This window comes from Caretta caretta, chromosome 4 (assembly GCF_965140235.1).
Source record: "Caretta caretta isolate rCarCar2 chromosome 4, rCarCar1.hap1, whole genome shotgun sequence".
Classification (NCBI taxonomy): domain Eukaryota; kingdom Metazoa; phylum Chordata; order Testudines; family Cheloniidae; genus Caretta; species Caretta caretta.
Window position 1 is genome coordinate 52,594,445 of NC_134209.1, and position 72,089 is coordinate 52,666,533.

The 72,089-nt window shown below is 39.1% G+C and overlaps 1 protein-coding gene and 1 long non-coding RNA gene across 5 annotated transcripts; both read right to left on the minus strand.

Annotated features, from left to right (window-relative positions):
• Positions 1 to 1,682: 1,682 nt before the first annotated feature.
• On the minus strand, positions 1,683 to 8,784 carry LOC125635515 (uncharacterized). Its single transcript, XR_007356288.2, has 3 exons — positions 8,676 to 8,784; positions 7,952 to 8,044; positions 1,683 to 2,325 (listed from the first exon to the last, which is right to left on the minus strand). It is a non-coding gene; the product is annotated as an uncharacterized LOC125635515 (long non-coding RNA).
• A 473-nt stretch (positions 8,785 to 9,257) lies between these two features.
• ANKRD50 (ankyrin repeat domain containing 50) lies at positions 9,258 to 60,130 on the minus strand. Of its 4 annotated transcripts, none has more exons than XM_048847274.2 (5): positions 59,996 to 60,130; positions 57,623 to 58,848; positions 32,120 to 32,349; positions 14,885 to 18,432; positions 9,258 to 12,039 (listed from the first exon to the last, which is right to left on the minus strand). In XM_048847274.2, exons 2-4 carry the CDS (start codon positions 58,099 to 58,101, stop codon positions 14,888 to 14,890), a joined length of 4,254 nt encoding a protein of 1,417 aa, XP_048703231.2. In that variant the 5' UTR covers positions 58,102 to 58,848; positions 59,996 to 60,130; the 3' UTR covers positions 9,258 to 12,039; positions 14,885 to 14,887. The 4 variants fall into 4 exon arrangements, with proteins under 4 accessions (XP_048703231.2, XP_048703232.2, XP_048703230.2 ...); XM_048847275.2 differs by lacking the exon at positions 59,996 to 60,130 and adding an exon at positions 59,821 to 59,900; XM_048847273.2 differs by lacking the exon at positions 59,996 to 60,130 and adding an exon at positions 59,240 to 59,551.
• Between the last annotated feature and the right edge of the window lie 11,959 nt (positions 60,131 to 72,089).

Sequence of the window (72,089 nt, forward strand, 5' to 3'; positions counted from 1 at the left end):
GTATGCAAGGTCTTGGAAAAGTTTTTGAAAGAGAAAGTAGTTAAGGACATTGAGGTCAATGGTAAATGGGACAAAATACAACATGGTTTTACAAAAGGTAGATCGTGCGAAAGCAACATGATCTCCTTCTTTGAGAAGGTAACAGATTTTTTAGACAAAGGAAACACAGTGGATCTAATTTACCTAGATCTCAGTAAGGCGTTTGATACCGTGCCACATGGGGAATTATTAGTTAAATTGTAAAAGATGGGGATCAATATGAAAATTGAAAGGTGCATTAGGAATTTGTTAACAGGCAGACTACAGCGGGTCCTACTGAAAGGTGAACTGTCAGGCTGGAGGGAGTTTACCAGTGGAGTTCCTCAGGGATCAGTTTTGGGACCAATCTTATTTAATCTTTTTATTACTGACCTTGGCACAAAAAGTGGGAGTGTGCTAATAAAGTTTGCGGATGATACAAAGCTGGGAGGTATTGCCAATTTAGAGAGAGACTGGGAAATCATACAGAAAGATTTGGATGACCTTGTAAACTGGAGTAATAGTAATAGGATGAAATTTAATCATGAGAAGTGTAAGGTTATGCATTTCAGGATTAACAACAAGAATTTTAGTTATAAGCTGGGGATGCATCAATTAGAAGTAACGGAGGAGGAGAAGGACCTTGGAGTACTGGTTGACCACAGGATGACTATGAGCCGCCAATGTGATATGGCCGTGTAGAAAGGTAATGCGGTCTTGGGATGCATCAGGTGAGGTATTTCCAGTAGAGATAAGGAGGTGTTAGTACCGTTATACAAGGCACTGATGAGACCTCATCTGGAATATTGTGTGCAGTTCTGGTCTCCCATGTTTAAGAAGGAAGAATTCAAACTGGAACAGGTACAGAGAAGGGCTACTATGATGATCTGAGGAATGGAAAACCTATCTTATGAAATCAGCTTGGCTTGTTTAGCCTAACTAAAAGAAGGTTGAGGGGAGATATGATTGCTCTCTATAAATATATCAGACGGATAAATACCGGAGAGGGAGAGGAATTATTTAAGCTCAATACCAATGTGGACACAAGAACAAATGGATATAAACTGGTCATTGGGAAGTTTAGACTTGAAATTAGATGAAGGTTTCTAACCATCAGAGGAGTGAAGTTTTGAAATAGCCTTCTAAGGGAAGCAAAGGGAGCAAAAGACCTATCTGGCTTTAAGATTAAACTTGATAAGTTTATGAGGGAGATGGTATGATGGGATAACATGCTTTTGGTAATTAATTGATCTTTAAATATTCATGGTAAATAGGCCCAGTGGCCTGTGATGGGATGTTAGATGGGGTGGGATCTGAGTTACTACAGAAAATTCTTTCCTGGGTATCTGGCTGGTGAATCTTGCCCATATGCTCAGGGTTTAGCTGATCGCCATATTTGGGGTCGGGAAGGAATTTTCCTCCAGGGCAGATTGGAAGAGGCCCTGGAGGTTTTTCGCCTTCCTCTATAACATGGGGCATGGGTCACTTGCTGGAGGATTCTCTGCTCCTTGAAGTCTTTAAACCACGATTTAATAGCTCAGACATAGGTTAGAGGTTTTTTGCAGGAGTGGGTGGGTGAGATTCTGTGGCCTGCATTGTGCAGGAGGTTGGACTAGATGATCATAATGGTCCCTTCTGACCTTCGTATCTATGAAATGGAGGTGATATAATTTGTGAAAGCACTAAGTTTAATTTCAAGGTTGGAACAGGCTTTGTTTTTGGAGAATACAGATTTAGTAAACCTTTCATAAATCTCTTAACAATCAGATGAGAGAATACTGATTTACCATCAACAGGTGCAATTGTGGCTAAATGTACCTGAGTGACTTAATATAAAAATCTTGGTCCTTCAGAAGCAACAAGTACTCTAAAATGAATTGTATAGGAGCTGGCACAAGATCAATATCCTTATTAGCATCCCATAGAAAAATCTTTTCCATTTCAACTCATAACATTTTCTAGTAGTCAGTCTTTTCACATTTAGTAATACATGTTGTACATCTTCAGAGAAAGATTTCTCTAATTCTGTCAAGGATCTATTGCTGCTAGATGTAGCAAAGATGGATCTGGCTCATACACCCTCCGATGCTGCTGTCAGAGTAGGTCTGATGACAGAGGCAGTACTTTGAAGTTTCTCTTTGAAAGAAGGAGCAAGTCCGTGTAACTCAGCCAAGCAAAAGTGAGCAGAATTATCCTGGCTGAAATTCCTTATGACCTTCAATATTAACGGAAAAGATGAGAAGGTGTACATCAGATTCATATTCTCATTGAGGAGGAAAGCATCTGAGAGAAGGTACGGGGCTGAACCTGTTGAACAAAAAAAGAGGGCATTTTGCACTGAACCTTGTAGCAAAAAGATCAATATTTGGAGTGTGCTTCAGAGCAAAAATTTCCCTGATTACATGTTCAAGGGCCATTCATGTGGGAGGAATTGGTCTGCTGATTAAGGGCTCCTGGTACATGAATTATCACATCAACCTCGTGAATAATACACCACTTGCAAAGTCTCCTTGCCTCATTGCAAAGCTGGGAAGAGCATGCTCCTCCTTTCTTGTTTACATAATACATTGCTGTCATATTGCTTTTGGTCACCTGACTCAGCTGCCCCTTGACTGAGGTAGGAAAGATTTTAGTGATAATTATATTGCCCTTAACACAAGAACACTGATATACAGATTACACTCTTGCTGGTTCCAGAGACGTCATGTTACCAGATTGTTGAGATGTGCACTCCAGACTGTTTTTGAGGCATCTGTGGTAATCATCATGGAAGGAGAGGATGGACTGATTCGAATTCCCCTCACCATGTGACTGATCCTTCTACCACAAAAGAGTTTTCCTAATCTTGTTTGGAATTATTACCAGGTTCATGCCATAAACTGCGAGTTTGAAAATTTCTTGCTACCACGTGTTGAAGAGGCCTCATCTTTAGTCTCTCAGAGGGTGTGACATATGTGGTTGCTGCCATTAGACATAGTAGTCAGATGAAGTGAGTTATAGCTCACGAAAGCTTATGCTCAAATAAATTGGTTAGTCTCTAAGGTGCCACAAGTAGTCACTACTTTTTGAGTAGTCAGAGAAAGACTTTCACTTTCTGTGAAGGGTTCTGACGTAGAAAATGAATGATATATGTCATCTTCAGGAACTTTTAAGTCCTGAAACTTGTAAGGAATGTAAGTCCTCCCTATGCTTTATGTGCTTGCCTTTGGAATAAATTCATGTCTTGCATGCAGAATGATTATATTTCTGAATACATTAGTGGTACTCTTCAACTGAAAGTACTTATGCTTTGCTAGTTATGCCAGTCAATGTGCAATTAGAAATACAATTTTAATTTTTAAATCAAATAGCAATTCAAACTAGAAAGGTTTCAATGAAGCTATGACAAATGCTTGGAATAGCAGTTTCCTTTAAAAATGGTAATATATCAGGGTAACAGTCTTATTTTGCCTTACTGTGATCATCCATAGGAACTTGAAAGTCCTATTCCCTAAACCTTTACATAATCCAGCCAGAATTTATCTGTAGGTTTAAAGTAAGCACAAATTATTGGCTGAAGTTCTATGGCCTGTGTTATGTGAGAAGTCAGACTTCTTGCCTTAAAAAAAAAAATCTATGAATTGACACCATTTGCAAATAAAGGAGTAGTATGTCAGATCTAACTAATGGTCCATCTAGACTAGTTTCCTGTCTAACAGAGGCCAGTTGTAGCTGCAGCAGAGGAATCTCCATAATGGACAATCATGTAATAACATACCTTTGCCAGTAATTTCCTCAGACATAGCATAGCACTTCTTCATAAGTGTGCTGCTTTGAGGGACAGTCTCCAGTTTGTGATAATAAATGAAACTCTGATGTATTAGCCATGACACTCTTGACACAAAAAGCAGTTACAGTACTTTCTGAAGGTGAGTTTACTGAGGTATTCCTTCCTCCCCCTGGTGCTGTAGTCGAAAGGAGGTCAACGTCCTGGCTAGTTCTTCAAAATATTTCCCCCCTCTAACCAGCATCACTTTAGGTTATGTCTAAAGGTGGCTGCAGCTCCTGTAGACATACCAGAGCTAGCTTTGATCTGAAGAGATCAAAGCTAGCTCACATAACAACAGCAGTCTAGCCACGGCAGCATAAGCAGCAGCACAGGCTAGCCTCCTAAGTACAAGGACCCTGGGTACACACTGGAGAGGCTGAACCGTGCTGCTACTGCTACACTGTATTGCTACTCGAGCTCGTTTTGATTAAAGATAGCTTGGGTATGCCTACATCAACTGCAATCACATCTCCCTGATGGCAGTTTAGGAATACCCTAAAGTCTTTCTCATTTTTAGTTTGAGACTGCCCTTTTTCATCCAAGCGTTTGTTTATGTAGACATCTTAGGGATGTATTTATTGAGACTGTAGAAAATAAGTTATACAACAGTGTGTCACCACTGTATTTTTGGCAAGGGAGCCCATGACATTTCAGAAGATAAGATTGTGCCAAAGTTTGAACAATTTCATACTACTGTTGCTTTGTTTTGAAAAAAGAAAAGGAGTAGTTGTGGCACCTTAGAGACTAACCAATTTATTTGAGCATAAGCTTTCGTGAGCTACAGCTCACTTCATCGGATGTGTATGCATCTGATGAAGTGAGCTGTAGCTCACGAAAGCTTATGCTCAAATAAATTGGTTAGTCGCTAAGGTGCCACAACTACTCCTTTTCTTTTTGCGAATACAGACTAACACGGCTGTTACTCTGAAACCTTTGTTTTGAAAGAAAGTGTCCTGCTTTGGCAGCACAAAAGAAGCAGAACATAGGCCCATCTCCCCAGCTGAGGAGTCCCATTCAGGCATAGAGATGGCATAGCCAGCTCCTACACCAGGCTAGGGGGCATTGCAGGTGGAGACGAGGAGTATAGCACGACTGGAGCACATTGTGGAGGCACATTGTAGTGGCATGGTTGGAGCAGCTGGAGGAGTTTAGAGCAGCCCGCAGGAGAGCGCAGACACACAATGTGCAGAAAATCAGCAAAATGGTTTCCCCCACATCTCTAGTAGAGAAGGGAGGGAAGGAACAACCAATAGCACAGACAGGAAGTAACTTCAGAAGCACTCCGCGCCCTTTTAACTTGCAGAGCTCCAATTGCAGGACACAAAGCTTAATAGAAGTACAGAAGACAAAAAAGTATAGTGCAAGAATTTTTTAAAGTTTAATTTCTGTAGCATAAAATGTACCTCAATTTCAAGATTTAACTTGTCTATTGTAAACCTACAATAATAAAAGGGAAAGGTCTTTCTGGGACCTAAATAAATGAAATCTTCATGATAACGGTCAATTGGTTGATATGATCTGCACAGAATTTCTGAGAATCCTTTAATAAAACTATTGGCACAATCGTAGGATTTTTCAGTCTACTCTATTTCTGACACTGGAACTCTCTCCAGTGTAGAAAAGTTACAGTTTAGATCAATGCCAACTTCTTACTGCTGTCTATTTGGCACTGGTGAGGCCACATCTGGAGTATTGCATCCAGTTTTGGGGCCCCTACTACAGAAAGAATGTGGACAAATTGGAGAAAATCCAGCAGAGGGCAACAAAATTATTAGGGGGCTGGGGCACATGAGGAGAGGCTGAAGGAACTGGGCTTATTTAGTCTGCAGAAGAGAAGAGTGAGGGGGGATTTGATAGCTGCTTTCAACTACTTGAAAGGGGGTTCCAAAGAGGATGGATCGAGACTGTTCTCAGTGGTAGCTGATGACAGAACAAGGAGTAATGGTCTCAAGTTGCAGTGGGGGAGGTTTAGGTTGGATGTTAGGAAAAACTTTTTCACTAGAAGGGTGGTGAAACACTGGAATGCGTTACCTAGGGAAGTGGTGGAATCTCCTTCCTTAGATATTTTTAAGGTCAGGCTTGACAAAGCCCTGGCTGGGATGATTTAAGTTGGGGTTGGTCCTGCTTTGAGCAGGGGGTTGAACTAGATGACCTCCTGAGGTTTCTTCCAACTCTAATCTTCTATGATTCTCTCACAGGGCCTTCAGTTGAAAAGCTTTGCATTAGTTTACTCTGCCAACTAGTCCCAAATGCCTTTTGGAAAATACACACAACCCACAAGCAAAACTGTCCTAAAGATTGTATAGAAGATTTGAAGCATTAATTTAATATGACTTTACATATTCCTCAGGATCAAAGATTAAAAACAGGTGTTCAATACTTTTGTTTAAATATTATTATGATTATTGGGAAAAAATTGTGACTGTGGAACATCAAAGTCTTTAGAGATTAATTCACAGGAAATACTTTGCTGTCTTTGTGAAAAATAGTGAACTAATCCAATGCATATGCTGTTATTCCTTGGCATAAAGAGCATATCAAAAGTGGCTCAATGATTAGAGAAGGAAAACCACAGAAATAGTATACAAAAGGTGAATGAAAAACTACTTACAGTAATTATGTTTGCCCTTTTTTTCCTCCTAATCCTACAAACCAACAAAGTCATAAGTACAAGGACTGGAATGAGTGCTTACCAGGAAACAAGGAGGCAAACCTAAACTGTCAATGACAGAAGGCAGATAAATAGCAGAGTTCTTCCTTGACACTCAGAAATTTCCCACACTAATATACATAATTTTGATTCTAAAGAAGGGAGCAGAATACAATTAGAGTGGAAGAAGAGGTTATGACAATTATTGGAAATTCCTTCTTGTTGACCATCTCTTCTTCCATTGTAAATGTACAAAGAGTTGATGTAGCAAGGACTACCCTAGGGCAGGCCTACATTAAGCAACAGCCTGAAGAACTCCTCTTTTGGTGGCCTCACTGGAAGAAGAAAGCCTGTGTTCGAGTGGGATGCAAAAATATGCTCATGTAACAACATGACTTGGCCTCAAGAGAAAATGTGCTTTTACATAACAAAAAGAACAAAGAAAATCACAAATACACCTAGACATAGTACTCTGAAGTTTTGATCCCTTTGCTAGGCCTTTAAACAAGCCACACACTGTTCTTCAAAAGATTTTAGCTTACCCTAGTAAACATTCATAGCCCTTTTTGTGCTCAACAAATGCAGATTTTGTTCCTGGGAATTCTGATTTGGGTAAAATCATGTCTATGCAATCACTTCATTGGCACAGAGATATGAAATAACTGGAACACTCTTGGGGAAAAGGATATATGAAAAAATATATTTTCCAAAAAAAAACCCAAAACCCTTCTTTCAGATATAAGGGAATTATAGTAATTGGGGTGTTTAGTTTGCTAGTCTTCCTGACAGATGTAATGGTATACAGGTCATCTTGAAAGAAAGTACAATGAAGTTCTTCTTTGAGTGATTGCACATGTTCATTCTACTTCAGGCGTGTGCATGCCCAATGCATCAGAGATTTTTCTCTAAGCAGAGTGGCAGATGTGCCCCTCAGAGTGGTTCCTTAGATGTCTCACCATGAATGAAAAAGCACAACAGGAATGACCTCCTATCCCAAAGAACAAAGAGGCAAAGAGACTAGACTGTTTTGGTAGGAAGATTTATTCCATAGCTGGGCTAAAATTTTGTATCTTTAACTAATAAATCTTATTGGCGGGATAAAACTTCAGTTCTCGTTCTGGGCTCCCTGATGGATGCTTTCCTACTCTCTCTTGGAGAGACAAGTTTCTGAATGCCTACCCTTCTATTCTTATCCTACCCAAGATGTTATCCAAACTCAAGCAGGATCACGCTAGCACCAGTTTGGCCTCGCTACCATTGGTTATCCAGTCTGCTGAGCCTCTCTGTCTAGGGCTCCTATGACACTACTTCAAGATCACAAGAAGATCTCCCAGGGCCACAGATGTTACACCCCAATCCGTCTATTCCATCTCATGGCCTGTCTGCTCCATGGTTAATTCCTCAAGAGACAGAGTGTTCTCCAAATGTGCAAAACATTTCTGAACAGCAGGTAGCCATGTACTAAGTATGCTTACCTGATGAAGTGAACACTATTCTTCATAAGGTGAAAGCAGAGAGGTGTTTCACCAGTCCTGGCCTCTATCCAACATGTTTTGGATATGTTTAACCTGAAACAGCAGGGTCTATTGGTTAGTTCCATCAGAGTTCATCTGGCAGCGACCTCCACTTTCCAATCATCAGTTGTGAACCACTCAGTATTTTCCAACCCTATGTCTATCAGATTCTTAACAGGTCTAGACAGGTTATATCTCCATGTCAAGAATCCCATTCCTCCCTGGAACCTGAATCTGATGCTGGCAGAGTTAACAAGTCCACCCTTTAAACCCATGGCTACTTGCTCCTTACTGCATCTCTCTATGAAAGTAGCATTTTTGGTACCAATTTTATCTGTAAGAAGGGTAATGGAGTTACGAGTGTTGGTAGATGACCCTCTTTACACTTTTTTTTTTGCTTTAATAAGGATAAGGTATATTTATGTCTGCATTTGAAATTCCTGACTAAAGTAGTTTCACAATTCCACCTCAATCAAGCCATATACTTACTGACATTCTTTCCTAACCCTGCTGTCATGGGGTTGAAGAAAGGCTCCATGCCTTGGATGTTCAAAGGACTTTGCCAAATTTGGATCTATAGTCATTGTTCAGATAGATTCCAAAACACGTCTCCAGACTTAACTGCTCAGGGGTGACTTGAAGTGAAATGGATGTTCCATCACTTGAAGAAAAAATGGTTACTAACCTGTTCTGTAACTGTTGTTTGAGATGTGTTGCACATATCCATTCCATTCTTCTTCCCCTTTATGTTGGGATCTGTCCTGTAAGAAGGAACTGAGAGTGATCAAAGGTGGCTCCACCCTCCATAGCATTGTGTAGCAGCACAAGACTGCTGAGGATGCATGTGTTTCCCCTTATGGGCACCACTTAAGAAAAAATATCTCTGACTCTGGTGCACTGGGCATGCACACACCGGAACAAAAATGGACATGGGCAACACATCTCGAAAGAGAAGTTTTTCCTACTGGTTTCAAGGCCTCGTAAGAATGTGAAATACTAAATCTGAATTCAGTGGAAGCTGCTGAGAACTCGGCATTTTTGAAATATCAGGAAACAAACAGGTGTCTAAATATGGACTTAGGAGCTAACTTCGGGCAGCCAGTTTTGAAAATGCTTGCCTCAAATGCTTACGACCTTTCTAAATCATATTCTAATTTTCATTAGGTTTTATTAGATGCTTAACAAATGCTAGTCAAGTTTTCCTAATTTTTAAGAACCTTTTCCTGAAATGTCCCAAGAAAGGAGGTTGTAAAATAAAACAGATAGCTGCTGAAAAGCAAATATATTTATTATGCACTTTCATATACATAGGGTTTTTTTGCTTAATATAATACAAGGAATAAAATAAAAATTTTACAATGTGAAATTCATTCAATGTACATTATAGGCTATATACAACCCAATCCAGGGATGGGGGAAAAAAAAAGAGTCTATCTGCAAACAAAGTTAACTGAACAGATCAGATGGAGGATATTAAGCATAACACACATTTGCATAGCTGATTAATGAGGGAAACAGCCTTTTATTTTTTAATCAATGGTAATACTTTCAATACTGATCACAAAGACAAAAGGGCATCACTGTACCTCAATACCTTTTTAGTTCTGAAAAATTTAAATACTTTTCTCTTTTGAAGACTTTCTCCACAAGTATATGGTATTGATGTTAATGTTCACAAGACAGTCTTTTCTCTAGCTTTCCCATCATGAATTTGTGATCACTTCTGGAGATGGTTGTTGGAGAGACTGCGTGAAATGTCAGGAGGAGGAGATAGGACTAGTCGCATAGTGGCTTATGAAAACAAGATCTGAAACAGAGAAATATTTGACAGGCTAAATTCTGGTCTGAGTTACAAGTGTGCAACCCCACTGACTTCTGTGTGATTGTACAGACAGCAGGACATCACCCAACATTTTAAAAGTCCAAACTGAATTGCTAACATTTGGGGGATATTAGTTTTTACTTTCTTAGCATGGTACAAACCACATAAGGTATAATATTAAAATCACACACAAAAGCAATGCGGAATGTCTCACACCCTCATCAAAGTATTTTAACAGAGTAATTCATGCTCTATTCCAAAGCAATACTGAAAAGCTGCAGGAACTGTTATTTTGATTCTGAAAGTAACTTTTCAACAGGTCTTTCAGTTGATTTATATGTGGGGTTTACCCACCAACTGTTTCAAATGTAAATATTATTCATACAAAAACCTGAAGCTGTCTGGAAACTGTAGCCCATTGTGAAATGGACCCTGTGACCCAATGCGCACTTTGTAACAAAAATAAAACAAAACAAAACAATAAAATTAAATAAATATAATCCCAACGACAATCAAGTAGTAGAAAAGGTAAGCCTTCTGGGATATCTTTCTACAGAACAAAACATACACCCAATAGAAAAGAGAAAGTTGTGTTCTTGCACAGTATTGCAAATGCACTATACTTAAGGTTCATAACAAGTCTGCTGAAACTTTCTGGTACTCTCTCTTTACTGAACCATTAACATTCTTAAGGCTATTCTGCAAGAGTTCCATTGTGTTTATTTTATAAATATCCCACAGGGACAAAAAATTAAATACTTAAAACATTCACTTCAGAATTATCAATATTGCTATGGTGTCAACTTCTAACATTACATTTTACTACACATCATATGCCTATGAAAGATTTTCTTTTTACATTTGATAATATGAGTGAATAAGAAGGTGGTTCATTAATTAAAAAAATCAAATTTAATTATGTTCTGATGACTGTTCACCACAGTAGTAACCTATCGAGATCTTCAGTGTCCCGGAATATACAATGTATATGCATCCAAGGGCCATTTATCTAAATTTATAAATAGATTATCATCATGACTTTGGATCACACAATTCAGGGAATGCACAGAATCACAATATGAGAAAAGTTGAATTCAAGTCTTTAAAGGAAATACGTATGTAGAAAATGTTAACCTTTATTATCTAGAGTCAGACTATGTAATAGTGAATGGTGCAATATACTTTATATTTTCAGGTGTTAATCATTTTTATGACTCATGAGCGATGGAGTTAGAGTTGTGCATGTTCATCCCTTGTAAATGGAGAAAATTTCATAGTGTATACTGTTACATACAATGGACCTGTTTTTGCTTGCTTGCACAAATATTACACAGGTGTAAATTCACTTACTTTAATGCAGTTATTCCTGAGTTCTTATGGAGGTGTAAGTGAAAGCAGAATCAGGCCTTAAATTTTAGCACATTACACTTAAGCACCTAATATTGAAATTAATCCAGTTTTTTTTTTTTTAACATACTAGACTATTTAGTATGGACTAAGTTTTGCCCTTGGATACACATGCATAGCTCTATCGTTTTCAGTGGTAGCCAGTCTGTACATCCAGATATCAAGCTGTAATTGTAGAAATTAGATTTTATTACAAAAAATCCCAGAGGTGTGGTGTATGGTTATAATCTTGCAACTCTACCATTGAACAAAGTAATTTTACAGACAGAACATACAAGTACTGTAAGTTCATCAAATACTGTTACCAGATTTGTTTTTCTTGAGAGAACTTTTGAAATACACAGGAAAATGACCATACATTATAGCAATACAAATATGGTATAAACTGTATGTTTAGTTTCTTTTGCCACAGGAAAATAAAATAAATACAAAAAGCACTGTCCTCCCATATATAGTTCATTGTGGCACATGCACATTTATCAAGCCTTCTGGAATAGGATATCAAAAATCCTTGCTCTTACGATTTCTCAGGTGTTGTCAGGGAAACACAGCATATATTATTCTGCAATTAAGAAAAAAAAGTGCTTATTCTGTGTATTACGTACAAAGTACACAAAATAAACTTCTGAAGCACAGAGAGTTACACTGAGAAGGCAGCCTTAAAATTTAGGCACATTACAGTAATTAAGGTAATTGTACTGTGGTAATCACATTCTTAGTTTTCTAGGTGGACTACCAAGCATTATATGCTTTCATCCCAGGCAGCTGATTAAACCATTCCAGGCAGAAACTCTTCTGTTCATAGCATCATGGAATTGGCCTAAAAGTGCAAAATTAAAAAGTTAAATTTGGGAATACTACATATACATACAGTATATACAGAAAAACAACTACACACATAGTTTCTAACTAAAGATATTTAGAAATATGAGTCTTGAAACAAAGATTTTCGTTAAAAACAAAAATACACAATTGCATTCACCATCCATCCTGGCACTCATATGGCTCGAATACCTATGGAAACTTTTGAAAATATTGCCAAAAAAAGGCAACAAGTGGTGACAGCTGGAGTTCCATTCCTGGAAATCCTTGGATATTAGATTGGCAATGAGATTCTACATAATGAAGTAATATTTTCTAACATGATGTTCCATAGGTAATTCACTCAAAATAATCAAGATTAATCTGTGAAATATTTTTTGGGGCAGGCACTGAGCTGAATTTCAAGAAGTATTCAATCTCTGTTTTGCTGGTTAGTGGATTTTTTTTTTTTAATTTGGATGTGGCAAAGAAATAGAGAAGACTTCGAAGTAAAAGATAGTTTTGAGGCTGCACCATGCAGCTGTCTCCACAACTGATATGCATATTTACATTTAAAAAACATAGTTGTAAAAAAGGATTAAAAATGCAAAAGCTGCTCTTTAGTCATATTTCACTTTAACACTATGCAGGTGGGCAGCTGTTAAATGGAAAAAGAGCTAAATGAACAGAGTCAACATACAGTTATAATATTATATATGGGGTTATTTCACAAACTTTTTTTATATTTTAAATCTATTTAAGTCACACAATTCTAAAGAGTTAGCAAATTGAATGATTGTATCTACACTCCTGCAGAGTTTTGTTCTGGTGGGTTCAGTTTGGTGGAGTCCTTGACACAGCTTCCACAGTTCCATCATGTTGTTTGAATTTCATTTCACTTAGTTATTATTTAAAGACAGTGTTTGGGGTGCTCACATTATAGAAGAGTTATGAAATAAAGGAACTGATTATGCAGCATGTTAACCTTATAAAATATTATATGCATCAGGGGTAAAATTTTCAAACACACAAAAGTGCCTTAGGAACCTAAGTCCCATTTTCAAAAATGACTAGCATACTTTGGAGTCTAAGTCCTGTTGACTTCTAATGAGATTTAGGAACCTAAGTAACGTAGGTGCTTTTGAAAATTTTACCCCAAGACATCTACTAGAAACAAGGCTGCAGCTATAGTTGCTATATAATTGAAGATAGATAGTAATACTAAAGTTTTATATAGAGGCAAACTCTGAATGGCCTTTGTCTGAGCCATCAAGTTGTTTTAACTGGTTAGCATTAGAGTTGCATCAAACATTTCGGGAAGCAACTTAGGATTTTGTATAATACTTTGGCTTTCTTCCCTTTACAATAAACCTCAGGAACTAAACTTCTTGCCTAGGAATAGTAGGAAGGGACAGACATGTGGGTGAAAATGACTTCTACATTCCAAGGCAGCCTGGGATAAAAACCCTCTTCTTTCTTTTGCTAGAGCAAGATGTATGAATGTCTCATCATCAGGTAACTGACACAAAACTAATAAGCAACTGTTCACAAAAAAAATCCTTGTTGACTTGCTGCAAGATTAAGCCAGCTAACAAGAACATTTTTGTTTTAAGAAGGAACAAATCTGGTCTGTCAGCATTCTAATGTTCATGTAAATGAACAAAAGAAATATTATGGGAAATAAGCAATGTATATGAAGCTTTTCCATTTCAAAAAGATGCTGCTCCTCTGAAACTCAAATGTTTATTGGGATCATTATTAATAAAGTCAAAATACCTTAAAAAAACCTCAAACTTCATCAGGATGTAGCAGGTATGAGGGTTGGAGGAGAGTGAATTAACTATTTAACTAACTCCTGGATAATTTCTGTAGGGAAAAAAGCTATTGAAAGCTGCAGAATTTCTGGTTGAAAATGTATTACGTAGAGAGTGAGAAACCAAAATTAATTTAATTTGGAGTCTTAGATTATACTTAAGAACTTTTGTATGAATACACAATTCCCACACTCAGAAAACTAGCCCAATAATCTAGAATGAGATGCATGAAGGCCATTTAGAATCCCATCTCCTTTAAAGAGGCATTGTTTTGTATTTCTCTCACTGCAGGATATAGCCACATTAAATATTTCAATTTAAAGTTGTAGATAACTTATTCTAGTAACTTGAAAGAATATTTTACAGTTTCTTGAAGAGTGTATATGTAAACAAATGAATTTCAGCGTAGCACTGAAAATATAGCAAGGTATTTTAATGTTATCCTTTTAGTTGAAAATAATGCCGTGAATCAAGTCTGTATGCTTGATTGCTTGAATGAAGCATGCTACTAATTCAGCTACTTATCAAAAGTACTGGAGCAACACCTTGCCTTTAGCTTTATATCAATTTACAAGAAAGTGTACTGATCATCCAATTGTTTTATGCTGATGTTTTGAAAAACATTTGATAATGTAGAAATCCAATGAGCACATGTGAAAAAAATCTGACACTTCACAATTTTTATTAAAAATTTGTGATTCTTTAAAAAAAATTACACTAGTTATATTTTATTTATTTAAAATGCACATATTTTGTCTATGGGTTGTCTACATGGTATATTATTGTGTACCGGCTAAGATGCAAGTTCTAGTGAATACCAGTGTGTCGCAAGCTATGCACATGGACCCTGCTGGCGTGCATTAAAAGCTCCCCAGTGTGCAGTGACCTAATACTATTTGGGACTATGTCAACATGCACTAAGGAATTTTTAGTGTACGCCAGCAGGGTCTACATGGACTGTGCAATACAATGGTGTCCACTAGCACTTACATCCCAGCTGGTGCACACTAATGCACCATGCAGACAAGTCCTATGTGATAAGTGGTTTACCTATTACAGTGGTGTTTCTTTCTTGTAGTTGAAGCTTGGGTCAGTTCCCTCAAGCTGAAGTTTTAAGGCTTGCTTAAGGCTTAGTTCTGTCTCTGAAGGATAGCCTTCCAAAACTTCTTGAAGTCCTCTCTCCTGTCCTGTTCGTGGGACGGAAACCCTACCAAGAAAAACCTGATTGCTTTGAAGGTGATAATTTGGGTTTGTCATTATTCCATTTCGCTTCTTCTGTTCCCCACTCTGTTGGTGAATTAGGAACTGTTGCTGAGGTCGACAAACTTCTTGCTGAGATGGAGGGACCAAAATTTTGCACTGTGACTCGGCTGGCATTGATTTAAGTGGCACACTGGTCCCAGATTTAGCAACAGGTATTCGTTTATCAAACTGAGTCATTTCATATTCTAAAACTTTTGGCTGGGAGGAGCTGCTCTGCTTGATTTTTTTCCCAGCAGATCCAGATTTGCTGGAGTTTTCTGTTTTCCCCCCTTTGTTTGCTTTAGTTGATTTCAAACTGGGTTTTACTTGGCTCCATTCAAATTCACTACTTGGTGAATTATGATTCTGACTTAAGGAATGAGTTGTGGAAGAAGGAGAAACAATTGACTGCCTGCTTCTGCTACGAGGCAGTGAATGCTGCTGTATTTGTTCTGTAAATGACATACTATGGAAACTATCAATAGGCACTGTCTGAGCAGTTGCTGTAGATGATGTAGTACGCAGAGAAGAGTTTTTGGAACTTTTCAGGGAATTATTTGATAAAGACGACTTCTGGCGGTCCACTGTAGAATCTGGAGATTCTGAAGGAGAACTGAAAGCATGAGCAGGCCCATTAGACAAACCACGCATAGTAGGCTGCATATCTCCTCCACCAGTGCTTCCTGAACTATTTGATTTTATTGTTAATGACTGCATTTTTGAAGAGACTGACTGCAAGGGTTTTTGCTCCATTGTGTGGACTGGTGATGGAGTGCAGCCATTTAGACTAGATGCACCATATTTTTCCAGTAATTTAATAATCTGAGAATGTCCATTTTTTGCTGCAACACGCATAGCAGTACGTCCAAATTGATCTGCATGATTTGGATCAGCACCATGCTCCAGTAATATCTGCACAACATCAATGTGTCCTTCTTGTGCTGCAATGCAGAGTGCAGTAGCACCTTGATTACAGGTGTGGTCAACTAAGGCTCCATGCTCAATCAAAAGCCGAACTACTTTCACATGGCCTTGCCAAGCAGCAGATTGCAAAGCAGACCGCTTCTCATTGTCTGCAGCATTCACATCAGCATGGTATGTTATCAGTATCTGCACCATCTCCAAATGGCCCTGCCAGCAGGAAACATGGAGTGCTGTCCTTCCTTCTGCATCGCTTGCTTCTACATTTGCACCATTTTCTAAAAAATACTCAGCCATTGTAAGCTGGTTTTCTAATGCCAAGATGTAGAGTGTTGGCCGGCCATCAGCATCTTTGTAGTTTACATCTGCTCCATGGCTGAAAAGTAGTTCAACTATATCTCTATGACCTTCTAAAGCAGCAACTCGGAGAGAATTTCTCCCATCGTAGCCTCTCTGATCAATGTTAGATTTATTTTCCAGTAATATCTGTACACAATCATAGTGACCTTCTTGTGCAGCCAGTATGAAAGGTATACGTCCATCATTATCAATTTCATTTGTTCTAGCACCTTGTTCTATAAGTGCTTCACATATCAACCTGTGACCTTCAAAAGCTGCCATGTGCAAAGGTGTCCATCCTGCATCATCTCTATGATTTTCATCTAATCCTCTGTCCAGCAGAGTCCGTACTACTTCAACATTACCTTGGGCAGAGGCTATACTAAGAACTGTTCGCCCTTCACTATCAATGCTATCCACAGCAGCACCCCAAAATAAAAGAGTATTTACAACTGAAGCATGGCCCATAGAGGCTGCTGCCAGAAGGGGTGTACGACCATTATTGTCAGTGTGATCCACATCAGCTCCTCCTTCTAGAAGTAAGTCAACAACATCTACATGTCCTTCGTAGGCAGCTACCAGCAGTGGAGTCATACCATCTTTGTCACAATGATCTACTTCAGCACCACGGTCAATTAAAAGGCTAACCACTGAAGCATGCCCCTTACTAGCAGGTACACAAAGTGCAGCAACAGACAGAGCAGTCCTTCCATCCACATCCTCATGATTTACCTCTGCACCATGGTCAAGGAGGTGCTCCACAATCTCTTTATGTCCCATGTATGCTGCTGCAATCAAAGCCGTTCTACCTTCATTATCAGCTTTGTTGACTTCAGCTCCATGTTGTAGCAGATTCAGCACTATATCTTCATGTCCTCCCCATGCCGCTGCTCTCAAGGCTGTTCTACTGTCAGCATCTGCACAATCCACTTTGACTCCAGCGTAAAGGAGTGCAGAAACCACCTCGGTGTGTCCACCCCAAGCTGCAGATCGTAGTGCTGTCCAGCCATCATGATCAGTGTGATTTACATTAGCCCCACATCCCATCAAACAATTGACAACCTTGGTATGTCCTTGTCGAGCAGCTAAAGTAAGTGCTGTCTGCCCATGAGTATCTTCTATTTCTAAATCTGCTCCTCTAGAAACAAGTAAGTTAACAACATCAAGATTACCACTATATGCAGCATTAGCTAACAATGTTCTCCCATTTGAATCACACTGATTTACTGATGCCCCATTATCTAACAGGGTACGAATGGAATCTTCTCTTTCCAGAGCTTGTCGTACAATGCAAGATGTACGGTCATCTTCACTGTTGACATGAGCACCAGCTTTTACTAGCAGCTGTAGTACTTCCTGCTCTTTCGGGATTAAAGTGGACAAAGAGTCTTTGACTGGTGTGCCATTCCATATCATCCACAAAGCCAACTCAGAAGTCTCTAACTGCAAATTTGAATTAATTAGATGCAATGCAAATTCTTGGGCCTCTAATGGTGTCAAATCCTTTGCTCGACAGGTGTAACTCATTGCTAACATTCTGTGTCCCTCTGCTGCATTACATAAATATTTCTGTGTACAGTGCTTTACATCCAGCAGCCATTCTGCAAAACTGTAATGAAACAAAATTTTAGTATTTCCTAGCCCATCAACAAGAACTTTTGACAAAACATCTAGTTTGCGTTGAAAGTCTTCCATAGTCAATGTCATGTTTTTGGTCCACACTGCATGATACAATTCTATTGTAGTCAATGGCCTACAAGCTGCAAGAATTACATTCAGAATTGGCTGGACCTTTGCAAACTGTTTTCTTACAAAAAGCCTCTGACAAAGCCAGAGATATAGGCCATTTAGTGTTCCAGGAATGTCACGGATCTCTCTTAGCATGATAAAATTTTCCACAACTCCATCTAGGACACGTTCTAGATATAAAAAGCAACCACTGCTTTTGATGTGAAGCTGGTTCAGCATTTCTGCAGTTTCTTTTGTGAGATGTTGTCTCAGTGCTTCTTCTTGATCTAAACGATGGAGAATATACTGCTGCACATCTTTCACAATATATGCCTTTCGGAGATCATCTAGACTTATTTTTCGAAAACCTATTAAAAAGAGACAAGAAAGATAAAGGTCAATGAACAATTCTATGGTTTAGTTTTCTACTGGTTTTGGTTGTTCAATATTACAAAAGAAAAAGAAGGCTTTTGGACAGGAAGTTTGGGAAACAGGAGAAATTATGTATGTATTAACACAGTATATCTGAAATTCAATGATAAACATCTAAACTAATAACAGTAGCTGAGAACTGTGCTATAATGTATAAAGAGGCATATTTTTTCATATTCCACCAAAAAGAGAAATGTACATTAGTAAACAAAACTGAACTGGACCATGGGACAGGGATTGTGACACTGTCAAACAATGCCAAGCACACTGACAGCACATAAATAAATAAATAATCGGAAATAGTAAAAAAACTGATCTGCACCCTTAACAAAAAACACATTCTATATTAGGAATATGAGAAATTTAGGAACATAAGTTGTCTTTGTTTGTTTGTTTGACGGACCATCTAGCCCAACAGCTCAGCCTTTGGTTCATCTTGACTCCACTGCTCGCTTTTTTTTAAGAATACTCTTTAATTCATTTGAAAGTTGAAATCTAATCTTGGCTTCACAATCATCTACTCAATAGACCCAATCCTATTCAACATTTTCATCAATGATCTGAAAGTAAACATAGCATCACTGTTGATAAAATTTGCAGATGACAAAGACTGGTGGAGCGTTAAATAATGATGTCAGTCATACAGAGTGATGTGACTCCCTTGGTAACTTGGGCACATTCAAAGAAAATACATGTGAAAAAGACACCCCTTGAGCAACACAAGCTACATTGTCCTAAGCACTGTTCACACCAGCACTATGTTGGTGGGAGAGCATCTCCCGCCGACATAGCTTCCGCCTCTCTCAGAAGTGGAGTAATTATGCATCTTCACCACACATACTATAGCTGTGCCGATGTAGCATTGTAGTATAGACTTGCCCTGAGAAACTTAAATCTGTTTAATTTATCAAAAAAAGAATGAGAGGTGACTCAATTACAGTCCACACATACCAGGGAGAAAGTACCAAGTTCTAAAAGGCTCTTAAATCTAGTGGATGAAAGCATGACAAGAATCAATGGCAATCAACCGAAGCCAAACACATTTCAATTAGAAATCAGGCTTTTTTTTTTTTTTTTTTTAAACAGTGACAGCGATAACCATTGAAACAAACTACTATGGGATTCCCCACCTTTTGATATCTTCAGATCAAGATGGTGTCTTTTTGGAAGATATGGCTTAGTGAAAAACAAATTATTGAGCTCATACAGGAGTAACTGGGTGAAATTAAATAGTCTATGATATACAGTATGTCAGACTAGATGACGCCTTAAAAACTCTATGAACCTATGACTATTCCTGTGCTTAAATCTTTGCAGGCCCAGGATATCTGAATGATGACCTTGTGTAAGTGTAAAAGTACAAGTAGGATCTAAAAAAGTACCTAACAGAATAACAGTATTACTACTTATTTATCTTCCTCATTACAACATAGTAAGCTATTTGACTTTTTAAAAGTTACTAAACACTGGGGTGAGGATTTCAGTACTTCCCCACTATTCTGTATTACCTAAATAACTGTGTTCTTTAAAGTGCTGACTGATTTCTGTATCTAGCAAAAATAAAATTTCAACACAAGTATTAAAAACCTCTTTAAAATGGACTAATCAGAATCTTAAAAAATGATCCAGGCAGGTAAGAACAATTATAATTACTAGTATTGCCCTCTGAAAATTAAAATTTTAATATACTCTAATGCCGAGAGTTGAATACACTCTACATTTCAGAAAGAATTAACCATACCATTTTAATATTTTACTCAATTCTTGTTTGAAATTAATGCAGCTATTTTGATTTGGAACAATATTATAGTTATATACTGTAGAAAAGGATAATTCACTCACAATAGAGGAAATTATGGTTAACAACAAATGCACAATCATGGAGAATTTCCAAGTTAAAAATAAATACAATTTACTGCTGATAGCGTGATCAACTTAATCTCCCTTAACAGCCTTCAAAATATTGAAAGCAGACACTATCAGAGAGCTATTTAAATATCCTTTTAATCCTGTAAATTGCACAGTATATGATTCTGCAAATGAAGGTTGTAACGTAGATCAATTTCCAACTTCTTCAGCAGTACAACGAACCAGGTTTCCTCAATGTCACGTGGTCCCTTTGTCTTCCTCTCTGTTCTTAAGAGGAAGAAGGGAAATTATTATACATACAAGAATACTACACTTGGAAATATGTCAAAATTGGACTCTTGGAAGTTTTAGTAGCCTGCCTATTCCCAGAATGTAGCAGATGCATAGAATGTAGCGTATAAAAAAAATCAGTTACATGTAGCACACAACCGATCTCTGTCATTTGAAACATCAGCCTTGAGAGTGCCAAGTTTTGTATTTGCCACAAATCCAGTTTTTTTTCTTAACAATAAAACATAATAATGCTTCCATACCATTTTTCTGGAAGCTACAGAACTCTAAGAAACACTAGAAGTCACAAAAACAGCAATTTACGTTGCTGAGTAAAAAAAAAATATAAATAATTCTAGGCCACAATTGTACCTCACCATTCCAGAGAGAGACAGTAACCTCATCCATCCACAGTAACAACTTGCAACCATTTTCTTAGAGTCAGCTAATCTGCCTTAAAAACTTTATTTTTGAAACCAAAAGTGGTCATCAAACTGCAATTTATCTTGAGGGAGAAGCAATCATGCGGTAACCAGTTCAATTCAGTTTTGACCATTATTCCACAGAGCTAATAGTTTGAAGTGGTACTATGAAAAATGGCATTGTTTGGATCTATGTTTGTGTTTAACATGACTTCCAGATCTAAATACTCCGTTTACAAATTTTGTTCTAGCTGCAAATTCAACCTGGAATCTAAGACTTAAGACTTTTCAAGCACCCTCACTAAAGGTTCTGCATCCCATATTAGGCCTTCTGTGGTACCTGTGCAACCCCAATTACCTTCATTGGGGTTGCGTAAGTAATACTGACTAGAGTTTAGTGAACAATTCTGTTAATATTGCTGAAGAAAGAATGTAGTATAGCTTAGGGATGCAGTTTCATACCTTTTGGAGCTTAGGACTGGATGTAACTACACACACCGACATGAAATGCAGCTATTTCTAGAGTGGAGGGTGGCAGCAAGCCAGCACACAGCCTGCATCATCACAGTCCTATAATGAGGGAGGGATATTTCTGGCCAAAATAATCAGACTAAAACCCTTATTCTCGATAAAGGAACAGGAATATCTTTCACCTCCAAACAAAGCAGAAAGGATCCTCCCAACTCCACCCCATTTTTTTTTTTTTAGAAGTGTCATAAGGAAGCAGACTGCAAAATACTTAAATTAATGGCCTTGGAAGAATGATGGACTGAGCTGTCTCTGTCAGGATCTTAACCCCATACTTCCACAGAGATTTAGGTATTTTAAATTGAAGCTCAGACTATGTCATCCTCTTTATCATATATAAATGCCATTCTGAAAAATGGCTGAAAAAAGTCAGAGTTTAAAGCCAGGAGGAACCATCAGATCATCTAACATCACAGGACACCAACACCACCCACACACTAAAACCAACAACCAAAATTAGACCAAAGAATTACAGCCAACAGGAAACTAGACTATTATATGTCACAGGCAGAGAACAGGAAGGACAGGGGTGCAACCAGTGCCAGAGTCTCCTGCAATGGCAGCGAAATGATTAAATTAAATATGCCCAGATAATCTCAGCAAGTGACCAGCACTCCATGATGCAGGGGAAGGTGAAAAAACCCTAAGGGTCACAGCCAATCTGACCAATTCCTTCCCAACTCTACATATAGAAATCAGTTAGACCTCGGTATGTAAGCAAGAACCATCCAGCTGAGAGAACAAGCTTGGACCCACCTCAGAGCACGGACCCACCTCATCCAGTGTCCCATGTCCAGCCATGGGCATCTCTGATGCTTCAGAGGAAAAAGAAAAACACCCACCAGAATACATCAGGGGCCAAGGGAAATCCCTTCTTGATCCTTACAGGCGACCAACTGAAGCCCTGAAGTATGAGCTTTTTGGAACATAAGATGTAAATCACAAGGGACCACCAGGGCTGCTGAGCCCTGCCCACATCTTCATGAGCCACCCCATCGTACAATCCCATTCATAAATTTGTTCAGCTCTTTCAAAACTAATTATGTTACTTGCCCCACAACTTCTATTGGGAGGCTGTTTCAGAACCTGACCCCTCCTGATGGTCAGACAATTTCTTGTCATTTCCATCATGAATTTGCTCCCAGCCAATTTATATCCATTTGTTTCTGTGCCAACAGTATCCTTCAATTTATGTAGCTCTTTATCCTCCCTGCCCTGGTGTTTACCATTCCCCGACAAATGTCTTTATAAAGCACAGTCATATCCACTCTCAGCTTTCTTTTTGCTGAGCTCTTCTAGTCTTGTCTCAAACTACATGCTCTCCATTTCTCTTTGTAATAAGCTTTATACACAAAAAGTTAGAATTACAAGAATTGAGGTTCTAAAATTTCCATCGCTAGCTCAGACTGAAGGACTAAATTAGACAAAGCTGTGATATTTTCTAAACATTTATCTAAAAGGAAGGCATTTTATGTGTCTAAACAAAAATCCTGCAAACTTGCTTTCCAACCACGTCAGACAAAATAAGCCACTTCCATTAGGCTATCATGGATGAGAAGCATCAAAACATTATGAAAAAGTTACTTTTGTTTCAGATACATTCCCATTACCTTCTTGAGCTCAGCAAAACAGGAGAGCAGCAGACACAACTCACAGTCCCATGACCCCGCTTTTGCATTGTTCAGATTTTTCTTACAACACATCATTTTCTGTCCAATATGGATTTCCCTGATTTATTAAGTTCCCTGGCAGCTCTATAAACAGTTACAAATGTTTGTTCAGTTACAAATGTAATTCTTGGCATCTCACTGAGGTCCTGGGTCATTCAAAACAAAACAAGAGTATCTTCGCTATACAGATACTTTAAGAGTAAAAGGATCCCTTTCAAAGCTCAGTACAACAAATACACATTCTGAACAAACAAATTGTGTTAAATACCATATTTTTTCCTCTCAAACATTTATCTTAAGCATTTTATTAAAGAAAAATTTCAACTAAATATTGTGTGTATATATATTACATACACATACACATATCCTTCCTTCACTTAACTCAAAGCATCTTAAATATTTATGATGGAAGAGAAATACAATATTTTAGCTATGAATAATTTACACTGCTGATCTCAGAAGGATTCAATTAGGTATTTATATGAACTTTTATGCATAACCTCCTCATAAGGAGCTGTGTGATTCACAGAATATCATCCTCTTGAAAACTGAAACACTGCATTTAACGTTTCTGCCTAAGCATGTGCAGGAGACTATACATTCCACATTCCATCACACTCACCAGACACACCTGCAATATCAAATATAACAGAATGAGTTAGAGAAGCCTCAACTTTGAATTTTGTTGCTTTCATCACCCTCTGTCACTGCATAAATATTTATTTATTCCTTAAAACTTTATAAAGAGAACACAGGCTCTTTAGAACATCTTACTCCTCCCAACCTGTAAGAACTATTGATTACTAATTGCGTACGTAAAACAATATTAGGGAGTTTTTACAAATGCATACAGAACTTCATGTTAGTTAATATATTATATTCCATTACATCAACCTGTGCAAAAGTGCAAGAAGAGGAGGCAAACATCAAATAGCTAACTAAAAATCCTACCCACTGGCGAACACTTCCCCCAATTTTAACTTCCAAGCCTTTAAGTTTAAAAATTTTAGTATAAGAGTACAAAAAGTTCACATCTACATAGATATATGAGACAAAAGATGTTTTATAATCAAACTGTACAATTTCACACAGTGAAATCCACTATTTGTTACCATCCAATTTTTAAGTTCTCACCCATTTTGACTTTATAAATTACACCAGTGAGACAGCAAGCATCTATGCCCATGACAAGTCCTAGACCATCATGATGTCAGAGATAACTCAACCATTTACCACACTTATTCCACAGCTAATTTTGCATGCAACAGTTTTATTGGTTGTATGAGGAAGACTGCACAGATGGTGAATTACTTGGCTCAACTGCCACAGTTCTTCAAAACAATGCACACAACACAACCAGCATACACAATAACTCAAACACACAGAGCACCTCACTGCAGCATCTACCCATCATTTGCTCACCTGCAGAAATCCATACAACTCTCCCACCACAACACAACCCAAGCACCAATCAACACAACCACCCACAGAACACAATCAGCACACGTAATAACTCCAAACATCACTCAGAAGCCTAGAACGGCCATTGAGTCAGTGGCAAGCAATGAAAACAGCTACAAGCACGTCTGAGAGCTCCTTCTGTTCAGAATAGCACCAGGTTCAATCACCACTGAGATTCATGGCCTGTTACCATCTAATTTTTTACTTCTCAGCTTTTTTTTAAAAACACAGGGATTTAGGAGTTACATCCATGCAATAGCATGGGCTTTCTGCTGCTTTTATCAATTTTCTTTGGATGACTGAAAGAGGAAACCTCAGCTCCACAAGGGACAATCGATTTTATTAGTGGAATTTAGGAGTAGGATAGACGAAGTAGTTAGAGTCAGACAAACAAGTTGAACTTTTGAACTTCAGTAAAACTTGATTATAATTTTTACATAATTCTCCTCAATTGCTAAGCACCTTTTCACTTCCTAATTTTAGCCAGGATCACAACTGGAAGGAATAAAATACTGGAAGTCAGTATTCTCAACATCCTACCCAACCAGAACCAGGAAGTAGCAGAAAATGTATTACAAAGCTTATGCTCCCTAGATTTTTAGACCAGAAGATGTTCAGATAAACTTCAGAACTTTTTAATGATGACCCAAACATCTGAACCAAAATGCTGGATAAATTGAAGAACGAACCATCTTGCAGTATTCCAGGGGAGGCAGAAACTTTGCATGAACCACAGCGGTGCAGAGGAAGGGATGGATTCAGATATGTTTTAGAAAGAGAAGCCTGTAGAGATGTTTTGGCCACTAACTGCACCTTAAATAACAGGGATCTTAGCTCCTCCCTCTGATCTTGTGGAAGGTTCTCAATGCATGGCAACACCTTGCCCCAGTTCATATATCTGTAGTTTAAGAATACTGCCTGATAATTGTAAATATGCATCTGGAGACCAGCTGAGGAATAGATCTTCCTGCCAAACAAACCAAGCTTTTTAGGGTCTTTTTTTCCCTAGGAGTCATCTTGGGAAGCCTCTGTTGCTTGGATCTTTCATGTTACTAACATTACTTGCAAAATTAATTCCATGCAAACGCCATGAAATTTAATACTTTGCCATTTACACTGTTGTGAATTTTCTAAAAAATAAAAATCATGATTCCCAAAGGGCCCTAGCTATAAAACATGCTTTTCAATCTTCTAGTCTTTCTTGTATCTCTTCTCTGAAACCTCTCCAATTTATCAGCAACCTTCTTCAATTGTGGACACCAGAACTGGACACATTATTCCAGAAGCAGTTACATCAATGCCACATAAAGATGTAAAAAACCCTCTCTACTCCTGCTTAAGATTTCCCTGTTTATGCATCCAAGGATTGCACTGGCCTTTTTGGCCACAGTGTTGCACTAAGCGCTCATGTTCAGCTAATTAACCACCATGACCCCCAAATCTTTTTCAGGATCACTGCTTCCCAAGAGAGTCTCTCCCTATTCTGTAAATCTGTCTTACATTATTTTTTCTAGACGTATAACTTTATATTTAGCCATATTAAAATATATTATTGATTGCTTGTGCTCAGCTTACCAAGCGATCCAGATCACTATGTATCAGTGAGACATCCTCATTATTTACCACTCCACCAATTTTTGTCTCATCTGCAAACTTTATCAGTAATGATTTTATATTCTCTTTTAGGTCATTAATAAAAATGTTAAACAGTATAGGGCCAAGAACCAATCTAAGCAGGACCCAACTAGAAACACCTGCTCAGTGACGATTCCCCATTTAGAATTATATTCAGAACTGTCAGCCAATGTTTAATTAATTTACTGTGTGTCATGTCAATGTTGTTTCATTTTCATTCTTTAAGCAAACTATTAAGTGGTACCAAGTCAAATACCATACAGAAATCTATTACATCAACACCATTATCATTATCAACCAAACTTGTAATCTCATCAAAGAAATATCGAGTTAGACACAATCTATTTTTCATAAGCCCATGTTAATAGGTATTAATTATATTACACTCCTTTAATTCTTTATTAATTGAGTCTCATATCAGCCATTCCATTATCTCACCCTGGCTCGATGTCAGACTAACAGGCCTATCACTACCTGGGTCACCCCATTTACCTTTTAAAATATTAGCACAACATTAGCTTTCTTCGAGTCTTGTGGAACCTCCCCATTGTTCCATAAGTTACTGAAAAGCAACATTAATGGTCTAGAGAGCTTCTTGGCTAACTCTTTTGAAACTTCTGAATTCAAGTTATTCGAACCAGCTGATTTAAAAATGTCTAACATTAGTAGCTGCTGTTTAACATCCTGGGATGGAAAGTGTTTCATCATCGTCAGATCATATGAATACATAATCGGTTCCTTCACCCTCAAATACAGAACAGACACATTTATTAAACACTTCTGCCTCTTATGCATTATTATTAATAATTCTACCATTTCCATCTAGTTATGGGCCAATATCATGGTTAGGATTTTTTTTGTTCCCAATGTATTTAAAATACTCCTTCTTATTGTTCTTAACTCTGCTACCCATAGATTTCTCCTTGTGTCAGTTTTCTAAAATTCCAAGCTTTCTAATAATTTCTAAATGATTTTATGTATTCTAATTTATAAAACCCAGAACCTAAATGGGGACGGAGGTTGGACGTGATGAAGGAGTGGAAATGGAGGACTGTCATTATTTGAGCCATCTCAACATTTTTTATTCAAATATAGCTAGAAACAGGGTCCAAATTGCTTTGAATTCATATAATTGCTCTCTGTGACAATAAGCTATTCTTTCTTTGGCTGCTAACTCAGAAAGGTCTGAAAACCATTACACTACTCGGAATATAATACGTTTGTTATCTAACAAATAATGTTAACAAAAAGCCAATTTGTATTTGAAAAAACTGTTGATCTCAATACTGGAAAAAATATGTTTCATTTAGTAAAACTTGTTGAATAATTATGCTATAGTTATCTTGCGTCTCTTAGTTCTTTTGTCACAATTGTGATCTAAATGTAGGGATAGTTGTTTTCTACCTAAAGTCTAAAAAACAAAAATTAAGTAAATACATACCTAGAAATCTGGCCCTTTGAAACAACAGTTAGCAACTTATCTGTGAGCAGAAATATTAAATAATTAAATGGCAAAGTAAAAGGTTTTGAAAAGTAACAGTAAGTATTGGCTTCTCAATACCAAGTATCTTTAAATAAAACTGCCTTGTTTTAAAGTACCTATAGTTATTAAGTCTATTAAGTAACTGACAACCTATGCTATTGCATAGGTGTAATTAATAAAGTCACACATGTAAAAAAAAGCCAAAAATGGCTAAGAACTTAAAAATTGGATGGTAACAGACCACAAATCCCAGTGATGATTGAAGCTGGTGATATTCTCAACAAAAAAAAGCTTTCAACCATGCGTATGCCTGTTTCCATTGCTTCACACTGACTCAGACATTTTAGATTTCAGAGTGACATACAGTGACAGTCCTGGAATCTTATATAGATATCATGGATTAATTACCTGCCAAATGCCACATTTAACAAAGCAGTTTATTTTTAGAAGGCCAGCCACCATATTTTTACCAGTTAACTTCATTTTAAAGGGAAAAAAAATCCTCTATCACTTATCAGATGAAGTCCTTTTTTTGCTTTGGAAAGTAAATACACAAAAACATTTTTAGCCTATTATGGTCTATGCAAATTTCAGCACCAAGCACATTAGAAAGACCTAAAAACATACTACAGAATCTGTAAAAGAAATGCTAAAAATTCCTAACAACCCCAGTAAGTATAGTGAAAAGACTACGTTTAGTACTGCCATTCACTTGCCCAGTAGTTATATATTCATAATTAGACTATAGGGGAGGTGCACCTGAGAGGTGATGAGCATTATGGGAGCAGGGAGAATGAATGGGGACAAGTGGAATGTTGAGTACATGAGAAGGGTGAGCAGCCATGTGGGGAAAGCTACTGGCGGCATGCACAAGAAAAGTAGGCAGGGGAACACTGCCTCTTCCCTGACTTTTCCACTCAGTGAACTGACATTGGCTCCCCATGGAAGGGAGTCACTGCTCCAAGTGAGGGCAGATCAGTTATAAGGAACTGCTGGTGTTCCCTCTCTTCCAAGGACCCATAGTCTTTTTCACTTCTCAAGTCTCTACTTCAGTCCATTTTCCCTCAATTCCCCTTGCCCCATATGACTCAGCATAGCTATTGCCACACCTTTATGCCCCTCAAAGTTCCACTCATGTCATGTCCACCATATGTATCCTTATAGCCTCTTGCCCACAAATCTGCTCACTCCTCACTTCCCCAGGCCCACGATCACTTCCTACGTCCCCAACCCAAACGTATCTTCTCCAGAAATTTTTTGCACCAGTACCCCCCGTATACCAATCTACTGCCTCCCCTTTACTCACCAAACTTTGGTGTCCCCAACACCCTTGAATTCACCATGTCCACTTATTGACGATGTCCCCACCCACAGCCTCCCCAGCCCATTGGCAATACCACTTAATCTTCTATCACTACTGTGAAGTTCATGATAGATACCTTTGTTCAAAATTCTGAATTCCATCAATTCTCACTGGTGCTGCTTCCAATTACTCAAGAGGAAACTGAAACCCAACACTCTACCTTGGTAGATCTGAAGGTAGATAAAATGCCCTAAGGTCTAACTCTCCATCACTTGGGGCTACCTCTGAGGTACAGTAGAGCAGAACATGTACATGGGTGGGAGAATTGTGAAACAAAATAACAAATACTAGTAGTTGGAGACTAAGGGCAAAAACTTCAAATGTGCTTGCTCAAGAAACTCTGTATTCCCAATTTAAAATGTAAATACTGTTATGACCATGCACAAGTTGGGGTTTGAGCACACAACCCTGACATATATTCAGCATAAGGGTTTGTATGCACAATGTAGGCACTTTGTGGATAGCCAATTGTGTAAAAGTGTCAGGGGACATTCACTTTAATTTTTAGCGAAGTGATGTAGGGATAAGTCTAATGTACTTGTACCACATTGCAACACAATTAAAAATGGGTTGGTTCCATTGTTTTTTGTTTCACCTTTCTCTGTCCGAATATGCACAAACACACACTCCCAATACACAGACCATGTGGTAGAAGAATGTCCAAGAGAATAATCAGCTTCAAAACTGATTTTTTAATTAACTAAATGACCTACAGTTTGACAACTTCTCTTGAATGTTGAGAAGGCTGCAAGAGGCTAAAGCACACTAAGCAAGACTAAGAAAGATAAACAGTATCTTCCGCAAAGTTCTAAATCATCATACCATTGGGAAGGAATTAGCATTAGGTAATTGTTTATTTCAAACAACATACTAAGCTGGGCACTGAACAAATTACCAAACAAAATTTAACAGACAAAAGACAGATACAAGCAAGTGTGGCAACACTGGTTAGGTTATTTCTTTTAGAGACAAAAGATAAATTCAGGCTACAAAGGTAGGCAGGGGGTTCAATCTGTGCTACAACAATTAGAAAAACCACCTCAGAAAATGTTTACCAAGACAGAAAGCCTGTAAGAAAGTGAAAACATATCATGTGAGACATTTCAGTTTCCTAGATACTCGGTGAGAGTGTGCTTAAATAATCTAAGGAGCCAGAGAAACAAGGTGGGTGTGGTAATATATTTTATTGGACCAACTTCAGTTGGTGAGTGAGACAAGCTTTTGAGCCACACAGAGCTCTTTTTCAGATCTGGAAACAAGGTACTCTCAGCTAAACAATCTGTTCCAGCTGGCATTTTGCTGTAATGCTCGGAGTACCCTTCTGAACACCTGAAGAAGAGCCCACTATTAAAATATTTATTCCCCATGTAAGATCTTGAACTTCCTGTTCATGAAGTACAAGTTGGAGGTTGTGCTGGAGAAAAAAGTTTCTTGGATTGGAGAGGCAAGTAAAGACGTTACTGAGAATGACAGAAGCTGAGGACTTCTGCCCACACCAGACCCTACATGAACACTGAGCGCTGCAGCGAGTATAATAAATACTCTAGCTAGTGACAAACTGGACAATTTATTAAGAGTTATAATATTCTTCTCTGGTGGAGATACAATCTTCTCCAAATATACTCACATTCATTTCATGTTTTGTCATTATGTTGGGTTTCATTCTCTCTGGCTATACGTAATAGCCAGAGATGCCAGAGAAGAAAAGATTTTAATGGTTCCACAGAGTTGCAACATTCCTTATTATGTTATTCATCAAACCACCCTCTGAGGAAATGAGAAGCTAATTCATTCAAATGATATTTATTTCAAAGCTTATACATTAGTTCTGCTGATTTTTCTTGTTAGAAACTCCATCTGGAAATATACTTCGAAGACAACAGAACAACAATTTTTCAGGACAAATCTGCAACACAGTGTGATTCAAAAGAATGGAAATAAAATTGCTCTGAAGGTAGTTTTTCTCTGCTTTTTTGGACAACGGCTAAATATCTAAGCAGCCAAGGTTTGAAAAACTATTCCCACACATACACCCAAAGAAACTCTAAGAAGCCACCCAAAGCTTCTCTTAATTTTAGTTCTCATAGTCTCCCAAATACTATTTTCATATTTGCCACTGATTAATACAGTACCTGATTTCAAAATGCAGTTATCACATTATCCTTTGGCCACTGTGAAAACTAATAAGCTTATCCGAGATTTGGGGCTATATTCCATAATCACATTTTCGTTCCAATTGTTGCCTTAAAACACACAGGCTTTATACACAGGCCTGGAATGCAGTCTTGGTGCTTCCCTTTATTAAACTTCAAGAAACTCCCAGTAACAATAGCATCACACTGATGAAATGATCTTATGACACAGCAAAGACTGGATGAACAAGTTGTAGGAGATTCTTTACTGTATAACCTTTGCCAAGAAATATACTCCCAAGACCTAATTTTGCACTCAGTTACACCCATGCACTTAGCTTGCAAAGTTTAGCCCCTGCTTTCTCAAATAAGATGACATCTTGATGTTAGATGAAAAAAATCTCAGAGACTCTTGCAGTCTGTGTGTATAGGGGAAGGTATATGAGGGGGGAACATATATTCTATACATACCACCGCTACACTTACAAAATCATGACATAGCTTTTTAAGACCAGAAAAAGAAGAAAGACAGCTTTGTGCCAACCTTACCTGGCAGATCTAATTTACCAATGAAGTACTTTGATACTATATATTACCTGCTGATCAGCACTAGAGAAAACCCCCAACACAGGAATATATGTTTAGGATTATCAAGGTTTTTAACTCTTTGGCAACAAATTTAGAGCAATAAAATGTATACTTTGCACTTTCAACCATCAGTAAGGTTCCTGTAAAATTATGTTTGTTACAGTGCATAGGTAGCTAACAATTCCTAATTGCTTGTACTCACCTGTAAACATTTTTGTCACAGTTTTACTCTGCTTGCGAGCAGAGCAGAGGAGGAGCAACCAAGGAGGGAAGAACTCGTAGTGATCAGCTAAAAGCTCTGCAATAGTTCCAGATATGCCCGTAGAAGTCTGTTCACCTTCTGCAACATTACAACCCTCATCAATCGAATCTACAAGCAGAAAGAGGCTCTGCTGGGGGGGCTTCATCCCCAAAAGTGGAAGCAGAATGCACCTGTAAGAATTATTAAACAAAACAAAATAAAAAATCAATATTCTAAATATATTGCGCAACACACAAGTTATTGTAATAGTCATTCATGTCAAAGTGACAACCTTTTAAAAGTACACTACCATTTTTAAAACTATCTGAGGAAAGGATTTTAGACGGTTACTTTTAATTGAGAATATACTGTCGTAGACTAAGGTTTTTATTAAATAAAGGTATTCTGAATAAAGGCAATCTGATCAATTAGTGATGTTCATCTTGACTAAGCAATGCTAGTGTTCTGGCAACATCAGTAAATTACAATTTATGAAAAGCATATACATTTTTCAAGGGCCCTTAGAAGAATTTTAGCTTACAAACTACGTTTCTCTGTTCAAAGTTTAGAAAGTTCACTAACATTGTGTACCAACTAATATTAAGTACTTTTTATCACAAACTATGCGTGAGTGAAGATGGTGAAAAGTCTCAAAAAAGAAAAAAAGCATACCTGAGCCTTCTAAGTTGTCAGTGTTATATACTTTACAAAAAGTTTAGTTTTACAAAGAACCATGATCCTATATTTATATTTCATGCTGTCAAGACCAAAAATAATTTAACCCAGGTGTGCTATAGTCATTTTGGTGGTGTATTTCCTTGGGATAATGAAATTGTAGTTTTTTCATTCCTACTCAAGTGGCAAAGATCCCAAGGCTGTGGAACCGAATTCGCAACAATGATTCCTGAGCGTGCAAGGGTCCACATTAGTGGATCCAATTGTAGGATTTAGGCCTAAATATATTGTAAATAATAAATTCTCTAAAAACATCTAAGGCAACCAGATTCAAATGTATTTAACATTGTTCTCATACTGAATGGCATTATTAAAAAACCATGTATACTCCACTTTAAAATACAGCCTACCTTTGCATTTATGTGTATTTGTTTACAGTCACTAGTACACAAACTATACTTCATAATTGCTAGAATGTAACTATTTATTCAGCACTTCCATTCTACATCACAAAGACAGGTTAAAAATTTCCAAGCACCTGAATGATGCAGGAGCTTAAGATCTACAGATTACCAACGGAACTGAAGCACTTAAGTGCCTAAACTGCTTTTGACAATTTTACCCAGAGGTCTTTTGACAATTCAATTTTACAGTGAAAAAATTCTGAACAGGATGCTGAGATATATCACTGTGATGGGTTAGGATCATGTAAGTACCGAGATCGATTAGATGTTTACATACTTTTGTAGGTTTGCTCTTTTGGTACATCCCCTAGGTAAATAAGTCATATGACTATTATAAGTCCAGTTTCAAAAGGTAGATCCTTTCATTTGTTTTACTAAATGAATTTAACTTGTAAACGTTTTAACTAAAATTTAATGATTAGTTGCCATGCGGTCAAATTAAAATATAGCAAACTCCTTCCCACTAATGGGGAAACACTGCCCTCTTTTCAGATGTGAAGAGTCTCCCTTAGCAGTACTGAAGTGGTTTTCCTCTTGAGAAGGTATGGCGGGGGGAGGAGATGGATGAGAAAAAAGAGTAAAAAGAGAGGCTGTGAAAGAAGCATCAGTTCCTGCACAGCGTGGTAGCATGTTCCACCAGATTTCAATGTGTGTTAGTGCACTACACTACCAAAAATACTCCTACGGAAAAGCAAGTAGTACAAGATTATACAGTATACACCTTTTTCTCTCATACTTTCAGTATATTTAACATTAAATTAACTTTTAATTCTCCCCTACCTTTTTTCAGGTTCCCAGGGATTATGTGGAACAACTTCTCTAACCCTTCCTATCCACCAAAAACTCAGCTGCCCTTTCAGAAGCATTTAGTTGCCCAAATGTTACTTCCAAATAAAGTAAGTAACTTTTAAATACGTTGGAAGCGTAAAACAGCTACCAATTTACAGAAAAGAAATTAAAGTAGCTAGAGGATCAAAATTATTGCTTTAAGGGATGCCAAGCTCCCAGAGAAAGAAGACAGATACCCATATTCTACTACCTCTGTCCCAAAATACTGCCTCTTCCCTGTCAGTTATTTATGTATGTTTCATTGGTGGATGAAATTTTTGCACTGGATCTTTTTCTATCAAAACAATTTTTCTTCTCATGTAGTTCTCTGTGTGAAGTTAGTTTTACATTTCAAAGTAATGTGTCATATCTGAAATTAATTGATAGTGATGGCTCCAGTTTTTAAATGATAAAAAACCCCATTCTAATTCAAAGCAACATAAAAAAACAAAAAGAAAAATGCAAGTGATCTTTTCAAGACACAGTACAAGTGTATCTGGATTTCTCATAGTTTCCTTTTTAATATTCACTTATTGTGAACACAACTAAATAGAATTATCAAGTTTCATGTTTGGGAGGGGGGAGAAGTCTTCACTTATTTTGTTTGATAAACATTATTTTATTTCTGAATCTTAACCTAATTTAAATTCCACCAGAAAAAAAAAAAAGTGATGAATTACAGTGTGAGTTGCAACCAGTCCTCCAAGGTTAAAGGATCATAGCAGAAGAAGAGCAAGTAGTAAAGGAACCATTTATTACGCTCTCTTTTCAAAATGAGCTTACAAACCACTTGCTAACCTCCTCTTCTACCAGTGTGATGACCTCAGGCCTATGCAACAGATTCTTCAATCAGAAAGCTGTTCACAGAGTGAAATAATGCCTGAAAAACAGGCTTTTTTAAAAACAATTTATTCTGTTTTTCAAGAAGAATGAACTGTGATTCTTCATCCCTTCTTGTTTCAGGTCAATGCAGACACAGTAATATGTCTGGTTTCAGAGTAACAGCCATGTTAGTCTGTATTCGCAAAAAGAAAAGGAGTACTTGTGGCATCTTAGAGACTAACCAATTTATTTGAGCATGAGCTTTCGTGAGCTATGTCTGGAAGAAAGAGAATATGTAATTGTACTAAAGTGACCTAAGAAGAGTTTTGGCAGTGGAAAAATATGATCCCTAGACATTACACACACTTTCAAAACAGAGATGCAGTAAGATGGTGGCTGAATTTTCAGAGAACATTCATGAATGCAATACTCAGATTTCAGACACTATTCATTTTTACTTCTATATAACTTATGCACTTGAAAAAAAATTAAGTGCATATTAAAAATTCATTAATTCAATGCAGAATTAACACAACTTCTCAAAACCGAGTGTGCAAATGTATATAATTACTAGGGCTGTCAATTAATCGCAGTTAACTCACGTGATTAACTAAAAAAAATTAATCACAGTTTTAATTGCACTGTTAAACAACAGAATACCAATTGGGGATGAGCTTTCGTGAGCTACAGCTCACTTCATCAGATGCATACCGTGGAAACTGCAGCAGACTTTATATATACACAGAGAATATGAAACAATACCTCCTCCCACCCCACTGTCCTGCTGGTAATAGCTTATCTAAAGTGATCATCAGGTTGGGCCATTTCCAGCACAAATCCAGGTTTTCTCACCCTCCACCCCCCCCTCACAAATTCACTCTCCTGCTGGTGCTAGCCCATCCAAAGTGACAACTCTTTACATAATCAAGTTGGGCTATTTCCTGCATAAATCCAGGTTTTCTCACATCCCCCCCACCCCCATACACACACAAACTCACTCTCCTGCTGGTAATAGCTCATCTAAACTGACCACTCTCCAAGTTTAAATCCAAGTTAAACAAGAACATCTGGGGGGGGGGGGGGGGGGGGAGGAAAAAACAAGAGGAAACAGGCTACCTTGCATAATGACTTAGCCACTCCCAGTCTCTATTTAAGCCTAAATTAATTGTATCCAATTTGCAAATGAATTCCAATTCAGCAGTTTCTCGCTGGAGTCTGGATTTTCATCATCTGGACCCATGGAAAAGAAGCCCTTGAGGAATTCCACCATGATTTCAACAATTTCCATCCCACCACCAACCTCAGCCTGGTCCAGTCCACACAAGAGATCCACTTCCTGGACACTACAGTGCTAATAAACAATGGCCACATAAACACCACCCTATACCGGAAACCTACTGACCGCTATTCCTACCTGCATGCCTCCAGCTTTCACCCTGACCACACCACACGATCCATCGTCTACAGCCAAGCTCTGCGATACAACCGCATTTGCTCCAACCCCTCAGACAGAGACAAACACCTACAAGATCTCTGTCAAGCTTTCTTACAACTACAATACCCACCTGCAGAAGTAAAGAAACAGATTGATAGAGCCAGAAGAGTTCCCAGAAGTTACCTACTACAGGACAGGCCTAACAAAGAAAATAACAGAACGCCACTAGCCGTCACCTTCAGCCCCCAACTAAAACCCCTCCAACACATTATTAAGGATCTACAACCTATCCTAAAGGATGACCCAACACTCTCACAAGTCTTGGGAGACAGGCCAGTCCTTGCCTACAGACAGCCCCGCAACCTGAAGCAAATACTCACCAACAACCACATACCACACAACAGAACCACTAACCCAGGAACTTATCCTTGCAACAAAGCCCGTTGCCAATTGTGCCCACATATCTATTCAGGGGACACCATCACAGGGCCTAATAACATCAGCCACACTATCAGAGGCTCGTTCACCTGCACATCCACCAATGTGATATATGCCATCATGTGCCAGCAATGCCCCTCTGCCATGTACATTGGTCAAACTGGACAGTCTCTACGTAAAAGAATAAATGGACACAAATCAGATGTCAAGAATTATAACATTCATAAACCAGTCGGAGAACACTTCACTCTCTCTGGTCACGCAATCACAGACATGAAGGTCGCTATCTTAAAACAAAAAAACTTCAAATCCAGACTCCAGCGAGAAACTGCTGAATTGGAATTCATTTGCAAATTGGATACAATTAATTTAGGCTTAAATAGAGACTGGGAGTGGCTAAGTCATTATGCAAGGTAGCCTGTTTCCTCTTGTTTTTTCCTACCCCCCCCCCCAAGATGTTCTGGTTTAACTTGGATTTAAACTTGGAGAGTGGTCAGTTTAGATGAGCTATTACCAGCAGGAGAGTGAGTTTGTGTGTGTATGGGGGTGGGGGGATGTGAGAAAACCTGGATTTATGCAGGAAATAGCCCAACTTGATTATGTAAAGAGTTGTCACTTTGGATGGGCTAGCACCAGCAGGAGAGTGAATTTGTGTGGGGGGGTGGAGGGTGAGAAAACCTGGATTTGTGCTGGAAATGGCCCACCTGTTGATCACTTTAGATAAGCTATTACCAGCAGGACAGTGGGGTGGGAGGAGGTATTGTTTCATATTCTCTGTGTATATATAAAGTCTGCTGCAGTTTCCACGGTATGCATCTGATGAAGTGAGCTGTAGCTCACGAAAGCTCATGCTCAAATAAATTGGTTAGTCTCTAAGGTGCCACAAGTACTCCTTTTCTTTTTGCGAATACAGACTAACACGGCTGTTACTCTGAAACCTGTCAGAATACCAATTGTAATTTATTAAATATTTTGGATGTTCTTCTACATTTTCATATATATTGTATTCTGTGTTGTAACTGAAATCCAAATGTATATTATTTTTATTACAAACATCTGCATTGTAAAAATGATAAACAAAATAGTATTTTTCAATTCACCTCATACAAGTACTGTAGTGTAATCTCTTTATCCTGAAAGTGCAACTTACAAATGTAGATTTTTTTTGTTATGTAAATGCACTCAAAACAAAACAATGTAAAACTTCAAAGCATACAAGTCCACTCAGTCCTACTCCTTGTTCAGCCAATTGCTAAGACAAAGAAGTTTGTTTATATTTACAGGAGATAATGCTGCCCTTTTCTTATTTACAATGTCACCTGAAAGTGAGAACAGGCATTTGCACGGCCCTTTTGTAGCTGGCATTGCAAGTGCCAAATATGCTAAACATTTGTATGCCCCTTCATGCTTCGGCCTCCATTCCAGAGGACATGCTTCCACGCGGATGATGCTCGTTAAAAAAAAAGTGTTAATTAAATTTGTGACTGAACTCCTTGGGGGAGAACTGTATGTCCCCTGCTCTGTTTTACCCACATTCTGTCATATATTTCATGTTATAACAGTCCCGGATGATGACCCAGCATGTGTTGTTTATTTTAAGAACACTTTCACTGCAGATTTAACAAAACGCAAAGAAGGTACCAATGTGAGATATCTATAGATAGCTACAGCACTTGACCCAAGGTTTCGAACCACCAAAAAACTTTTAACCTAGCGGTTAGAGACCTCACCGAGGATGAGAGGTTCGAATCCATTTTTGTCTGTCTTCTACCTCTCAGGAAAGTCCCTAAAGAACTGGGTTATAGGTAAGCTTGGCAAAGTTTCATTTTTTATTTTTTAAAATATTTGATCATATCTGCTTTTAAGTTCCACCCCCCCAATTTTTATTTAACTATTTAAATTTTCTTAGCGGCATAAAATTACAGAGAGTCAGACAATATTATTTAATGACAGTAGATGTTGAGATTCAAAAAGTTAAAACTGTATAATCATTTAAACAAATTTTCAACATCAAATTTTCAACATGTCAAAATATACAAAGTAAGTAGCCTTAATTCAAACTTTAATAAGTTCTCAAGTAGCATTTTTCTTTCTTTGGTATTTGTAAATTTTGATCATCTCTGGAAATATTTTTCCATCAGTTTGTATGTGTACAATGATATCAACATTTAGATAAAAATCTAATCAACAAATTTAGTTATAGGGTATTCTGTGGTGGGTCTTTCTCAATCCCCCCTGTTGAAATTGTTGCACTTTGTACAAAAAATTAATATTCACTGGAACAGGGACTCGAACTTGGGTCTCCCACATTCTAGGTGAATGACTCTATAGCCAGCAGTTAGGGTATTCTCACTCTCTCTAGCCAATGAGTATTTAATTATTTATACAACATGGAACAGTGGATTTGGGTTAGGTGCATAAACACAGGAGAGGGTTCACAGCTGGGAAACCTGAGAAGAGTTAGGCACTCAGCAACTTTTGGCTCTCCTCACCATTTCCTACTGGCTCACTTAGATGGCTCCCTGCTCAGCTTGCTGGCTTTTGTGAATACCACTCTTAGGTGTCTAAAACATTCCATACCTGAAGAAGCTAATTTAGGACTAAGGATTCCACTAGGCAGTAAGGTGCCTAAACTTGGCTACTGTAATGCTAAGCTAAATTCCCTCAGTGGATCTAGCCTGCAAGATCACTAAGTACATACCAGCTAAAGTTACAGAGCAAAACTTTTTCTGTTTGGCCGCTGGTATACAATTCCCTCAAATGCATGCAATATAGCTATAAAACAAACCCAGGTTTGTAATTTCTTGTGGACTGTAGGCCATTTGGAGGAAATCTCTCTGGGTGCATTTATTTTGGCTATGGTTATAGTTGTGGCTTTAAGGTTTCTCTCAGCAATTATTTTGTTTTTGCACTGGTAAAATCCCCTTGCTACATCTGCTGTAGGCAAACACTACAACTAAGTTAAATGATAATATTTTACTTACTTAGAGATATGCCAAATTTCCAGTTAGCCCAAAGGAAAGCACAATACATAAGAACACAAGAATGGTCATACTGGGTCAAATCAATGGGTCATCTAGCCCAGTATCCTGTCTTCCAACAGTGGACAGTGACAGATGCTTCAGAGGGAATGAACAGAACAGGGCAATTTATTAAGTGATCCATCCCGTCATCCAAGCCCAGCTTCTGGCAGTCAGAGGTTTAGGGACACTCAAAACATGATGTTGCATCCCTGACCTTCTTGCCTAATAGCCATTGATGGACCTGTCCTCCATGAATTTATCTAATTCTTTTTTGAACCCAGTTATACTTTTGGCCTTCACAACATCCCCTGGAAATTAGGTCCACAGTTTCACTGTGTGTTGTTTGAAGAAGTAATTCCTCATGTTTGTTTTAAACTGCTGCCTATTGCATTCGGTGACCCCTTGTCGTGTTATGTGAAGGGTTAAAAACCACTTCCTAGTTCACTTTCTCCACACCCTTCATGATTTTATAGACCTCAGTTTTATCTCCCCTTTACTCATCTTTTTCTAAGATGAACTGTCCTAATCCTTTTAATCTCTCTTCATAGGGAAGTTGTTCCATACCCCTAATCAATTTTGTTGTCCATTTCCCAATATATCTTTTTTTGAGATGGGGCAACCAGTACTGTACATAGTATTCAAGGTATGGGCATGCCATGGATTCATAGAGCAGCACTATGATATTTTTGGTCTTATTATCTATCCCTTTCCTAATGGTTCATAACATTTTATTAGCTTTTTTGACTGATGCTGCACATCGAGCAGATGTTTTCAGAGAACTATCCATGACGACTCCAAGATCTCTTTCTTGAGAGGTAACAGCGAATCTAGAATCCACCATTTTGTGTGTATAGTTTGCACATTTTCCAATATGCATTACTTTTCACGTATCAACACTGAATTTCATCTGCCATTTACCTGCCCAGTCACCCAATTTGTGAGATTCCTCTGTAACTCTTCCCAGTCATCTTTGGACTTATCTCGAGTAATTTTGTATCATCTGCAAATTTTGCTACCTCACTGTTTACCCACTTTTCCAGATCATTTATGAATATGTTGAAGAGCACTGGTCCCATGACAGATCCTTGTAGAACCCCACTGACCATTTATTTCTACCATTTGTTTCCTATCTAGTTACTGATCCATGAGGACCTTCCGTCTTAGCTGACCGCTTACAAGCCTTTGGTGTCAGACACGGTTAAAGGTTTTCTGAAAGTCCAGGTACACTATTTCCATTGGATTATCCTTCCCATGTGCTTGTTAACCCTCTCAAGGAATTCTAATAGATTGGTGAAGCATGATTTCCCTTTTCAAAGCTGTGTTGACTCTTCCCCAACATGCTGTGTTCATCTATCTGTCTGATAATTCTGTTCTTCCTGATGGTTTCACCTAATCTGCCTGATACTGAAGACAGATTTACGGGCCTGTCATTGCCAAGATCGCCTCTGGAGCCTTTCTAAAAAATTGGCATTAAATTAGTATCCTCCACTGATCTAGCACAGAGGCCAATTTACAAACCAGAGTGTGTAATTCTGAAACATCATATCCGAGTTCCTTCAGAACGCTTGGATGAATACCATTTTGTCCTGGTGACTTATTACTGTTTAGTTTATCAATTTGTTTCAAATCCTCCTTTACCAACACCTCAATCTGGGACAGTTCCTCAGATCTGTCACCTAAAAGGATGGCTCAGGTGTAGATCTCTCCCCCACATCCTCTGCAGTGAAGACTGATGCAAATAATTCATTTAGCTTCTCGCAAAATGAGGCCCCATTCTCAGTTGTCCTAAACACCATTAATGACTGAGAACTTCCAGTGATGATTTCTAGAAGCACAGCATAAAATTTAGTGGAGCTCACAGGAATCAGAATTTAGGGAAATATATGCTTTCTTGTAGTGGTAGGGCCATAGGGAGTATTTTGCAAGTAACCAGATTTCCTTTTCCTACTTATAATATGTAGAGAAGACAACTAAAATATGACTATAGTAACCACATCGTAGCTGGAAATTCTTTCCTCATGCCCGTTAGAGGGCTGGAGAAGGTTGCTTATCTTCTTATATTTACAAGCAGGACATGTTTGCTTTATGGTGGATGTGTAATATGATCACTTTACATAACCTGTCACTTTGATTTCCAGCTCCTTCTTTTCTGGATCTTCCACAGTGGCACTGATTTTGTCGCACAAATTAAGATCTATACCTCAGATGACTAAAATAATTTACACTAAATTATCATTACTTTTTCTTTCTTGGTTGTTTTCAACTAGCTTCTAAATATCCCCTTGAATCTCTCATGTTGGCTCAGGGAAATTAGGATAAACTAGATTTTTGAAAAACCTCAGTTAAAAAATATTTTAATGTTTATTCGAAAGCAATCAAGTAAACACAAATAATAGATTAAGTCCATGGAACAAAAATGCCCTATCAGTTTATTTTTAGAAAATCATATGATTGGAAACCAACCCATAAACTAGTTACAGTCACTGTTCTCTGTGTTCCCCCAGTTTCCCAATCTGTAAAACTGAAAAAAAAAACAACCTCCTTTGGAAAACACTTTGAAATTACTGATAAAAGGCACTATAAAAAGAATGAAATTATTAAAAAGAAGTTGTTCATCAATCAGTGCTCTCATTTTGACATACAACAGAATGTATAAAACTGCAGTTAGTTTTACAACAACTTTGTAACCAAATGCATTCCAAAATTAAGCAATTTGGTCTTTTTATTCTCCTCCAGTAAACAGCCAGCTCCCTTAGCCATACAGAATCAATCTTCACTCCCAGTCAATAGAGCTCCTTCAATAACCAATGTTATCTAAACAAATACTTTGCCTCAGTCTTTAATAAGACTAAAGAGGATCTTAGGAATAATGGTAGCATGACAAATGGGAATGAGGATATGGAGGTAGATATTACCATATTTGAGGTAGAAGCGAAACTCAAACAGCTTAATGGGACTAAATCGGGGGGCCCAGATAATCTTCATCCAAGAATATTAAAGGAATTAGCACAGGAAATTGCAAGCCCATTAGCAAGAATTTTTAATGAATCTGTAAACTCAGGGGTTGTACCGTATGATTGGAGAATTGCTAACATAGTTCCTGTTTTTAAGAAAGGGAAAAAAAGTGATCCAGGTAATTATAGGCCTGTTAGTTTGACATCTGTAGTATGCAAGGTCTTGGAAAAAATTTTGAAGGAGAAGATAGTTAAGGACATTGAAGTCAGTGGTAAATGGGACAAAATACGACATGGTTTTACAAAAGGTAGATTGTGCCAAACCAACCTAACCTCCTTTTTTGAGAAAGTAACAGATTTTTTTAGACAAAGGAAACGCAGTGGATCTAATTTACCTAGATTTTAGTAAGGCATTTGATACCGTGCCACATGGGGAATTATTAGTCAAATTGGATAAGATGGGACCAATAGGAAAATTGAAAGGTGGATAAGGAATTGGTTAAAGGGGAGACTACAGCGGGTCCTACTGAAAGGTGAACTGTCAGGCTGGAGGGAGGTTACCAGTGGAGTTCTTCAAGGATCAGTTTTGGGACCAATCTTATTTAATCTTTTTATTACTGACCTTGGCACAAAAAGTGGGCTAATAAAGTCTGAGGATGATACAAAGCTGGGAAGTATTGCCAATTTAGAGAAGGATAGGGATACCCTACAGGAGGATCTGGATGACCTTGTAAACTGGAGTAACAGTAATAGGATGAAATTTAATAGTGAAAAGTGTAAGGTCATGCATTTAGGGATTAATAACAAGAATTTTAGTTATAAGTTAGGGACGCATCAATTAGAAGTAACGGAGGAGGAAAAGGACCTTGGAGTATTGGTTGATCATAGGATGACTATGAACTGCCAATGTGATATGGCTGTGAAAAAAGCTAATGCGGTCTTGGGATGCATCAGGAGAGGTATTTCCAGTAGGTATAAGGAGGTTTTAGTACCATTATACAAGGCACTGGTGAGACCTCACCTGGAATACTGTGTGCAGTTCTGGTCTCCCATGTTTAAGAAGGATGAAATCAAACTGGAACAGGTACAGAGAAGGGCTACTAGGATGATCCAAGGAATGGAAAACTTGTCTTATGAAAGGAGACTCAGGGAGCTTGGCTTGTTTAGCCTAACTAAAAGAAGGTTGAGGGGAGATATGATTGCTCTCTACAAATATATCAGAGGGATAAATACCGGAGAGGGAGAGGAATTATTTAAGCTCAGTACCAATGTGGACAAGAACAAATGGATATAAACTGGCCACTAGGAAATTTAGACTAGAAATTAGACAAAGGTTTTTAACCATGAGAGGAGTGAAGCTTTGGAATAGCCTTCCGAGGGAAGCAGTGGGGGCAAAAAAAAAAAAAAAAAAAAAATCTATCTGGCTTCAAGATTAAACTCGATAAGTTTATGGAGGAGATGATATGATGGGATAACATGGTTTTGGTAATTAAATATTCATGGTAAATAGGCCCAATGGCCTGGGATGGGCTATTAGATGGGGTGAGATCCGAGTTACCCAGGAAAGAATTTTCTGTAGTATCTGGCTGATGAATCTTGCCCATTGGTCAGGGTTTAGCTGATTGCCATATTTGGGGTCGGGAAGGAATTTTCCTCCAGGCAGATTGGAAGAGGCCCTGGAGGTTTTTCGCCTTCTTCTGTAGCATGGGGCATGGGTCACTTGCTGGAGGATTCTCTGCTTCTCGAGTCTTTAAACTACGATTTGAGGACTTCAATAGCACAGATATAGGTGCAAGGTTTTGTTTTGTAGGAGTAGTGGGTGAAATTCTGTGGCCTGCGTTGTGCAGGAGGTCAGACAAGATGATCATAATGGTCCCTTCTGACCTAAATATCTATGAATCTAGTTGAACATACTAACATTAAACTGAATCCAAGTTCCCACAGCTTTATGCATTCTAGATTGGTCACTTTACAAAACTTGAAACATAACTAACAAATGACAAATCTGACTAGTCTGGATTTATATATTGCCCAGACAGACAATAAGCAGAGACTGACTTCTATATAGAAGATCATAAATATTAACTTTCAAAGCAAATATTAACCACAGAAAAGGTGGGGAGAGGGGAGGCTGAGGAGCTGGGGCACTGAACTATTAGAGGAGAATACACTCTACACTCTGACTCTTGACAGATGTATTTTGAGTTTATATTCTAGGTAATTACACTTCTGATTGTTCTGTAATCATGTAATAAAAGGCACTACCACAAGGCATATGCACGAAGTGACTCAGTAATGGTACAACAGGTTAACAATCTGGGTTTAATGTTAGATTAGTCTTTTCAATATATTTGATCTCAGGAGGTAGGGAGCTATGGAGACTATTTCTGTGTGACATGGGATTCTGCAGCCACCTTGGCACAGCAGACTGGGTCTAGACCACCATATGTCTAATTACATATCTTCTGGGGTTTTCAGTGTACAGGCTGGACAGTAAAATGAAGCTTTTGACAAGTCCAATTCCAAAAATACTGGTTAACATGAAAGAGTTCTGCTGGAATTCATCTCATACCTGGTTGTATACTTGGGGTAGAGTATTCCCTTTTTTGTTGCTTTACCATATATATATATCTTTTCCCCTCATTTACTGAGTCAAAATGCTTGCTTTCAATCTTTAATTTCAGTAGCCCTTAGCGGCAGAGAAGTCTTTATATTCCATTCTTTCTTTGCTCTAATACAGTCTATGTGGTTATTTTGTTTATCTTTCTCTCCCTTCTATTTCTAGCAGATAGTTCCTTACATAAAGGTTTTATTAACTTTCCATACATCCTTGTATAGTATCTACTGTCCACTCTGCACACTTAACTTTGGTATGTATTCTATAGTTTATTTAGTAAGATCCATTTTTAGCATTATCTATAATAGAACAGGGCAATTGATAGCTGTTATTGTACTATCACTTTCTTTTCCCCCCCCTTTACCATATACAGGAACAAACAGGTTATAAACAGGGTGCCTTAGGGCACCAAAGACAGGAATGTTTTTCCTTTAAAAAAAAAGGAAAAGGAAGTAAACAAATAAGGAAAAATGTCAGCATAAAATATTTGGGAATCAAATTAATGCAGGTGTTAGAATATTCCTTAATTCGTGTTTTCTGGAAAATAATCACAGTTCCATTTTTGTGGGATGAAGGGTGAGATCGAAGGCTGAAACAGGAAGCAGCAACATAGTAGGATACTATAATGGAGTTGATTTTGAAATTGCGGCATACTGCTGGGTATGCAATAGGTTAATGAAATGGCTTGGATAGTTTACCTGATACTAACTATCCCAAGGACAAAGCTAGTATGAAATATACCTGTACCACCACTGCCACTCCTCATGCCCAAGATAACGTCCCCTAAATTTTAAGGCAATTCACTGGAAAAAGTTTCTTGCTTCACCAGGGTTTAAAATGCCAGTCATTTTAAGTTTCTTATCATTAAAAATTATATAGCAGAGGAGGTGAAAGGAATAGCTAGTATATTCTTGAGTTTGGTGAGAATACAAACTTTCACCAACTGCATCCAACATCTGATATACCCATGAATAGACCCTCTCCTGCTGTCTCCTAGGACGCTTCTTTGTGAAGCTACACAGCAGAATGATGTGGTATCTAGGTATTTATACCATGCTCATTGATAAAATACCAAAAATGTACATCCCTTCCTCATTGTTTTAGAAGGAACAAATCAATAGAACAATCTTTGGACTGTAACTCTTCTTGTGTGGTCCCACTATTTCCTCTCTTGCTCTCCCTCTAGTACATCTACAATGCAACTGTCAAAATCTTCTTGCTTGACCCATACATGGACCACAGTTACCCTCCCCCTTTCTGAAAATCCCTAGTAGCCCCCACTGGACCCATCAAATACCTATTAAAGCAAACAGATTCCTGTCCTTGCTTTCAAGGTGTGGCACACTTACATGCCAGCAAGTGTCTCTGATCTTTTGATCACATCCTACCTGCCACACCTTGAAAGCAAAGGATAGTATCGTATGGCTTTCTTCCGTTCCACCCACACCATGAATCATCTTAGTGTAGCGACAGGATCCCACTCTCTTGAAAACCCACTTCCTTTACACCACCTTCAAAGGCCACCTCCCATGCAAACATCCCCACCACCACTCCAACTTTTTATTTAAAAAGACACAAATAATCACCATCCTCTGGGTCTCCTAATCTAAAAGACAAATGGAAAAGAGAATAAATTCTTCAAGCAGGAAATATATCTTTATATCTAATACACATGTGGATGTTACGAAGCATCGTTAATTTAAAATGAATTAATAGCTATTACTACCTCACAGGCAGATTTCTCACTCTTCCTGATATATGGCCATTCCACACATTAACATCCATTCCAGGACAAGAGCTAGGTCCCCTTCAGAGTATTGCTCCACTTCTGCTTTCAGCAATAAATCAGTGGTTCTCAAACTTGTATTGGTGACCCCTTTTACATAGCAAAGCTCGAAGTGCAACCCCCCCTTATAAATTAAGAATACTTAACACTATTATAAATGCTGGAGGTGAAGCAGGGTTGGGGGAGAGGCTGACAGCTTGTGACCCCTCACATAATAACCTCATGACCCCGAGGGATCACAAACCCCAGTTTGAGAACCCCTGTTCTAAATGCTAGTTTCTCCCAGAGTTCTAGGAGCTTGTGTTGACATACTCAATTCCTGCTAGCTCACAGAAGCCTGTTCTAAATCTTTCGTGTGGTTTAAAAAAAAAAAAAAAGAATTTGAACACTGAGTCACCTGTCTGACAACTAATTAAAAAAGTAACTCTCAAAACACTGGCACAAGTCCTGGCTGTTGGGAAAAAATAAATCAGGACTAGTTAAGTAGCACCATCTTAAAGCAAGTGGACAGAAATTCATTATAAGAGTACTAGTCTTGTTTTTTATGATTACATGAAAGAGGTTTCAAAACACTAAAATATATACTAGTCTGTTCTAGTCTAGTCTAGTCTGCAGGAGCTATTAGACTTGTGAAATACTTCACAGGAAAAGATGGAAGATTTAAGATTGCACTAGGTGGATGAAAGACGAAACATTAGTGTCTATTAAAATACAAGATGAGAAAGGTCTATAACTTGTCATAATTAAAATTCCCTAAGGGAAACTATCTTAGAGCAATTCAAACTGAATAGGTTAAATGGTATTATGTTCAATGTGTTCACAATGATTCCATACATAAAGAGAAGAATCCAACTTACTCTTACAAACACTATTACATCACCAGAGGTTCTAAAACAGAAAAGCTTCTAGAGAAATTTCACCAAGTACTTAAACTTAATACTTAACTTTCTAATACTCTAGAGCATCAAGCTGGAGAGTGAGAACATGGAAGTACAGTATTCTTCACACAAGACACTGTTTTATTAATTGTGATAAGTAAAAACGTAACAGGCAATCCAGAATAGTCGCGTTTTAGTTTGTACCCTTTCAAAATGGAGTATACCACCTATTGCAAAGTAAGCAGGGTTTCATTACAGTTAAGTGGAGAAATGATGTATACTAAAAAAATAAGAATTTTCTTTATGAAACATGCAATTTTACAACAGAAAGTTAAAAAAGGCTCAGTCAGAACTACTGTCATAAATATAAAGGGAAGGGTAAACCCCTTTGAAATCCTTCCTGGCCAGGGGAAAGCTCCTCTCACCTGTAAAGGGTTAAGAAGCTAAAGGTAACCTCGCTGGCACCTGATCAAAATGACCAATGAGGAGACAAGATACTTTCAAAAGCTGGGAGGAGGGAGAGAAACAAAGGGTCTGTGTGTGTCTATATGCTGGTTTCTGCCCGGGATAGACCAGGAATGGAGTCTTAGAACTTTTAGTAAGTAATCTAGCTAGGTATGTGTTAGATTATGATTTCTTTAAATGGCTGAGAAAAGGATTGTGCTGAATAGAATAACTATTTCTGTCTGTGTATCTTTTTTGTAACTTAAGGTTTTGCCTAGAGGGGTTCTCTATGTTTTTGAATCTAATTACCCTGTAAGATATCTACCATCCTGATTTTACAGGGGGGATTTCTTTATTTCTATTTACTTCTATTTCTATTAAAAGTCTTCTTGTAAGAAACTGAATGCTTTTTCATTGTTCTCAGATCCAAGGGTTTGGGTCTGTGGTCACCTATGCAAATTGGTGAGGCTTTTTATCCAACATTTCCCAGGAAAGGGGGGGTGCAAGTGTTGGGAGGATTGTTCATTGTTCTTAAGATCCAAGGGTCTGGATCTGTAGTCACCTAGGCAAATTGGTGAAGCTTTTTACCAAACCTTGTCCAGGAAGTGGGGTGCAGGGTTTTGGGAAGTATTTTGGGGGGAAAGACGCGTCCAAACAGCTCTTCCCCAGTAACCAGTATTAGTTTGGTGGTGGTAGCGGCCAGTCCAAGGACAACGGGTGGAATATTTTGTACCTTGGGGAAGTTTTGACCTAAGCTGGTAAAGATAAGCTTAGGAGGTTTTTCATGCAGGTCCCCACATCTGTACCCTAGAGTTCAGAGTGGGGGAGGAACCTTGACAACTACCATTTGAGTAGTCAATTTCCCTTTAATCTGGTGTGCTGGTTCCTTGCAGTGAAAGAATTATTTCTTCACCTCTGCGTTGGAGTTATCTTCAGTCTGTGTCCTGATCCTTGCATTATTTTGGACTTTCAATAACATCTACTTTAGAATAAAGTTACTGCATAATTAAAGCTAGGGGTCAAATGCTATGTTCTTTAGTGCAAAACCCAGGAAGTGAATTACTAGATCATGTAACTACATATTTCTAATTTAGTCCAGTTGGTTAAGCACAGAGAAGAACGGTATTCAGGATAGTCTATGTGAACTGTTGCAGAGAGTAATAAGTTAACAAGACAGCTAGTGATTTATAACAACATTTAGCATTTATATACTGTAGCCTTCAAAGTATATATCCACAGTGGATACAATTACAGTTTAGTTTTATGGGCTTATTTTATTTTGCTTTGTTCCTTATTTCTCTCACCGAGGCAGTCTTGGTCAGTTTTGGGTTTTTAGCTAGATCTCAAAAGATCTTCTGATCTTGTAGGTAATAGCACAGTTTACCATAAACAGAGAAGAAGGTCCTGTGTTGTAACAGTAGACAGAGCCTTCAAAAACTATTTAATATGTAGGAAGAGATAAAATATTTGCTATGTTTACACTTTTTCAAAACAATGCAGATTTTTTTGACTGAAGGTCTTATTGTAGATAGTTTATTTTTAAAATTCAAGTTTATCATATCCACTTGATGAAGGTGGACGTTCTTGACATAGCATTTCAGAACCAGGGATCAAGAGTTCAAAAAAAAACCAAACACACACTTTTTTTATGGTTGACTTTTTGGTACTGGAGTTATAGAAAAGAGAATATCTGTTTTAAGTATTGTTACATACAAAACATGCATGCATATGTGGACTTTTATACTTTCTTTTTAAAGAGTGGCCTTTTATATTTGCCTATTATGTGTTCAGAGCTTTCTCAAACAGCAGCAGAAAGAAATTAGTCAAGTCAGTTTCATTGCTGCTATTTAGAACCCAAAGGACTCAGCAAGGCTGAGAAGAACCATGACTATTTCACTCTGCCGCTGCCTGGGAAAGCTATGATCACAGCAGACACTGCCTGGAGCTATTCACAGGGAAAGAGGATAACCGTCTCCCCCCCCACTCCCCCCCCCCAAAAAAGCACCACCCACGCAGAAGCCGGGGATGATTGTGGTGGTGTCTTCCAGCAGCCAGGACCTGGAAGGAGGGGGAAGGATGTAGTGGACCCTCACTGCAGCAGTCAGGAGACTCAAGTAAGAGAGGACAGAGTATGAAGAGTCAGGTTACCTGACTTTTCCAGAGGAAAATACAAAAGATGACAGAGCACAGTGCAGACAGCACACTGTTAGAAAAATCAACATCCTCCTACTTCACGGCAGCCTAGCTTTAGGCTACTGCAACTATCCACAGACTAGATCTAGCTGGTTACTACAGTCCAGCTGGTTCCATATCGGCCTCTGGCTAATACACATCTAGTAATTTTTTCCAGCCTTGATGGTAGTATGGTCTTTCACTAAACTTAGCTCTATTAAAAAGGAAAAGCTGGAACACCAATGTGCCATGCCCTCACCTTTTACTCTCAAAGTTAAGACCTTTCTCACAGCTATGATTTTGAACTTATGAGCATCAGTGAAACTCTCAAAGATAGCGTCCACTTCATACTGCTGACAGCTGTGAACAGCAGAGCAGGCAAACAGTATGAAGTAGACAGCACTGTAGTTATGCATTAGGGAGGTGGACCCAAAACACTGGGGAGGGGTAAAATAGCTAAGATCCATCCTACTCCCCTTCAAAGCAGCCAGGATCATCTCTAGACTAAACTCTTGCCTCAGCAGCTAGTGATGTGGAGCTTCATAGTTTCAGACACCCACTGGTCAAAGTCCAAGCAGCAAGAACCCGAAATGGCAGCAGTCATTCAAAAGAGAACTGGCTGTTGCCTCAATGGTGAAGATCTACACAATCAGTATTTTAAAAATTGAACAGTAAGCACCATCAATCTAAAGCACAATCTAGTTCATATATTTCCACCATGCTAGCAAGGTGCCTCAAATAAATAAATTTAAGACACTACAGTCCAAACAATGAAACATACTAATTAACTACTTGATAAAGTCTGTGTAATTCCTGAACATTCAAATTACTATTATAAAAAGAACAGCTTCTTCACAGTTCTCATTTGACTAGTTATACTAAAATACTAATACACTTGAGCAATAAAATAAATAAATAAAAGAATAAAACCAAAGATTTTTCCTCATTTGCTTTTAAATGGGACTATGCTCAGAAAAGCAACAGTAAAAAAAAGGGACTGTGGCGGTGGTGTATATTTATGATCTCTCAGTGGACTTCCACTCCACTTTTGCTCAGTAAATAAGTAATTTTTTTTTTCCCAAACTGCAAGACCTGTAAAACTCAATCTGAAAGCAAGACATGTTCTCATCACTTAAAAGGGAGGTAAAAGCCATCCTGAAATTGGAACTTTGTTGACAATACAGCAGCCAGAAAAAAATCCAGCTCATTCCCTGATAGCACTGCAGAGTCAATATTGCTAACAGGAGGAAAAATAATATATAGTAAACTTTTGTCTCTAAAGAAAGCTGACTGAATACACAGATTGAGTAAGATTTTAAATCAAATTTCTGACCATGAAACACAAAAGCTCTAGCCCTTTACACATTTTTCAAACACATGTCATTCCAGTGAACAACACAGCTACTAATGTAGGTGAAGTTACTTATGTGCATGTAAATGTACAGGATGACAGCTTTTATATGGCAACTTCTGGACATATGATTTACTGCTGCCCAACGCGATGTACTCCAGTACTACATAAGCTTTCGTTTCCAACTCAGACACCCAAAAGCAATATATACCCCAACTTCAAACTTGCACCTAACAAAAAATGTTCAGTGACCTCCTATGCTTTTGTATAAAACAGATCAGCATACGTGGTCACACATTTCATGCACTTGAAGTTCTACTGCTTTAACACTGCTGACACTGTTAAGGTTTTGCATTAGAATGCATGTTTGACAAAACAGAAATATATATAGTCTTTATATATCCGTTGGAAATGGAAGTGAAAGCCTTATGGAACCCTAGAATATGGGAAGATGACAAAGAATGTGGATGTCTCTCCCTTTAGCATTATTTTCATGCCTATGAATTTTTTGGGTGGATGGTGTATATCTTGCTGCAACCTTAACTGTCACTAAATGTAGTTCTGTTTATTAATTTCCTTGTTTTGCCTTTAAAATAAAAACATTTTTTTGCTATACTGCAGTGGATAAATCCCCAGAATCAAGAAGAGCTGAACCTCCATAGGAATCAGAGGGAGAACCTGTGATGCTGAAATTGCTCCTGTGACAACCCTCCTGAAGAGCTGTGACATGCCACACTAGGTTATGCTTCCATGAAAGTTTAATCCCTATTTAAAAGGAAGCGTATGAAGAAGAACCCTCTATGTTTAGCACAGATGACAACCTATCAGCTACAGGAACTTCCATGAAGAATTCCATGCAACACAGACTCGGAGCAGCTCTTCCCTTATCTTCTCATATCTTGGTATTCATGGCCTTAATCAATAACAAAGGTAGTTAACTGCCTGGGAATTTAAAAAGTTAGAAGACTTGAATTCTTCTTGTCCTCTTTCCCAGCTCCCGGAAATTTCTCCTGGGCTATAAGTGTAGTCGACGAATTTCTCTCCCCCAGCTCACTTTCAACTCCATCCTAAATGAAGATTCAGCAGGCTTGCTTTGATGCAGCTATTTTCCATTCTGGCAAAAATATTATAGAATATACTACAGGCAAACACTACTTCTGTATAATGGATATTCTAGAAATCAGCATATGAGGAGCAATATGGCCAAAGGACAGATCCCAGAGTATTTGAAATTTCTTTAAAAAGGGGTACAAAGGAAAGTAAGGGGCCAGGAGAATTGCCAAAGGTGGTGATATATGAACTATTAGTTTCAAACTACCACGCACAATTCAAATAGCACTCCAAGTTTATATTTTGTTTTGATTTTTGCCATTTCAATGTTTTGTTTTGAAAGAGATAAGCTCCCATTAAACACAACTTTAACTTATGTTGCAGCTAACCATTGCACTGTAACATTCAATAAATAACCACTCAATTTATGGAAATTAGAAGTGAAAGTATTATTTACTATCCACATAGCATGGTGATAGGTGCATTTTAAATACCTACACAGTAGTGCTTGAGAAAAGTATTATATTAACAGCAGTGGAGTCTGGTCGTACACTGGTGACTGTTGTACCTGCATTACGAGAAGTACAAACTTGCCTACTACCCCACCTTGCCAATGTACCTCACTGCCTGACCTAGAATGACAATATTGAATGGTTAGGGAAACAACTATTCTTCCAACACTGGCTGAGATGGTCAAGTAAATAAGCTAATTTATGCCAGTTAAAGAAGAAGGCTGCATAATGTGGACATGTGAGCACTGAGACCATTGAATCTTTCCCTCTCACAGCCACGGACCATCCAAACAGCCGCCATATAGTAAGTAGTAAAAGTATTCTAAACCTCTTTGAATTTTAAGATGAGGGGAAATTTCATTAAGATATACTAGAAGATTCAAGTTCCCACTGACTTCAATTTTTACCCCTCGGGCCTTTTTAAATTCCCTATATTATGCAATCTTATTTTTAGTTCCCCCCTTCCCTCCTCCCTTTCATTTTATTAGTTTCTGGTCTCTTTTACTTCAACCTTTACTCCATTTTTTTTTTTTCATTTAAACTGTGCTCTGCACCTTTAAATCCACAAAGAATAAGGGTTTTACCTTGTTTCAGGAGCAAGGGAATCCCACAGAAGATTACATCTGTACCTGAGTTGCTCCTTTGTATAAAACACTTAGTGGTATCAGCAGAGCAGAGCAGAATCTTGTCACTGTCATAATGCTCCTGCTGGCACCAGTGGAAAAGATGTGTGTGCAGAAAGAGCATAGGCATGTTACTCTGCTGAGATTGGAGGTGTTCTGTGAGGGATAAGGAAATAGGATAAAAAGGAGAGGCAGACTCTTGCTTCTTCCTTCCTGCTTTCCTCCCTCCATTACTGGGTCTATATCCTGAGCCCTGAGCAGCAGAAAGGGGCAACTGCATTTGCTTCACTATTAGTGCTACAGCAAGCTCACTAGTGAAGCACCATGTACAGAAGTGTGATCTGAGAGGACAGGGAGGCAAAAAGCACAGACCTGGGAGGGAGACATTAAAAAGACAAAGAGGACTGGGAGAATCCAATACAAGAACTGAAAGTGTAACAGCAGGGAACACCGATTTAGGACCATGTTTAGTCTTCATTCCCTTGGCCAACAGGGACTATTTTCAATCATTTCACATTTAAACTTTGAAAACACAAACAGTCTATATAGTTTTGAAAGTTTATATAGTTTCAAAGTTTAAATACTCAGGATCAACCTAATATGAAAAACCGCTATTCCAAATTAGGACTTTACAAGTCATTTAAATAACCAATATATTTTTCAAGAAAATGAATACTGTACCAGTAATGTAGTGCTTGAAGCATAAGGGTAATTTTTTATTAATACTGCACATTGTTTCAACACTGGATGCTTAAAGTTAGGCTCAAATCCATACTGAGGCCAGGTCTACAATATAGGCTTCTGCTGGCATATTTACCTCAGTCAGGGATGGGAAGAGGTGTCATCCCTGACTGACACAGCTGTGCCGGCATGTCTCTCCCCTGGGGGTAGGTTTACTATACTAATACAAAGCATAGGTCTGCCAGTATAGCTGCATCAATATTAGAAGCACTTTATAAGTGCCAACTAACTAAACCAGCAGAGTGATCCAAGGTAGACAAACTAAGTTACATAAAGTGGTCCAATTTTCAAGCTTCTAGAATTTAGTCATAATGGAGTGTCTAAAAATAACATATGAACCTAACTTCAGGTACTCATTCCAAAAAACTCTTTGCCCCTGTTGAAGTCTCTTATTTTAACTTTAGACTTCTAACAAGTACAGATAGCATCACAGATTTGGTTTTTTTAAGTAAAAGCATAGCTTCATCTGACATTTTCTGCAATTAAATTAAATTTAAAGCTTTGATCCTTGCAGAGTCTTTTGAATCTAGAACATCTAAAGGAAACAGCAACAAGGAGTGATGGTAAGACAAACAATAATCTAAAGCAAAGAACTTCAGCTGCAAATGTGTTCATTCCCGAACTATTTTGTGATAGAAAAATGTGCTTATCAAGAGGAGTGCCCAAAAGCAGTACTACCAGCAGCAATTCCTTCTTTTAGTTTTACATCCAGTGACTGATATTTATCAGGAGGCCTGCTCAAGTTTTCCCACACTCTTGATCTCATTTCTCTTTCAATTGTGCATCCAGTTTTAGGAACAGTTTCAAAAGATTATAAATGGGTGGGAGAAAGAAGGTAAATATATTAAACTGAATGAATTAGTTTACTTGATTTTACCTTTTTGAAGAAAAGGAATTAAAAAATAATACATTTGAAAAGCCTCATTTTTCACAATTATACTGTTACAATTATATTGTTCACTATGCATAAATAGTTTTAAGCATCTGCAGCTCCTAATCTCTCTCGCCTTTTTAACTTTGTTTTTCAGTACCTTTACAATCTCAAATTCTCACATCCACACTTCAGTTTAGTACTCCCAGTGCTAGTAGTATAATTCCATTTCTCTGTTTACAGCTACCAGAAGTGAAAGTGACCAATACCTATCTTTAAATCAGGCACCAGCACTAGCCCCTGATGGGCAGAGTCAGTGGGTTCCATGCAGAAGCAGGGTTCTGCCCATGCAAACCCTGTTGCAAGTTCATAGCCTAGAATGGAAAATATTTTGTTTATAAATCTAAACAAGCTTATAATAGTAACTATTTTAAACTTTAACTGGGGGGAGCTGTGGGGGGTGAGGAAGGAAAAGAAGGTATGATCAACTTAATGCTTGTGAAAAATGTTGGTTTGAAAGCGCTGGAGACTTAAAATCCTATTTATCCACAGGGCAAAAACAGAACAGGTACTGTAAGGCAAGCTTGCCTCATTCCACTTTGCCAGTGTGATCAAGTACTGTTCTTCAGTTTCAGTGGCTATTTAGCTAACCCTTCGGCTGAGACTGAAAGGAAAAATTCTTTTAGTGATTTTCGTAATGTGGACATTAATCCACTTAGACTTCAGAGACCACTAAAACGTTCACACAGGCCACTTGACAGCCATGACGTAGCTACTGTTAACTTGGGAAAGTTTCATACTAATGACCTACTGGTAAAAATGCCAGTATTCCACTACAAATACTGTATTGAGTCACTGTCTTTACTGTTTTTTCCCTTCATTTTAATTGTTTACATTAAATTAATCTCTTATGCAGCTATACCAAAAAAAGGAGGGTCTAGTGCTGTGATCAATTATACACACCTGAAGATCTTTCTGTAAGTTGCTTTACAAACAATGATCATCAATGTTCCTTCTGCGGATAAAAAGCTTTCAAACAGTATGCTGAACACATTTTTGTATTGCAAGGAGCACTGATGGCAAAAACGAATACTGCAATGTTGAGCTAGTGATTGCACTCAGTTATTCAGTTTCTATGATTTTGCTAAAAAAATGAATGCACACATCTTAAAAGTTATTTCTACACAGAGTATGGATTCCCTAGTTTTTTTAAATATCAACTGAAAGAATAGTTATGATTCTCTACCACCTTATAGTGTGAAAAAGTGGTAATTCTGTAAGTAGTTATATGAATTTAGTGCTATCTATGCATATTTAAGTGGGATTGTTAAATTAAAATTAATCTTTTTCCTACCTGATCTTGTGGGATACAGGCCGGGGTTTGATGCAGGATGGCAATTCTTAAGGTCTACCTTGTCCACTATCCTGTCTGACAGTGGCAAGTACCAATACTGCAGAATTCTTGCAATTCCTCTGAACTATGGAGATGGGGGATAATCTGCCTTCCCCCTCCCCCATGGGCTTCAGTAGCTATTCTCTAAGGCCCTATCCCTCCAAAAATATTATAGCTCTGGATATTTTTTATATTCATAATTGTATTTTGAAAAGAAGATTTATGTGAGCTATGAGAACAGGAAGTTAGATTTTTCCCCCCCATGACAATTTTGGAAGCTATGAGAGCAATCCATAAACATCAACAAGCATATTTTTCCTGTCTGTAAGTGCTCTAGGCTCTTTGAATGAAAGGCACTATATAAACACAACATGGTTTTATTTTTACCTTTTAAATGCTTCAGCAGGATTCCTCTCACATTCCCCAGGTTGCAAGAGACTTTGAACTGCAGGATCTCTTAGTTTGTCTTCATATCCCTGGATGAGTCCACTGCGGCAGATTTGGGTAACTAAACCTCTAATAAACCCTCCCACACACAGTGTGTCAGAATCTTGGGCCCTGCAGAAGTGGAAAGCTAGAGCTTGGCGATGCAAGCCTCTTTGTAGGCTTGCAGGTGAGCTTGGCCACAATAATTCAGTACTGAGGGCTGTCTTCCCACTACCAGGCCCTCCTACCAACAACACCCCCCAGGCAGTTCCTTTCCCCGAGACAACACTAGCATTATTCCCAGAACTTGCTACAAGAGATGGTTTGTTGGCAGCAGTGTTGCTGCAGTTAGCTTTCTCCTGAAGGCAGTGCTGAAGCTTGTGGAAAACCCACTCCCTACAGTAAAACTGCTTCCCTTGTAGCAAGCTTGTTTGAGCCATTTTGTAGACCTTTGTCCCTGGGATTGGTCATAAGCAGCAATACATCTTCAACATCTTAAAGTCTGGATATAAGGATCCATCTTCTGCATGGAACCAGCCAAAGGGTGACAATGAGTTAACCCTTCTTGTAAAATAGCCTCTTTATAAGACAATCAGAGTCATTCCATTCAAATGCTTTATCATGATTAGAGTGTAGCTGTTCAACTGCTTATGTGGCGAAGCGATGCCTGGTACCAAAGGCTCAATAATACTTCTCATATGGCTCAAAAGGTAACAATTCCATGACTACACCTGTAGTTTATACAGTTGTGCATGTTCCCAGAGTACAGGAGACAATGCATCTGAAGAAACTGAAAGACTTTTTTTCAGTATGTATTAGATGCCTCTCAATTCCAAACATTAATCTTTCTGGATTCACATTGAGAAAAAGCTGTCCACAGTAAAATACAGCTTCTGAGGCGTCTCTACAGAAGATTTTTTTCTTCAAAATGTAAAATTTATATTGCAAACACGTAGATCTGTACCACTTCTTGTGAATTGGTCAATATAAATACCAAACCTTGCAGGCTTCATACATCTGGGCAAGTACCAGGGAAGTGCTTCAAATTATGGTCTCTTATGTAGCAGAGCTGAAAATGTTAACACCTCCTTAATGTAGGACAAGTGCTTCCTTCCAGATCTTGAATTCTTCCTCAACTCTTTCTCAGAGATCTCAATTGCAAGATGTCAAAAAGTTCTTCTCTGGACCTATGAAATAAAGAACAAGACAATGATTTTAACTCCAGCTGCAAGAAATCACATCATGATTTTACTATACATCTGCTAAAACCAAGAACTCATATTCCCCATTTGTACCAATTTCTGAAAGTCTTAAAGTTAATCTCAAACTTACTGAGGAGAAATAAGTTTAGTCAAGGTTCTCCTACTTCTGCTGTGGGTACGAGCTACCATTAGTCACATTCACATCCTTTGATTGGCTTTAAAGTGACCTCAAAACCACACCAAGGAAAGTAAGCCTCCCACTGATCCTAAGGAGACACATGCACCCTATTATCCTGAAAGTCCTTCCCTACCAACATTTGTTCATTTGATTATCCTTTTACTTGCTTTCTCTACTGCCAGGTGTATTTTTACATACCAGTGCTGTCCACAGCTCTCTTTACACACTTCTTTGTTCATGATTTGTATGCATTAGGGCACACAGCAGCCTCTTGGAGTCCCATTTTAATACATCCACCGCTAACAACCTATGGTTTATTCTTGTGCAGCACATTTCTGTTATCGGTACTATTCCCTCTGGCTGGGTTCAGTATTCTTTCTTTTTTGGTTCTTTGCTTTAGGTCCCCAGTGCAGGTTTTTACATTTCAGCTGATACACAGGCAGGGCTAAAGAGTCACTTCACCAGGTCCTGGCTGGTCGAGCTACATTTTTACACCAGGACTGTCGAAATGAGCAGCTGTGAGCTCTCCCCCCCCGTCTGCGTCTCATACACACCACACCAGAGACACACGCCCTGTCCCTCCCCCCGGCCCCACGCAGCAGAAACAGCCTGTGAGCACACAGCGCCCGGCACAAAGATCCCAGCCAGCAGCAGCCCCGCGCCCCTCCTCCTTCCCGGGTGTGTTCGACTTGTCCAAGCCCCTGGGCCCTCTGAACCACCCCGGCTCCCCGCCCGGCCCCGGGCTCACACCCGCGGCCACACGCCGGGTTTCGCCCTACCCCGGCTCGAGCGGCAGCCGCAGCTACAGACACAGGCTCAGCCCCCGCTCGCTCTGCCGCAGGGTCGGACGGAAGCAACGGCGGCGGCTCCGGCAGCGACTGCACCAGGAGCCGCCGCCGCCCGGCTCCCCCAGCCCGGCTCCTCGGGAAGGGGCCTCCGCGGCTGCTCGGTTACCTTCCCCGGCCACCTCCGCTCCCCGCCGGCCGCTGCTCCCGCACGGCGCGTCTCTGCCCCGTCCCCTCCCTTGTTCTCGCTGCCGAGCCCTGACGTCCGTGACTGTCTCAGCCCGTCTGGTCCGCTCGGCTCCTCCCTGACCCGCCCCAGCCCCTGCGCTCGGGCCGCGCCCCTTCCCCTCTCAGCCCCGCCTCTTCCCCCGCCTCTCGGCAGCGGCCCCGCCCCCTGCCCCTCGCGCGTGCGACGGCGGTTCGGGGGGGGCGTGGTGGGACAGATGCTGCGTGACATCTGGGAAAGAAATAGTTCGGGGCGGAGGGAGATGAGTTGAGTAGCTCGTATCCTTCTACCTCCTCATCACCCACCCTGCCCCCCCGCCTGGGGCTTTGTCCTGCAGCGTGCGTCGCCTGCCCCCCCCCAACTATCGGCAATAGCCGGGGATCTCAGCCCCGCCACCTATAGCGCGGTCGCAGGGGTAGCAGCAGTCTCTCCACGCACTCAGCAGCCGTTCGCAGGGGGCAGCCCCTTCCCCTCAACAGTACTTCCCGCCCCATAGCTATTGCGTGGCTGGCACCTGCCGCTGGGGGCTCCTGCAATAGTTGGGGGGGGGGGTGATCATAGGAGCCCCCTCCCGAGTCCCGCCTGCCCATTGTTTGTGGGGAGGGTCACATCCTCATTTTACAACCTTAGTAAATACCCAAATGTGGGCTCCCGGGCACTGCTAATGCTGAATTGTTACAAGCGGTCACTGCATGGAGAAAGCCCGCAGCCGCAGCACTTTAATGGGTCCTGCATTTTTAAATCACAAGGTGCACCCCACATTTGGGCTTGCTGACCCGGCCAGCACCACGACCACCAGGATTTTGTGTAGTGGCACACCGTTTAATAAAGGCTCCACCAGCCACCACCACCCCCAGCTCACCTAGTCCCCTGCACAGCCTCCCACAGGCATAGGAGCTGGAGGTGTTGCTGTACCCCCTGGCTTGAAGTGGTTTCCATTACATACATGGTTTACAGTTTGGTTCAATGGCTCTCAGCACCCCTGCTCTACAAATTTTTCCAGCATCCCTACCCACGGGGAGGTGTGGCAGGCTAGAAAGCTTCCTACCGCTAGTTTTCCTTAGAGCAGCTTCTCTTGTTCAGCTGGGGAAGCCCTGCAGGTGGCAGCAGCCCAGGGTTGGAGGCTCTGCTCCACGTGCCTGTTCTCAGTCTGTTTACATAGGTCTACAAACCACCACCCAAAACTGTTAGTTGCCAGAAACACATAGTTCACAGCAAAGTACAAAAGATTAAGATTAAACAGAAAGCTCACAAAACAGCAATTCTGACTGTACAGATGCAGAAATAATGCATTTAGATTTGCTATATCCCTTGAATTCTTTTTTGTTTAACTAAACCCAAACCTGATAAGCTCTCTCTCCTGGCACTTCATTGCCTTTTCTCATTTTACACTGAGTTGTCCCATTTCAGACACCAAATTTCATTTCGCTGACAGCGCAGCCTTGCCAAGCCAACTCTCACAAATTACTTGCAGTAATGTGATTTTGGACAGTTTTCCCTTGCTGCTCATGATTCATTTAAGCTAAAATCATAGCTTTTCCAAGTCTGCTGCTGCTAGGAGGGATGATATGCTGTTGTTCAGCAGAGCCAAAGAGCCCACACTTTATGGGGAGTGAAAGAGTATCACTTGCTTACAACAGTCTCTGTCCCATTCATAGAGCACAGGAAGGAGTGTCAGAGCAAGGGAAAAGCACTACTGACAGTCTCCTATGGGGCAGAAGATGACTTGCCATCTGGAGTCACTCTGGGGAGTGAGGATAAGGCAGTGCAACACACTTGCAAGGACATTGCTTCCCTGCTTCAAGCAGAACAGTGGCAAAAAAGAGGAAAAATGAGGGAATAGGGTGACAAGGAATAAATCAACCATGGAGAGAACAGGAGATAGTGATTACAGGGGGCAGAAGAAGTAAAGAAGAAGGTGGTAGAGTGACAAACGGGAGAAGGAGAGAAAGAGCTCTTTCCTCCCCGTTGAGCACAGGTGGGATGCAGGAAAGAAAGGAAGTGCCTCTCACAAAAGCAGAAAGAACGGGAGTGTGGAACTCAGCCTCCCATTTTTGCGTATGATTCCAGATTGAATTTTCAACGTGATGCACACACAATTTGGATAGAGAGAGAAGGGGGCTGCATTTCACCACCAAGTTCAAAAATAGACAAGCCATGTTATGTTTGCTCCATCATGATTTTCTGACCTCTTGTAGTTGGTTGAATTGTTTATGGGAGGTTTTCCATCTATATCAGTGGATTGTGGCTCAAGTCCTATACAATCACCACATAGTACTAGTACGCAACTGTGACTTTTCACATGTCAGGATAGTGTGGTATATGCAGACATCCAAATCCTCTTAGGCATTGCAATGCTCAGCACCTCACTATCTAACTTGTAGGCACTTAGAAAAATCATTGGAATAACACTGGTATCCACAAAGCCTGAGTTAGACAGATGGGCTCCCTATTCAATGCATGGGGAGAGGCACCTAAGAATGGGATTCACAAAAGCCAGCACAGCAAGTGAGGAGCCGTCTAAACTAGCCTCTGAGAAATGCTGATAAGGAGCATTGTAAGCCCACCCCCTCAGGGAATTTGGTGCCTAAGTCTAGGCTATAGGGAGGCTCCTATTTCTGCTTGTGATCCACAGTTTGGAACCCTTCTCCTAAGCTGTTTCTTGAAAGAATGAGTTAGGCACTTGCCTAACACCACACAAAATGGCAATGAGGAGGAGGACCTCCCTTATAAACTTTAGCCCAGTGATTTGGGTACTCACCCAGCATGTGAGACCCTAGTTGAATATCCCCTCTTCTTAATATGGAGAAGAGATTTGAACAGGGGTTTGTTTCCCACCTAGCCGGTGAATGCCCTAACCACTGGACAGTGATTTTTACTCATTCTGGCCCAATTAATATTTAATTAAATTAAAGTCAGATGGCTTTAACAAGAGAGAAAGACTAACATTAGAATATCCTGTAGTCCAGTGATTAGAGCATTCACCTAAAAAGTGGGCCACGCCCACTCAAATCCCTTCTTTACATCAAGCAGAGAATTGAACTAGGGTCTCTGTGGGTGAGTACCCTAACCATTGGGCTAAAGATTATAAGGAAGGCCCTCCAGCCCACCGCTGGCCATTTTGTGTGGAGTTAGACATGCATGGAGCACAGCATACCAAATGGCTCAGGCCCTGTAGGGAAAGACAGGTGTTGCAATCCTATCTACCCCCAGTTTGTGGATTGTGCTCGGATTTAGGTATGAGACAGGCCTCTGGAGAGAGCTGTGCTTGTTCAAAGGCAGACATTTAAGCACCCAGGGAACTTTTACAGGAGAAATTTAAGTGCTGAGTGAATTTAGGGTTCAGCTGTGGCTGAGCAGGGTATTTTGTGGACCACATGTGGTGGCCTAAATCTGGGATTTAGGTGCCTAGCATTGGGGTTTACGTACTGAAGTCCCTTGGTGTATCTGGTCCAAAAAGATGTTTTGCATTCCATAACTGAGGAGCTTAGAAAAAACAAATATTTGTCAATAGCAGTTGAGAATTCTCAATTATCAGTGAGTGATAGTTACTTGATTGTAAAAATGTCAGCTGCAGTTAAGAGAAGTAGGTCGAGTGTGGTGGACAAACAAATGTTGTTGATTTCTATAATACAATAAGTGCAAAACATTACCAAAGATGCCATGGGATCAATATCACAAGTTGTCAGATCCAGTCTATGCATTGTTGTTGTAGCCATGTTGGTCCCACTAGAGAGACAAGGTGGTTGAGGTAGTATTTTTTATTGGACCAACTTCTGTTGGTGAGAGAGACAAGCTTTTGAGCTACACAGAGCTCTTCTTCAGGTCTGGGAAAGGTACTAAGGGCTTGTCTACACTGGCACTTTACAGCGCTGCAACTTTCTCGCTCAGGGGTGTGAAAAAACAACCCCCTGCGCACAGCAAGTTTCAGCGCTGTAAAGCGCTAGTGTAAACAGTGCACCAGCACTGGGAGCCACCCCTCTCATGGAGGTGGGTTTTTTTTAGAGCGCTGGGAGACCTTTGACAGCACTTTAGCCATTGCCAGTGTAGACTAGCCTTAAGAGTGTCACAGCTAAATACAAGATAGAACAGATACTTTAGCATAAGTTGTTAGCTCATATGCTAAGGGATCATTCAACGAGAGGTGGCCCATTAACACGCCTGTAGTCATAGGACAAAAAGGGAGGGAAATTAGTGGGTTACAGATTGTTGTAGTAAGCCATTAATCCAGTGTCTTTATTAAGACCATGATTTTTTAATGTCTAACGAAGTGATGAATTTAAGCTCCCATGCTCGTATTTTGAAAGTGTTGTACATGTTTCCTTCTGAGGGTGAGGACTGATAGGTCAGATATATACTGATTGCTTTACGAACAGTGTTCACCCACAGGTGATGTGGTGGTTTTGTCTTTTATCATTTTCCTGTATGAGTTCATTCAAGAGGATGTAGTGAATGTCTGGTTTCACCCACATAAGAGCTATGTATGATCTTGTTTTTAGCTGATTTCCGTTCCCAGACCTGAAAAAGAGGTCTGTGTAGCTTGAAAGCTTGTCTCCCTCACCAGCAGAAGTTGGTCCATTACCTCACGCACCTTTTCTCTCTAAAATCCAGTTCAGTCATTTTCACATATTTAAACTTTCTTTATGGAAAGAATGGAGTACATGGTCGTAGTTTATCCTTTTTATTTCCTTCATACTGTGTTGTGCACACTGTATGACTCACACTCTAAAATATGTATTCCCAATGCTTGATTATGCAACCTTTATGCGCACACATTCCATTTAATTCAATGCAGGTTTTACATATTAAAGTCTGCAGATTCAAACCCTTCATATTCTTATAAAGAGCCTCACAGGTTTCTACTATGTACTGTAAAACTTTCAGTATGTGGTGATTAATATACAAAATTACATGCTTAATGAAAAATACTAAGGTGGGCCTGGGTCATCTATTTAAGTATATAGTTACATTTTCAATTTAGCCCTTTTTATTACTTTTCCAAGTATAATTGATTTTGCATGGTAATTATAGCTTAGTTAAAAAATGCTGTCATGCTTTGTTTTGTTTCTCAGACAGATCAGATTTTTGAGGAAGAAGATGAATGGTCTGGTGCAAAAACAAGGGGATATATAACTAAAAATATTAGGATGAAATCAGGGAAAAGCGAAGTAATCTGAGTATCAGGAGACTATTAACAAAAAACATCTTTTAAACTGTGTGATGGTTTCCTCAAAGGAAGTGATAGAAACTACATCATTTCAAATATTTACTGTACCAAACAATGTCCCAGCAAAGGAATGGACTTCGTAGTGCTTTTCAATATCTATTTTCCATGATTCCTTTATACTAGGCCCCAGTTCAGCAAGGCTGAGCAGTTCCCCTAATTTCAAAGGGACTATGCATGTTCTTAATTTTAAGCACATGCTTAAAAACCTTACTGAATCAGGGGTATCAGTGAACAAGGGGGAAGCAGCGGCCTGAACTAAGTGCTTAATTTGTGCCAGGGCTTGCCATGGCTGAGCCTCAGCACCTCTAGGCTTAGCAGTTCATAACTCTAGCACCTCTAGGCTTGCTGCATCAGTTATGAAAGTAAAAAAAAAAAAAAAAAAAAAATGCTGGAATCCCAGCACCTCTTTCATTACAAATTAAGCACTGCCTGAACTGAATTATTTCTTCTCGGTCAGAAATCATAGAATCATAGAATATCAGGGTTGGAAGGGACCCCAGAAGGTCATCTAGTCCAACCCCCTGCTCAAAGCAGGACCAATTCCCAGTTAAATCATCCCAGCCAGGGCTTTGTCAAGCCTGACCTTAAAAACCTCTAAGGAAGGAGATTCTACCACCTCCCTAGGTAACGCATTCCAGTGTTTCACCACCCTCTTAGTGAAAAAGTTTTTCCTAATATCCAATCTAAACCTCCCCCACTGCAACTTGAGACCATTACTCCTCGTTCTGTCATCTGCTATCATTGAGAACAGTCTAGAGCCATCCTCTTTGGAACCCCCTTTCAGGTAGTTGAAAGCAGCTATCAAATCCCCCCTCATTCTTCTCTTCTGCAGGCTAAACAATCCCAGCTCCCTCAGCCTCTCCTCATAACTCATGTGTTCCAGTCCCCTAATCATTTTTGTTGCCCTTCGCTGGACTCTCTCCAATTTATCCACATCCTTCTTGAAGTGTGGGGCCCAAAACTGGACACAGTACTCCAGATGAGGCCTCACCAATGTCAAATAGAGGGGAACGATCACGTCCCTCGATCTGCTCGCTATGCCCCTACTTATACATCCCAAAATGCCATTGGCCTTCTTGGCAACAAGGGCACACTGCTGACTCATATCCAGCTTCTCGTCCACTGTCACCCCTAGGTCCTTTTCCGCAGAACTGCTGCCTAGCCATTCGGTCCCTAGTCTGTAGCTGTGCATTGGGTTCTTCCGTCCTAAGTGCAGGACCCTGCACTTATCCTTATTGAACCTCATCAGATTTCTTTTGGCCCAATCCTCCAATTTGTCTAGGTCTTTCTGTATCCTATCCCTCCCCTCCAGCGTATCTACCACTCCTCCCAGTTTAGTATCATCCGCAAATTTGCTGAGAGTGCAATCCACACCATCCTCCAGATCATTTATGAAGATATTGAACAAAACCGGCCCCAGGACCGACCCTTGGGGTACTCCACTTGATACCGGCTGCCAACTAGATATGGAGCCATTGATCACTACCCGTTGAGCCCGACAATCTAGCCAGCTTTCTACCCACCTTGTAGTGCATTCATCCAGCCCATACTTCCTTAACTTGCTGACAAGAATACTGTGGGAGACCGTGTCAAAAGCTTTGCTAAAGTCAAGAAACAATACATCCACTGCTTTCCCTTCATCCACAGAACCAGTAATCTCATCATAAAAGGCGATTAGATTAGTCAGGCATGACCTTCCCTTGGTGAATCCATGCTGGCTGTTCCTGATCACTTTCCTCTCATGCAAGTGCTTCAGGATTGATTCTTTGAGGACCTGCTCCATGATTTTTCCAGGGACTGAAGTGAGGCTGACTGGCCTGTAGTTCCCAGGATCGTCCTTCTTCCCTTTTTTAAAGATTGGCACTACATTAGCCTTTTTCCAGTCATCCGGGACTTCCCCCGTTCGCCACGAGTTTTCAAAGATAATGGCCAATGGCTCTGCAATCACAGCCGCCAATTCCTTCAGCACTCTCGGATGCAACTCGTCCGGCCCCATGGACTTGTGCACGTCCAGCTTTTCTAAATAGTCCCTAACCACCTCTATCTCCACAGAGGGCTGGCCATCTCTTCCCCATTTTGTGATGCCCAGCGTCACAAATTGTTTTGTTCATGCTGTCAAGAGGCTTTTAAAGACTCTTCACTCAATTGCATGTTCAGTTAGGCAGGTAATTGTGTAAGGAAAAAAATTCCTGTCATACAATATATGTATGTGCTTAAAATTATTTTTTTCAGAATTATTCTGTAAGACTCTGAGCTAAGTTTTCATCAACTGGTGAGGTAAAGGTGTTCATGAGGAGGGAAAAATAACAATCAGACAAGATAAGTGTTTTACAGAAGTAGTTTCATTGCCAGGTAATCTAAAGGGTGTCTAAAGAGTGCTGTCTCTTTAAGGGCCGAACACAAGAGGAAGCTTTCTCAATTTTTCACAGCCCATGCTTCCAGACAAAATGTGATTTACCCTAGCCAAGCCCCAAAAGAAAATAATTCTTAATAATGCTACTTCTCAGTTGCAGGCCTGATGTTGACTTACAGAAATAAATAGCCCAGTTTTCCACTAGAAAATAAAAACAGGTGCCTCAAGGCTGCTTCTTATTTTCAGTTCTGTTAAGAGTTTACTTATTTCCCCTTCCCCTTCCTAATGTAACCCTTATGTAGGGTGCTAGGAGGAGGGCCTTTTCTTTTCCACTGTTGTCTCCACCCTCTCCTGAGTATCTATGCAGTAAAGACAAACATGGGAAGGTGATTAGCTGCTTTCTTGCCAGTCAAGGGAGAAGCTCTCTACACTGCATTGCATATGGCATCTGATTTACAACTGCAAAAAACCAAAACAGACAAACAAAAAACCTGTATGTACGCAATTTTATTTGCTTGTGCAAATACACACCTGCATTGACAATTATTTTAGACATGTCAGATTATGACATTCTATTCCTTACTGAGTCAAGGTGTTGACTCAAATGTCATGCTTTTACAATATTCCCATTATCCATAATGGGAATGCTGGAACTAGGGGTGCTGCAAGCCCCTGGCTTCAAGGGGTTTCCAACATATACATGGTTTACAGTTTGGTTCAATGGCTCTCAGCATCCCCACTATACAAATTGTTCCAGGACCCCTGCCATTGTGTTATTGAATATTGAAAAATCCATTGACCTTGAGGATTTGCTGCAAAATCCATCTACTTGCTCTGACTTTGTGAAGATCGAAGGGTATATGTGTTGAGTGTCTTTGGGAAGGGATATATTTTATTTTTAATAATTGACCAGCTTTATTTTTTGCATGTGGGTTTAGCAGTGTGGCTGTAATTTGATTTTTGTATGAATTGTTATTTTAAGCTGTATATCATTTTGTAATTTGTCACTACCAAAAAGAATAAAATAAAATATCACTGAAACAAAAGATTAAAAAAAGCATAGCTATGAAAGTTTCAGCAATTCATATTAACACAGAGCTCCCATGATATCCATTATCTGTCCAATCCAGCCTATGTCCTTAAACATTGATGTGTACCCAGAAGCTTGTGTATTTCATCTTCCCTTCCAGCCCCAGAGTAACATATCTAATATATGGTTTCAGAGTAACAGCTGTGTTGGTCTGTATTCGCAAAAAGAAAAGGAGTACTTGTGGCACCTTAGAGACTAATCAATTTATTTGAGCATAAGCTTTTGTGAGCTACAGCTCACTTCAATATATGTATGATATAAATTATAAAAGCAAAGCAGGTCAAAATTAACAATAAAGTGTAATATTCTGGAAACCAGGTGTTGCTGTTGATAACAAGTTCTGTTAAATGAAATGTACGAGGAACTGCAAAGAATTTAAATGCCATTAAATGATGGTATGAAAATACACATGGAGTGGAAAAGAAGGTCAGTCAGCAGTAAGCCATAAGAGAAAACTAAATCAAGAAAGTGACCTTTCATGTAAATTGGACCACAAATATATTCAATATAATTCACAGATGGCATATGACAAGGATAATCAGATGCTTAAGCATAAGGAATAATACTTATGTGAATGATGAAAATGACTACAATAAGAGAGGAAATTGTTAATGTAAAATCTTATGTAAGTTTAGGGAAATCTAACACAAAAGATTGTTTAAACTGTGTGCATCCAGATATCTTTTGTGCCTAAATTGGCCTATGTGTACTATGAACAGCTGACAGTCTCATTGGTTTCACTGTAATGTGTGTATTCTGGGGTTTATAAAGCAACACTCAGAGACCTGAGTGCTATTCCCAATTCTGCCACTGACTTGTTGTTTGACCTTGGGCAAGTCCTGCAACTTTTATGTGCCTCAGTTTACCTATATGTAAAATGGGGATAATTCTCTTTCTTTTTTCCCACCTCCTGCCTACCATGTTTGTTTACTTGTTAATTAAAAACTAGAGTGAGATTTATCAGTATGCTCTAGCTGCTTTGCGCAACTCCAGTAGCACAAAGCAGCCATACATTTGGACTAACTGGATAGTTAAGCAGGGTTTATGGCTGCTGAGTATCACTGCAGGGCGGGAGACAGTGCAAAGAAGCCAGAGGATACCAGTAAATCTGGCCGTCAGTTTTTAATTTATTCTGTTGGGCCAAAAATACATAAGGGTCTCCAGACACAGTATTTGAACTTACAAATGTGGCTCTACTTCTATAGATACTCATGTACATTCATGTGAGAAGTCCCATTGACATACAATACTGAATCAATGTAATTCATTCTATCTCATGTGCATTTTGTGGTATTTGTGAATTCATACATTCCAAATCCAAATCCTGCAATCCTTACTCAGACAAATCTACCAAATCCCGAGAGATACTGATCATCCACTGTGCGCTGAAGTTCTTGAGAATTGTGGGTGTTCTACAGGTCATGCAAAATGACTGCAAGATTTGATATTCAATTTGGACTGTGCTTTATATGCGGAATGTACTTACATGGGGATCAATCTGCTCCTTTTGACGTTAACAGGACATTTATTATTAATTTTACTGGGTGCAAGATATTAGATCTATAAAATTAAAATTTAATTTATCTTTAATCCAATCTTCCAAGGTCATTAATAATATTGTGTGAGATCCTGTACTACACCTAATCACCTTTACACGACTCTGGTGTTGTAAAGGGGACTTAAAGGTAACTTAAATTAGCAACTGGTTATCCTCCTTATTTAGGGAAATCCCCACATGGCATAAAGACAATATAGCCAGCTCTGCACGAACCATTCCTGAGCCGAAACCACTGGGTAAACATGGCATGTCAGAAGCAGAAGGGAGTATGGCCAGAGTGCTCTATACTCCTGTGATTATTGCTTGTGTAACATCCTTTAGGGGGCCATTATAAGGTTACTTTGGACCTTGACTTCCCCCAGGATTGGGTATGCAAAAAGACAGCATACAACTACCTATGTATCCATCATGTACGTTGAGCTGCACCTGAGAATCAAGCCCATTGTTGGTACAGTTATATTTATGGTAGAGGCAAAAACAAAACAACCCCCCTTCTCCACACACAACTGAGACAATTCCAAGAAATTACAATATTAGCCAGTTATTTCATATAATCCAGACTGAATATTGTGCTACTATTAAAAAAATTGAATTACTATTATCAAAATATTGATAATTGACAGTTCACTTAACCTTGATAGAATTTAGATATACCATAGTTTGATGAAATTATTAATAGCAAAACATAAAAAACATTAATCATCTCCATCACTCCTCTCTAATACATGTCTACATACACAGAGAAAATATATAGGAAGAGGATGAGATATCTGGACATCAGTTAATTAATGTGCTTTAAAATTAATTTCTAATCTTCTGGATTGGTAATGGACAGCAGAGACAGATTCATGAAGTCGGTGACCCACTTAGAAGTGTTATACTAGCCAGTACAAGTAAATTAATAAAGACATAAATTAACAATGCATTGAAGAAAAAGTGGGTATATTTTAAAATGTACAGTCTACAAAAATATGGTTACCTACTTATACCAGTGGTAGAGTCCCAACCGAATTTACAAATTGGTTTATTTAAAATAACTAAATGCTTTCTCCCTTCCCATATGGAGAATTCAAGTTTAATTCCCAAATAGCACGTGGATTTATGCCCCAATTCAAAAAGGTACATAAACATATGCCTAATGTTAAGTATGTTAGTAGACCTATAAAAATCAGTAAGACTAGTCACATGCTTAAGTTATGTGCATAAACACTTTATGAATGGGTCTTTTTCTTATTTAAAGATGTTTCACAGTTCTTCCTCTGAATAGCAGAATTCCAAAATCCCAAAGTAAAAAAACGGATTTTAAACAATAGCCATCTTTCTTCATTCTCTGTCTTTCAGAGTCCCCATTCTGCATCCTATTTGATTTTGAATAATTAGAGAAATATATTTTTAAAAGGTTTAAAAGAACAGGGCCAAATTCTGCCTTTCAGTGCATGCTTGCAGCGCTCAGTGAAATCAATCAGATCTTCATTCACATGTCTGAGGATGGAATTTGTACTAAGCAACTAACATTTCCAAGAGCTCCTTTCAACTGACAGCCAATTTAAAAAACTATTCCACCTGTAATAATAGAAGCAGCAGTTTCTCTGTGCTTGTCTGCCCATGAAAGTTCAATGGTTTAACTGAACATGTGATTTTAAAACGATTTAGTTGAACCAGTGATAGTGCTGGCTGTTGACAAGATCTCTGCTTAAAGTAAACTGGTTTTGAATTTCATAAGTATGTATTATATGAAGATTGGTAGGATGTTAAATATGTATTATAATGGAAGTCCAAGGGAAAGATTGATTTACAAAGGGAAATATC

Excerpts from the sequence above, each read along its gene's own strand:
- ANKRD50 (XM_048847274.2), bottom strand. The coding sequence starts at position 58,101 with ATGGCTCAAACAAGCTTGCTACAAGGGAAGCAGTTTTACTGTAGGGAG. Across the intron at positions 32,350-57,622 it reads CCTGCTGAAGCATTTAAAAG|GTGCATTCTGCTTCCACTTT; the intron begins GTAAAAATAAAA and ends TAATTCTTACAG. Across the intron at positions 18,433-32,119 it reads TGTGACAAAAATGTTTACAG|GTTTTCGAAAAATAAGTCTA; the intron begins GTGAGTACAAGC and ends TCTTTTTAATAG.